Source organism: Oncorhynchus masou, chromosome 9 (genome assembly GCF_036934945.1).
Source record: "Oncorhynchus masou masou isolate Uvic2021 chromosome 9, UVic_Omas_1.1, whole genome shotgun sequence".
Taxonomy (NCBI): domain Eukaryota; kingdom Metazoa; phylum Chordata; class Actinopteri; order Salmoniformes; family Salmonidae; genus Oncorhynchus; species Oncorhynchus masou.
This window is the reverse complement of record NC_088220.1, coordinates 72,619,404-72,690,936: the sequence shown is the minus strand read 5'-3', so window position 1 is coordinate 72,690,936 and position 71,533 is coordinate 72,619,404. Positions and strand designations below refer to the sequence as shown.

The 71,533-nt window shown below is 44.9% G+C and overlaps 3 protein-coding genes and 1 pseudogene across 7 annotated transcripts in view; all 4 read left to right on the top strand.

The window, feature by feature from the left end:
* Positions 1-4,057, top strand: part of LOC135546594 (eukaryotic translation initiation factor 4 gamma 1-like) — a 63,292-nt gene extending 59,235 nt beyond the window's left edge. The window contains 8 exon segments of the mRNA XM_064975157.1: positions 1-29; positions 203-328; positions 424-505; positions 668-766; positions 1,543-1,680; positions 1,876-1,957; positions 2,273-2,413; positions 2,667-4,057. The exon segment at positions 1-29 is cut by the window's left edge and continues 144 nt beyond it. Coding sequence (XP_064831229.1) covers positions 1-29; positions 203-328; positions 424-505; positions 668-766; positions 1,543-1,680; positions 1,876-1,957; positions 2,273-2,413; positions 2,667-2,851 — 882 coding nt within the window. The 3' untranslated portion in view covers positions 2,852-4,057.
* Positions 4,058-14,501: 10,444 nt separating this feature from the next.
* Positions 14,502-22,195, top strand: LOC135546612 (alkaline phosphatase, tissue-nonspecific isozyme-like). Of its 5 annotated transcripts, none has more exons than XR_010456602.1 (6): positions 14,502-15,065; positions 15,404-15,527; positions 15,905-16,526; positions 16,884-16,988; positions 21,381-21,497; positions 21,672-22,195. XR_010456602.1 is itself a non-coding variant. In XM_064975178.1 (6 exons), exons 4-6 carry the CDS (start codon positions 16,391-16,393, stop codon positions 21,977-21,979), a joined length of 561 nt encoding a protein of 186 aa, XP_064831250.1. In that variant the 5' UTR covers positions 14,502-14,627; positions 14,966-15,065; positions 15,404-15,527; positions 15,905-16,390; the 3' UTR covers positions 21,980-22,195. The 5 variants fall into 5 exon arrangements, 3 of the variants coding, with proteins under 3 accessions (XP_064831250.1, XP_064831248.1, XP_064831249.1); XR_010456601.1 differs by having other exon boundaries at positions 16,834-16,988; XM_064975178.1 differs by lacking the exon at positions 16,884-16,988 and having other exon boundaries at positions 14,502-14,627; positions 14,966-15,065.
* A 3,975-nt stretch (positions 22,196-26,170) lies between these two features.
* On the top strand, positions 26,171-63,736 carry LOC135546605 (protein FAM131A-like; annotated as a pseudogene).
* A 7,567-nt stretch (positions 63,737-71,303) lies between these two features.
* The window catches only part of LOC135546611 (heat shock protein beta-7-like), a 6,951-nt gene continuing 6,721 nt past the window's right edge, over positions 71,304-71,533 (top strand). The window contains exon 1 of the mRNA XM_064975175.1: positions 71,304-71,533. This exon is cut by the window's right edge and continues 185 nt beyond it. Within this exon, the coding sequence (XP_064831247.1) occupies positions 71,472-71,533 (62 nt within the window). The 5' untranslated portion in view covers positions 71,304-71,471.

The following is a 71,533-nucleotide window of genomic DNA, read 5'->3' as shown; positions in this document are numbered from 1 at the left end:
ACCCTGCCCACAGAGCAGTACTACAGAGGGTCAGTCACCTCAGAGTTTTCTACCTGTGAAACAGCACTGCATACCAATGACTTGTGAAACATTGACATTGTGAAAAGGGTGGGAGTGGACCACTAATATATTAACTTTTTTCTTTTCAAGATAGTCTATCTGATAAATCTGAGGGATTGATTTTGAGTGTGTGTGTCAACAGGCTTCAGGAGATACTGGAGGTGGCGGAGGACATGGCCATAGACATCCCCCACATCTGGCTCTACCTGGCTGAGCTCATCACCCCTATGCTCCACGAAGGAGGCATCCCCATGGGACCGCTCTTCAAGTCAGTCCCAGGCTTCATTCTAGGCCTCTACTAATAATAACTCTATTCAATCAGTCAGGTCAATTCTTAATATAGAGGATACTGTCACTCTGCAGGGAGATATCCAAGCCCCTGGTTCCTCAGGGGACGGCTGGAGTTCTGCTGGCCCAGATCCTCACCCTACTCTGCAGAGGAATGGTACGTTCTCTCACTACCCAACCTGTAAAGGAGATGGTGCTTTGTTTTCATAACTATCCAACCAGGCATCTAGATGACCTTTGATGTTTGAATCCAATGCAAATGTCATGTTTGTGGATCCAAAGTGTTTGAAATGGAACCACTTGTATCTGTCTACCTCAGAGCCATAAAAAGACAGGCGCCATGTGGAGGGAGGCGGGGCTTAGCTGGAAAGACTTTCTGCCTGAGGACGAGGACGTCAACAAGTTTGTGACAGAAAAAGTAAGCGGTCAGAGATCATGACCCTGTAAGGATTGAAAGAAGCTGCACCCTTTAGTATTGACCTTAAACTGCACTGAGAGACAAATATGAAAGAATAGTCAATTATTAAAGGTAGACTCAGCAAAATAACTTTGCTTTCACACAGTCACAGTATCTGTGCATCTGAGCCAGTGGACCAAAACAGCTGGGAATTATAGCCAGGAGACCAAAACAGCTGGGAATTATAGCCGGGGGACCAAAACAGCTGGGAATTATAGCCGGGAGACCAAAACAGCTGGGAATTATAGTCGGGAGACCAAAACAGCTGGGAATTATAGTCGGGAGACCAAAACAGCTGGGAATTATAGCCGGGGGACCAAAACAGCTGGGAAGTTGAGCCTCATGCTTTTAACACTTAGTAGTTACGAAAAATTTGCCCACTATCCTGTTTATTTTCTGCATCTACGTCATATGGCTGAGCCTACCTTTTAGATCAATCAAATGTGTTCGTCTTACTTGCATCCACAGTTTCCCAAAGTGCTTTGAGGGCTTTCCAGACAGGAAGCGGCAGCAGAGTTGCCCATTAATTGTCAATGGAGCTAGGCAGGCAATGTTATTCTAGGCCTGGTGATCTACGGTGCTTGTGGACGTGAAAGCCGCTCAGCCGAGGTGGAGAAAATAGAAATCTGCTCTATTTTGGCTAACTTTGCTCCGCCCCATCTCTTCCTGTCTGGAAAGCCCTTAACAGTAATGATGGGAAGTTTCACTCTCTTGCTGTGTGTTCCCTCTGAATGCAGAATGTGGAGTTCACCCTGGGAGGAGAAGGTGATGAGAAGAGCAGTAAGAAAGAGCTAAGCTCAGAGGAGCTGAACAAACAGCTGGACAGACTCATACAGGACAAGGCTGACAACCAGAGGATCTGCGATTGGGTCGAGGTATGATGTGAGTGGGAGTGTCCCATCACCCAATTAATATTTCGCTTTACTATTGGTTGTAGTAGTAGTTTTGTGCAGTAGTTTTACCAATGGACTCATGTATGTATGTATGTATGTATGTCGCATTAGCCCCTACTGTATATTCCACTGCTCAACCCCACTGATATGTGTTGTGACTGTGCCTTTCCTCTTTAGGCTAACCTGGACGAGACACAGATATCCTCCAACGTGTTTGTCAGAGCAGTCATGACAGCCATCTGCCAGTCGGCCATCCTGTGTGAGTTGCCCTGTCTTTATTGCTACCACCTCTCAATCCAACACTATCAGGACTCCTCCACTCGAACATCCCTTTCACAGAACTTAGCAGGGCCGTACCGTTGCTGGAAAGGACAAGGTAGAAGGAATATATCCAGCACAGCACATTGTGGTTCAGATCACTCCAAACGCATCACCGTGACGTTGTGGCCGGTGACACTTTGCCTTTTGAAATATCTTGAAAACATGACTGCTGACATGCAAAACACAGTGGACTAATATTTAAAAATAAAAAATGAGCAAAGATAGTTTTTGATCCCTCCATCTCTGCCCCCAGGTGAGAACCCTTACAAGTTGGATGCGAAGGTGATCACCCGGAGGGCCAAGCTGCTCCACAAGTACCTGAAGGATGAGCAGAAGGAGCTACAGGCTCTCTACGCCTTGCAGGCCCTCATGGTGGAGATGGAGCAGCCTGCCAGTGAGTGAGATACAGAATGACTTCAGTCACTCTCCTCTGTCACATCTCTTTGGCAGTTTTTTACATGAAGACTCTCAGATTTTGTCCTGTGTTTGTCTCCCAATGTTAGCCTTTATCTTTTTTCCATAGGGGTTATTTGACAGAGGGGTGTGGTTTACCAATTTGTCTCCAAGATGAGTTATTTGTGTGTACATTGTATATTGAAATCCTTTCTCTTACATTGTTGACATGCTCTCTTCCTCTTTCCTTGTAGACCTGCTGCGGATGTTCTTTGACACGCTGTACGACGAAGACGTGATCAAAGAGCAGGCCTTCTACAAGTGGGAGTCCAGCAAGGACCCCGCTGAGATGCAGGGCAAGGGTGTGGCCCTGAAGTCAGTCACCGCCTTCTTTACCTGGCTCCGTGAGGCCGAGGACGAGGAGTCTGACAACAGCTAGTACCTGCTCACCGGTGCCCCCTGGACTCTGGGAGGACTTGGAGGAAAGACAACATGCTGTCGATAATTATTCAGGAGCATGGAGCTGTTAGAATCAATAAAATCCTTCTGCATTAAAAAATAAAGTAAAAGCGAGGGAAATAATCAGCCGGGAGATTCTACTACATATCGAAACATGCAACCCTTTTATTTTATTTATTTTGCGCTGCCGAATATCTTTGAACTAAATTCAGAAACTAATTGTGAGAGAATGATAAGCTTTACAACAAGCGGTAGGGATGGCTATTTACTTCAGGTTTTTTGAGGTTTTAGCCCTTGTTTTAAAGGCGTCGTGTTGTCGTAGCAACACTTCATGATGTTTAGCAAAACAATAAAACAAAATCCCCAACAGACGACGAACTAATAAAGGCTGCTCATATATATTTTTGATGACATCATATATTGTGTTGAATGAGGCATGATGGTCATGTGTATGATTCTATATGACTCTGCCAGCGATTAGCTCTTTTTGATTGGAGTGTTTCTTTTTATATTAAATATATATATATAAATAAATAAAAGTGGACATTCTGGAGCTCACGGTCTTTGGATGTTCCAGTCAGTCTTTGTGAGACTCATTTGAACTTCATGTCTATGGACTCTGGAAGGCCTGGGATTGGTGGTGGGGGGGTGTTGGACAAGGACCTTTTGCTGCTGGGGGGGTCACAATGCTTCCTTATGGCCATGCCGGCCAACCTCCATTTGTCCCCCTCTGTTCTCCTAGACTGGGAGTTTGGAAAGGGAGAACGGCCTTGCAAGGATAGGGATTTTTTTTAAAGAGAAAATCATAATTTAAAACTTGAAAGGTGTATATATACAAATCAACTTTAAAAAATAATTTCAAGAAGATAAAGAATGTTCACAGTAGGTATCCTAAGGCCTAGTGGAAATGCATTTCAGGAGTTTTGGTTTTTATTTTTCACAAAAAGAAGTGCTATTGTCAAGCCATGTATTTTTTTTCCAGAAACAGTGGCAGTTCTATGTATTTATATTTTTCTCTGTTAGCAGAAGGTGCTTGTAATTATCCACCTGAAATCATTGATTGCAACTTAATTGAATATTTTGTAAATACGTTTTTGATTTACCTTAAGTATTTAATTAAGAAAATGAATGCATCCTTTTCATATCTGAAACTGGAAAAGATAATAAAGAACATTGCAAATAAGAACACTGAGGAGGATATATTTTTTTGTATCCAGAGAGGGGAAGATTTCAAAATGTTTTGCCCCAATATGTCCTCACTTGGTTGCCCCATACAAAGAAACAAAGCCTCTGTTGTACTTAATTGTCTTGTGGAATGAGTAAGCTGACTGGGCATTGGCTGAGACTTACACAATTTATATACCAGAATGCGGCACCACCGCTGAGAAATTGTATTTGTGTTTTCATTGTCTCCGCTTCTAATGTTCTCCGATCTAAGGAATTGTGTATTCTGACCGTTCTCTTTTGTGCAGAAGTTCCATCTGTGTAGATGGGGCTCAGCCCACCACTGAAAAGGAGCATTTTTTTAATTTTGTAAATATTTTTTGGGGGGTGGGGGCTGAGAGAAGGACCTGGTTAATGGGATGGGGCTGTAGTTTTGAATGTATTGTTAAGTAGGGGTTTTGAGATTTAGGTTCACTAAACAATCATTTAAAAAAAAAAGCTAAGATATAAGCACTCTCATACCCTAGTTAGTAATGGAATGTCTAAGGCACTGCATTTCTGTGCTAGAAGCTTCACTACAGACCCTGGTTCAATTCAAGGCTGTATCAGAACCAGCCATGATTGGGAGTCACATAGGGTGGCGCACAATTGGCCCAGTGTCGTTATAGTTTGGCCGGGGTAGGCCGTCATTGTAACTTAGAATTTTTTCCTTAACTGTCTTCCCTAGTTAAATAAAAAAATGACAGATGTAGAAAAGGTGTCAGCCACAGGCCAAGTTCCTGGGAGGGCTGAGTGCCAAGGCAGTCTGTACACCGTGTAACAGCAATGAGGTCACCTCCATACTGTGCTCGGTCAGATGCAGGTACTGTACAACCACGAGCCACATTCCACCATGACTGTCCTAAGTAACAAACTCACTCAAACTGCAACTGTGAGCATATCTTGGATCTAACTTGTATGTATTTTTATTTTACCTTTATTTTACTAGGCAAGTCAGTTAAGAACAAATTCTTATTTTCAATGACGGCCTAGGAACAGTGGGTTAACTGCCTGTTCAGGGGCAGAACGACAGATTTGTAATCCCCTTGTCAGCTCGGTGATTTGAACTTGCAACCTTCCGGTTACTAGTCCAATGCTCTAACCACTAGGCTCTTTCTTACTGCTCTTATCACCTTCTCCTCCCTAGGATCTAACTGAGCATATCTTGGGTCTAACTGTGAGCATATCTTGGCTCTAACTGTGAGCATATCTTGGCTCTAACTGTGAGCATATCTTGGATCTAACTGTGAGCTTGATTGATAGAGCTACATTTCTACACGCTGTGCTTCTGTTGGTCTCCTTTCTCTACTCTCATCCCTCGATCCCTTCCTGTCTGACCTTATGTCCAGTACTCCTCTCCACTCAGGTAAGACTGTTGATTTTGTGAAAGGATACAACTCTCCACAGTGAGTTACGCCCACTGTGAGCCGGTATTTATGCAGTGAGTGACGAGGCCAGACAACAGGGATGTACTGACCTGGCCTACCAGATGGGCCATAACATCCCTGACATAGAAGTACAGTAGGCTTACACCATTTAATCCTTCAACACACTCAACAACCCTTCCTATCCACTTAATTTGAAGCCTTTCAATTTGATGATCAAATGGAATAGCAGAATTTTGTCTTCTGTGATAAACTGAAATCCATCCTCTACCTTGGTAGTGGAGGCACAAATCGTCCCCGGCCGCTCTATATTTAATCCTGTTTAGTCTGTTAACCCTTTGACCACTCCAGATAGTTGACAGAACAGATTTGTCAGCTCGTAGAGCAAGATTCCCTTTCCTTAGGAAACATTCAAATTCATGCCATCTGCAATACACTACCTATAATGAAGACAGCATTCAACCTCATGCCCTCTTCAATACACTACTTATGAAGACATTGAACCTCATGCCCTCTTCAATACACTACTTACAGTGCATTTGGAAAGTATTCAGACCCCTTCACTTTTTCCACATTTTGTTACATTACAGCCTTGTTCTAAAATGGATTCAAATGTTTTTCCTCTCATCAATCTACACCCAATATTGACAAAGCAAAAGCAGGTAAATTGTTTTTGAAAATTTATTAAAAATGAAATATCACATTTACATAAGTATTCAGACCCTTGACTCAGTACTTTGCTGAAGCACCTTTGGCAGTGATTACAGCCTCAAGTCTTCTTGGGTATGACGCTACAAGCTTGGCACACCTGTATTTGGGGAGTTTTCCCATTCTTCTCTGCGGATCCTCTCAAGCTCTGTCAGGTTGGAAGGGGAGTGTTGCTTCACAGCTATTTTGAGGTCTCCAGAGATGTTAGATCAGATTCATTCCAGGCTCTTGCTGGGCCACTCAAGGACATTCAGAGACTTGTCCCGAAGCCACTCCTGTGTGGTCTTGGCTGTGTGCTTAGGGTCATTGTCCTGTTGGAAGGTGAACCTTGACCCCAATCTGAGGTCCGGAACGCTCTGGAACAAGTTTTCATCGAGGATCTCTGTACTTTGTTAAATTCATCTTTCCCTCGAACCTGACTGTTCTCCCAGTCCCCGCCTCTGAAACAGGTTTCCTCCAGGCGTAACGCTTGGCATTCAGGCCGAAGAGATCAATCTTAATTTCATCAAACCAGAGCATATTGTTTCTCATGGTCTGAGTCCTTTAGGTGCCTTATGGCAAACTCCAAGTGTGCTGTCATGTGCCTTTTTACAGAGAAATTGCTTCCATCTGGCCACTCTATCATAAAGGCCTGATTGGTGGAGTGCTGCAGAGATGGTTGTCCTTCTGGAAGGTTCTTCCATCTCCACAGAGGAACTCTGGAGTTCTATCAGAGTTACCATCGGGTTGTTGATCACCTCCCTGACCAAGGACCTTCTCCCCCGATTGCTCAGTTTTGCCGGGCGGCCAGTTCTAGGAAGGGCTGTGGTGGTTCCAAGCGTCTTCCATTTAAAAATGATGGAGGCCTCTGTTCTTGGGGACCTTCAATGCTGCCGAAAAGAGCTCTACGGACAATTCCATCGACCCTATGGCTTGGCATGCACTGTCAACTGAGGGACCTTATATAGACAGGTGTGTGCCACTCCAAATCATATCCAGTCAATTGAATTTACCATAGGTGGACTCCAAGTTGTAGAAACATCTCAAGGATGATCAATGGAAACAGGATGTACCTGAGTTCAATTTCGAGTCTCATGATAAAGGACTGAATACTAATGTAAATAAGTTTGAAGACAACTAGTAAAAAAACAATGTACCACTTATGACAACATTCCACTTCGTGTCCACTTCAATACACTACCTATAATGAAGACAACAGAGCATTCTTTCATGTAATCACTGTAATTTTACACCACTGAAACCGTATCCCGGGGGCCATTTTGTTTCTCTCTGTTATCGTCTTATCTTGCCTGACTGTTACAGGAACCATTCTCTCCCTTGCTGACATGTTGATCCTTCAGTTACTGACTTGGTCTAATCTTTAGCCTCCTTTTATCAATCACAATAAACAGGTTTATCCCAGTTTTCAAAGATGGCTAACTAACAGAGGCCTATCAGGTCAGTACAGTATATGAGGCACTGGGGAAGACTGTCTGTGTTCGAAATGGCACCCGAGTCCATAGGTCAGGGTTTCCAAACTATGTCCTGTGGTCCCCCTCTGGGTGCACGTTTTGGTTTTTACCCTAGCACTACACAGCTGATTCAGGTTTGTGCATTGCTTCCATAATCACAAGAGGGAGCCATCATACCATCTATGTGACTGCACACTATTGATGAGTGTGAGTCTGCATAATACCTCTGCCTGTGTATTGCAGGGCTGTCTGCTGCCAATGACATTAATTTTGAGTTGTACAGGGACTTATGTACAGTATTCTCAACAAATAAAACAAGGGATTCTTCATACTGGTGAAGAGTAAGCAGCCTGTCAACCAACCAAACAGTCAGTCAACCAACCACTTATTCAGTAACGGAATGGTACCAAAACATTTCGGCAGCATTGAAGGTCCCCAAGAACACAATGGCCTCCATCATTCTAAAATGGAAGAAGTTTGGCCTGACCAAGACAAAACTGAGCAATTGGGGGAGAAGGGCCTTGGTCAGGGAGGTGACCAAGAACCCAATGGTCACTCTGACAGAGCTCTAGAGTTCCTCTGTGGAGATGGAATCTTCCATAAGGAAAAACATCTTTGCAGCACTCCATCAATCAGGCCTTAATGGTAGAGTGGCCAGATGGAAGCCACTCCTCAGTAAAAGGCACATGACAGCCCGCTTGGAGTTTGCTAAAATTCACCTAAAGGACTCTTAGACTATGAGAAACAAGATTCTCTGGACTGATGAAATCAATATTGAACTCTTTGGCCTGAATTCCATGCGTCATGTCTGGAGGAAACCTGGCACCATCCCTATGGTGAAGCATGGTGGTGGCAGCATCATGCTGTGGGGATGTTTTTCAGCGGCAGGGAAAGGGAGACTAGTCAGGATTGAGGGAAAGGTGAATGGAGCAAAGTACAGAGATTATTGATGAAAACTTGTTCCAGAGCACTCCGGACCTCAGACCTGGGCAAAGCTTCACCTTCCAACAGGACAACGACCCTAAGCACACAGCCAAGTTTCTAAATGTCCTTCAGTGGCCCAGCAAGAGCCTGGAATTGAACCTGATTGAACCTCTCTGGAGAGACCTGAAAATAGCTGTGCAGCGACGCTCCCCATCCAACCTGACAGAGCTTGAGAGGATCTGCAGAGAAGAATGGGAGAAACTCTCCAAACACAGGTATGCCAAGCTTGTAGCATCATACCGAAGAAGACACAAGGCTGTAATCGCTGCCACGGGTGCTTCAACAAAGTACTGAGTCAAGGGTCTGAATACTTATGTAAATGTGATATTTCAATTTTTTATTTTCAATACATTTCCAAAGATTTCTAGCAACCTGTTCACTTTGTCATTATGGGGTATTGTTTGTAGATTGATGAGGGGGGAAAACTATTTAATCCAATTTACATTTACATTTAAGTCATTTAGCAGACGCTCTTATCCAGAGCGACTTACAAATTGGTGAATTCACCTTCTGACATCCAGTGGAACAGCCACTTTACAATAGTGCATCTAAATCATTAAGGGGGGGTGAGAAGGATTACTTATCCTATCCTAGGTATTCCTTGAAGAGGTGGGGTTTCAGGTGTCTCCGGAAGGTGGTGATTGACTCCGCTGTCCTGAAGTCGTGAGGGAGTTTGTTCCACCATTGGGGGCCAGAGCAGCGAACAGTTTTGACTGGGCTGAGCGGGAACTGTACTTCCTCAATGGTAGGGAGGCGAGCAGGCCAGAGGTGGATGAACGCAGTGCCCTTGCTTGGGTGTAGGGCCTGATCAGAGCCTGGAGGTACTGCGGTGCCGTTCCCCTCACAGCTCCGTAGGCAAGCACCATGGTCTTGTAGCGGATGCGAGCTTCAACTGGAAGCCAGTGGAGAGAGCGGAGGAGCGGGGTGACGTGAGAGAACTTGGGAAGGTTGAACACCAGACGGGCTGCGGCGTTCTGGATGAGTTGTAGGGGTTTAATGGCACAGGCAGGGAGCCCAGCCAACAGCGAGTTGCAGTAATCCAGACGGGAGATGACAAGTGCCTGGATTAGGACCTGCGCCGCTTCCTGTGTGAGGCAGGGTCGTACTCTGCGGATGTTGTAGAGCATGAACCTACAGGAACGGGCCACCGCCATGATGTTGGTTGAGAACGACAGGGTGTTGTCCAGGATCACGCCAAGGTTCTTAGCGCTCTGGGAGGAGGACACAATGGAGTTGTCAACCGTGATGGCGAGATCATGGAACGGGCAGTCCTTCCCCGGGAGGAAGAGCAGCTCCGTCTTGCCGAGGTTCAGCTTGAGGTGGTGATCCGTCATCCACACTGATATGTCTGCCAGACATGCAGAGATGCGATTCGCCACCTGGTCATCAGAAGGGGGAAAGGAGAAGATTAATTGTGTGTCGTCTGCATAGCAATGATAGGAGAGACCATGTGAGGTTATGACAGAGCCAAGTGACTTGGTGTATAGCGAGAATAGGAGAGGGCCTAGAACAGAGCCCTGGGGGACACCAGTGGTGAGAGCGCGTGGCGAGGAGACAGATTCTCGCCACGCCACCTGGTAGGAGCGACCTGTCAGGTAGAACGCAATCCAAGCGTGGGCCGCGCCGGAGATGCCCAACTCGGAGAGGGTGGAGAGGAGGATCTGATGGTTCACAGTATCGAAGGCAGCCGATAGGTCTAGAAGGATGAGAGCAGAGGAGAGAGAGTTAGCTTTAGCAGTGCGGAGCGCCTCCGTGATACAGAGAAGAGCAGTCTCAGTTGAATGACTAGTCTTGAAACCTGACTGATTTGGATCAAGAAGGTCATTCTGAGAGAGATAGCGGGAGAGCTGGCCAAGGACGGCACGTTCAAGAGTTTTGGAGAGAAAAGAAAGAAGGGATACTGGTCTGTAGTTGTTGACATCGGAGGGATCGAGTGTAGGTTTTTTCAGAAGGGGTGCAACTCTCGCTCTCTTGAAGACGGAAGGGACGTAGCCAGCGGTCAGGGATGAGTTGATGAGCGAGGTGAGGTAAGGGAGAAGGTCTCCGGAAATGGTCTGGAGAAGAGAGGAGGGGATAGGGTCAAGCGGGCAGGTTGTTGGGCGGCCGGCCGTCACAAGAAGCGAGATTTCATCTGGAGAGAGAGGGGAGAAAGAGGTCAGAGCACAGGGTAGGGCAGTGTGAGCAGAACCAGCGGTGTCGTTTGACTTAGCAAACGAGGATCGGATGTCGTCGACCTTCTTTTCAAAATGGTTGACGAAGTCATCTGCAGAGAGGAGGAGGGGGGGGAGGGGGGAGGATTCAGGAGGGAGGAGAAGGTGGCAAAGAGCTTCCTAGGGTTAGAGGCAGATGCTTGGAATTTAGAGTGGTAGAAAGTGGCTTTAGTAGCAGAGACAGAGGAGGAAAATGTAGAGAGGAGGGAGTGAAAGGATGCCAGGTCCGCAGGGAGGCGAGTTTTCCTCCATTTCCGCTCGGCTGTCCGGAGCTCTGTTCTGTGAGCTCGCAATGAGTCATCGAGCCATGGAGCGGGAGGTGAAGACCGAGCCGGCCTGGAGGATAGGGGACATAGAGAGTCAAAGGATGCAGAAAGGGAAGAGAGGAGGGTTGAGGAGGCAGAATCAGGAGAAAGGTTGGAGAAGGTATGAGCAGAGGGAAGAGATGATAGGATGGAAGAGGAGAGAGTAGCGGGGGAGAGAGAGCGAAGGTTGGGACGGCGCGATACCATCCGAGTAGGGGCAGTGTGGGAAGTGTTGGATGAGAGCGAGAGGGAAAAGGATACGAGGTAGTGGTCGGAGACTTGGAGGGGAGTTGCAATGAGGTTAGTGGAAGAACAGCATCTAGTAAAGATGAGGTCGAGCGTATTGCCTGCCTTGTGAGTAGGGGGAAGGTGAGAGGGTGAGGTCAAAAGAGGAGAGGAGTGGAAAGAAGGAGGCAGAGAGGAATGAGTCAAAGGTAGACGTGGGGAGGTTAAAGTCGCCCAGGACTGTGAGAGGTGAGCCGTCCTCAGGAAAGGAGCTTATCAAGGCATCAAGCTCATTGATGAACTCTCCGAGGGAACCTGGAGGGCGATAAATGATAAGGATGTTAAGCTTGAAAGGGCTGGTAACTGTGACAGCATGGAATTCAAAGGAGGCGATAGATAGATGGGTAAGGGGAGAGAGAGAGAATGACCACTTGGGAGAGATGAGGATCCCAGGGTGCCACCACCCCGCTGACCAGAAGCTCTCGGGGTGTGCGAGAACACGTGGGCGGACGAAGAGAGAGCAGTAGGAGTAGCAGTGTTATCTGTGGTGATCCATGTTTCCGTCAGTGCCAGGAAGTCGAGGGACTGGAGGGAGGCATAGGCTGAGATGAACTCTGCCTTGTTGGCCGCAGATCGGCAGTTCCAGAGGCTACCGGAGACCAGGAACTCCACGTGGGTCGTGCGCGCTGGGACCACCAGATTAGGGTGGCCGCGGCCACGCGGTGTGGAGCGTTTGTATGGTCTGTGCAGAGAGGAGAGAACAGGGATAGATAGACACATAGTTGACAGGGTACAGAAGAGGCTACGCTAATGCAAAGGAGATTGGAATGACAAGTGGACTACACGTCTCGAATGTTCAGAAAGTTAAGCTTACGTAGCAAGAATCTTATTGACTAAAATGATTGAAATGATACAGTACTGCTGGAGTAGGCTAGCTGGTAGTGGCTGCGATGTTGACACTACACTAATCAAGTCGTTCCGTCGAGTGTAATAGTTTCTACAGTGCTGCTATTCGGGGGCTAGCTGGCTAGCTAGCAGGTTGATTGCGTTACGTTACCTTAAAAGAACGACAATAGCTGGCTAGCTAACCTAGAAAATCGCTCTAGGCTACACAATTGTCTTAGATACAAAGACGGCTATGTAGCTAGCTAGCTACGATCAAACAAAACAAACCGTTGTACTGTAATAGTTACTACAGTGCTGCTATTCGGGGGCTAGCTGGCTAGCTACGTTAAAAGAACGACAATAGCTGGCCAGCTAACCTAGAAAATCGCTCTAGGCTACACAATTGTCTTAGATACAAAGACGGCTATGTAGCTAGCTAGCTACGATCAAACAAAACAAACCGTTGTACTGTAATAGTTACTACAGTGCTGCTATTCGGGGGCTAGCTGGCTAGCTACGTTAAAAACGCGACAATAGCTGGCCAGCTAACCTAGAAAATCGCTCTAGACTACACAATTGTCTTAGATACAAAGACGGCTATGTAGCTGGCTAGCTACGATCAAACAAATCAAACCGTTGTACTGTAATGAAGTGAAATGAAAATGTGATACTACCTGTGGAGCGACGCGGAATGTTGACCGGGTAGTTGGAGTTCAATTCGGTAGAGGTTGGCTAGCTGTTGGCTAGCTAGCTAGCAGCATTTCCTACGTTAAGGACGACAAATAGCTGGCTAGCTAACCTCGGTAAATTAAGATAATGACTCTAAGTCTACACACTCTAAACTGCACAATTATCTTGGATACGTAGACAACTATGTAGCTAGCTGACACTACGCTAATCGAGTCGTTCAGTTGAGTGTAATAGTTTCTACAGTGCTGGTGGACAGTGGATGTTAGCTAGCTGCTTAGCTAGCTGCTGGGCAGATACGTTAGGACGACGAAATACGATAATTATGCAATTATCGTTGATACAAAGACGGCTATGTAGCTAGCTAAGAAGAAATTGCTAAGATTAGACAAATCAAACCGTTGTACTATAACGAAATTAAATGAAAAGTTATACTACCTGCGGACCGAAGTGTAGATGCGACCGCTCGCTCCAACCGGAACCGGAACAAGTATATTTAGAATGAGGCTGTCACGTAACCAAATGTGGAAAAAGTGAAGGGGTCTGAATACTTTCTGAATGCACTGTAATAACAATAGCACCTACATTGCTCATGTGATGCCACATGCCTCCTGCCTGGGCCCACATGCCACTCACTGTAACCCCACCCCCACCCCCCGCAGTAACACAGCGCCAACACACCCTGCCCTCAAAACCACCCTCACACTGCTGTTTTCACTACTCACACTACTGAGTTCAGGGCTGCTTCTCTCTGCGTGCATCTTCATAAATGTGTGTGTGTGTGTGATTGGAGGGATTTGAGTGTTAAGATGTGTTATGTTGAAAGTCTGTAGTGAGAGTGTGTGGGAGTATATGTAAAAATCTGTTCATAAACAAGTTGCCATAATTATATGCATACATGATTAACTGGTGTGTGTGTTTGGCAGCTATCTCCCAGAGGAGAGCCCTTCATCCATCCAGTCCCATTGGACTCTATTATGTAAGTCATCATGAGTCCTTTATCCCCATGAGTCTACTGGGTTATTAATGATCTACTCATTTATCATCCCATTTATGATCTGTGTGTTTGTTCCCGATTGTATTGGCAGATCTAAGGTCAGTGTTTATAGTGTGTTTAGTGTAAGCTCTGTTCCCACACGTTCCCTGTTAGTGTGCCTTTGATCAACTGCTACAGTCTGTTCATCAATAAAGTAATAAATAAAAGCAATCATTCAGAGCTGTTGTCTGTCACCACTGGTGTTGGTTGTCTGTCACCACTGGTGTTGGTTGTCTGTCACCACTAGTGTTGGTTGTCTGTCACCACTGGTGTTGGTTGTCTGTCACCACTGGTGTTGGTTGTCTGTCACCACTGGTGTTGGTTGTCTGTCACCACTGGTGTTGGTTGTCTGTCACCACTGGTGTTGGTTCTTAGTCGCTACATTGGATATCTTCTCGTTCGGTGGGTCTATTGTTGAAGCTGTTAACCACTGGTTGGCCAGAATCAGTGGGGAGATCCCAAAGATACTAAAGGGTGTGTGGCCTATGGTCCGTATCAGTCGGTTTTATGACCTGCCATTATAAATGACCGACGGTAAGGGAGGGCTGGAATATATTCCTCTGTTTCTCTGAGGGGTGATCAGAGAGAAGAACTGTCTTCTCTTTAGAAATCATCATGGAAACTGTCCATCGTGGCCCTGTGTCTGCTGGGAGTTTTGGGTTCAACCACAGCCAAAGGTAAGAAACCTGTCCAACACATCTTTACAGTGGATGGTCACCTGGCCTGACTTCTCATCGACTTTCTCATCGACATTCACTATTACTTTCTTCTGAGTTTTGTTTTTCATGATATGCACTCCTTTCATTGGTTTCTAGTTTCCCTCTCCTCTCAAACCTTCTCACTCTCTCCTTTCAAGAACATATTTCCTCACTCCACCCCCAGTCTTTCTCACCTGATCTCGCTCTTCTCCTACTCTTCCCTCTGATCTCCTCTTTACTTGTCTTAAACTTCTAAACTCTTAAGTCCTCTTCTTTCACTCCTCTGTTCATCCTCCTCTCTCACCTTGCTACACAAGTTATTCTGAATCTGCCCAATCAACGAAGTAGGAAACAACTATCTGCGGTCCTAATGGAACAGGATGGACTTTGACGCTGTGGACCCTGACTACCTTATGGGTGACTATTACTCTCCCTGCTCTGCTCTCTTCCTGCAGTAAAGAATTGTAGTATTCTGGAAAGCTGGGTATTTGGAGGTCACAACAAACAGTACTGCTGATGCTTACTGTATATCAATAGACACTGCAGTGTCCTTGGTTCTTTCACTTTCTTACACTTTAGAATAGAGTACCTCATCCTGCCTTACCTATTCTTACATCACTTAGCCTACATATTTATTGTTAACATTGGCTAAGATGATACTGACCCCTTTTATCACACATCATTTTCACAGGCTGAAGCGCACTGAGTACGATCTCACTCTTTTTTTCTTACCTGATGAACCCTGTTCCCTGCAGCCCTGTGACCTGCACTTTTATGTGGAGATAGACCCCACCATGGACCCGTCCATTGCTGAGACCACAGGAAACGCCATCCGCATCCTCAACAAAAACCCCAAGCGATTCTTCCTCCTGGTGCAAGGTGAGCAAAGGGTTAACCAAGCTGTCAGTCAATGAATCGATCCATCAACCCAATTCCAACAGGTTCCTCTTTGAAATGGGTGTACGGTTGTTTGTTAAAATGGAATCAATCTATTGAGTGAATAATCACACCACTTGCTTATATAATTGAACACCAAGATGCATTGATTTCAAAGTGTGTGTAACCTTGTTTTTGTGTCTTGCCTCAATATAGAGGGTAGTTAGTTGCGGTGCTGATGCTGTGTGCCTCTCAGCAAGACAGTTAGGGACTGCAGTACACTACATGTATCTGCAGACTGTAGTAGGATCTGCATGTGTTTGCCGCAGTGTGAGGAGGGGGAACATAATGTTGGGATGTGACATATTACTGTTCTACAGCGGTGGCTCTTGGGCCCAGGCCCTCATCCATCCTACCTTCAATCTGAGACACCATCCTGGGACCTGATTGTGCTGTTGAGCGTCTTGTATCTTCAACAATGAGTTTTAAATAACACATCGCAGCAGGCTTTAAATAGAGCTGGGCATATGGTGCACCATACCCTCTTCTCCTGCTCCCTGGGGATCCAACATATTAGCCCAACTCCTCTCCACTTTCTGACTGCACTGATGAGGAGAACAGGAGCTAGGTTGGTTTTACTTGCCTAAGTTACACTTGTAGAGTAATTTCAACTTTACTCCTTGTCCCTTACACACAGACCTACGGTCAGCTTACCTTCCCCCAATCTTAACCTTAAATCATTAGAGATGACACCACAATCCTGAGCTGAGATCAGTGTTTATGGGTAACTTCATCCTTCTCTTTCTCTCTGTGTGTCACGTGGCCGTATCGACCAGGGCCACCATGCCAGCAGAGGCTTGCACGAGATGGTTGCCTTTGACAACGACGTCGCCAAGGGCCTGGAGCTGACCAATGAGGAGGAAACTCTCACCCTGTTGACAGCTGGCCACTCCCACGCCTTCACCTTCAATGGATACCCCTTCAGAGGCCAAAGCATTCTGGGTAAGCAATGACCTCACAAAAACAACTTTCTTCATGGATTATGGTTTGTTTTCCCCATAGAGTTAGTGTTGGTTATTTTAGTCATCATTCTGAATATAGGGCTTTTCCACTGCAGTGTTTTTTATAATTAAAGGGATGTTTGGTCAGCTGTTTTCAGTGGTTCCACGATTAGATGTTTGGGTCAGGTCATGCTAAGTTTATGAAATTATCAATAGTCATGTTGCATTAGTTTAGTAATGTGCTTATGTAGTGAAGCAGTAAGAATCTCTCCCCCCTTTACATACACACACCCTTCCTCTGTGGACAGGAACATCCTCATTCTGACAGATCTCCCCCACCTTCCTGCTCTGCACCCAGGGTTGCCATGACTGCAGTTTTCCGGCCAAATTGGGATACTTTGAAAACGACTACTTGGGCTACTTCTAAATTGCAACATATTACCCTGCTAGAACTGATAGAACGGTGAGAAAGCATTGGAAAACTATTTAAGGCCACTGCAGCTCTTTAAACTACCTCTGAGCAAATTGTTCTAAAGTCAACCGTTCTAATGTCGACTTGTCTTATGGATAACCATATCAAGCGAAGGGTTTTACTCATGCTCAGTTCTAGGGTCTGGAGTGCTGTGGGAATTTGAAATGGAAGGTCTGGAACTCCCTGGCGTGCTTCTGTTATGGAAAAAAAGTCCATAATGAAATTAGATTAAATGTATAGAATGATAGGGTGCATTAGAGTTACCAGCCTCAGATTGCAGGCTAAATAAATGCTTCACAGAGTTCAAGTAACGGACACATCTCAATATCAACTGTTCAGAGGAGACTGCGTGAGACTGCGTGAGTCAGGCCTTCATGGTCAAATTCCTGCAAAGAAACCATTACGAAAGGACAAGAAGAAGAGACTTGCTTTGGACCAAGGAACATCAGCAATGGATATTAGACCGGTGGATATCTGTCTGTTGGTCTGATGAGTCCAAATTTGAGATTTTTGGAGGAGGAGGTGTGATGGTGTGGGGGCCCTTTGCTGGTGACACTGTCAGTGATTTGTTTAGAATTCAAGGCACACTTAACCAGCATGGCCACCACAGCATTCTGCAGCGATACACCATCCCGTATGGTTTGCACTTGTCAACAGGACAATGACCCAAAACACACCTCCAGGCTGTGTAAGGGCTATTTGACCAAGAAGGAGAGTGATAGAGTGCTGCATCAGATGACCTGGCCTCCACAATCACTTATCCTCAACCCAATTAAGATGGTTTGGGATGATGGAGTAGCAGTCAGATGTCTTGGTCCTTCGTCTTGTCGTGTTCCCTGTACAGTGCCTTGCGAAAGTATTCGGCTCCCTTGAACTTTGCGACCTTTTGCCACATTTCAGGCTTCAAACATAAAGATATAAAACTGTATTTTTTTGTGAAGAATCAACAACAAGTGGGACACAATCATGAAGTGGAACGACATTTATTGGATATTTCAAACTTTTTTAACAAATCAAAAACTGAAAAATTGGGCGTGCAAAATTATTCAGCCCCCTTAAGTTAATACTTTGTAGCGCCACCTTTTGCTGCGATTACAGCTGTAAGTCGCTTGGGGTATGTCTCTATCAGTTTTGCACATCGAGAGACTGAATTTTTTTCCCATTCCTCCTTGCAAAACACTGGCCCCTACACCGCGACGTCCCCTGAATGCCCATCTGCTAGCCTGCTAGCCACTTTCTAAGGTCTTCGAAAGCCAAGTTAACAGACAGATTACCGACCATTTCAAATCCCACCGTACCTTCCACGCTATGCAATATTGTTTCAGAGCTGGTCATGGGTGCACCTCAGCCACGCTCAAGGTCCTAAACGATATCATAACCGCCATCGAAAAGAGACATTACTGTGCAGCCGTATTCATCGACCAGGCCAAGGTCTTCGACTCTGTCAATCACCATATTCTTATCGGCACAATCAACAGCCTTGGTTTCTGAAATGATTGCCATGCCTGGTTCACCAACTACTTCTCTGATAGAGTTCAGTGTGCCGGACCTCTGGCAGTCTCTATGAGGTGCCACAGGGTTCAAATCGAGGGCAGACACTTCTCCGTGTTGTCACCAAAGCACTATATACCACCCACCACTGCGACCTGTATGCTCTCTATGGCTGGCCCTCGCTTCACTCGCCACCAAATCCACTGGCTCCAGGTCATCAACAAGTCTCTGCTAAGTAAAGCCCCGCCTTACCTCTGCTCACTGGTCACCATGGACTGCAAAAATCACTGAAGCTGGAGACTCATCTCTCCCTCACTAGCTTTAAGCACCAGCTGTCAGAGCAGCTCACAGATCACTGCCCCTGTACATAGCCCATCTGTAAATAGCCCATCCAACTACCTCATCCCCATACTGTATTCATTTATTTATCTTGCTCCTTTGCATCCCAGTATCTCTACTTGCACATTCATCTTCTGCACATTTACCATTCCAGTGTTTAATTGCTATATTGTAATTACTTCACCACCATGGCCTATTTATTGCCTTCACTCCCTTATCCTACCTCATTTGCACACACTGTAAATGAGCTTTTTCTACTGTATTATTGGATTGTATGTTTGTTTATTCCATGTGTAACTCTGTGTTGTTGTATGTGTCGAACTGCTTTGCTTTATCTTGGCCAGGTCGCAGTTGTAAATGAGAACTTGTTCTCAACTAGCCTACCTGGTTAAATGAAGGTGAAATAAAAAATTAGTTGGACCTCAGAGTGAAGGAAAAGCAGCCAACAAGTGCTCAGCATATGTAGGAACTCTGTCAAGACTGTTGGAAAAGCATTCCTCATGAAGCTGGTTGAGAGAATGCCAAGAGTGTGCAAAGCTGTCATCAGGGCAAAGGTTGGCTACTTTGAAGTATCTCAAATATTAAATATATTTTGATTTGTTTAACACTTTCTTGGTTACTACATGATTCCATATGTGTTATTTCATAGTTTTTGTCTTCACTATTATAGAAAATAGTAGAATAAAGAAACATTTGAGTGGTACTGTATGTTGAAATGACAATATAACTGGAGTCATTGCAAATCAATTTGCCACTTGTGTAGCCTACCTGGAGCTGCAAACATATTTAATAAATAGCCTAGAATCCTGTCTGCCCCCCCCTTTCCCAAGGTGTCACCCCTCACAGCTGTGTTTACCTCCGAGGTGGTGGTGTGCTCCACTAGACTGAACCCTGTCTGCCCACCCCCCCTTTCCCAAGGTGTCACCCCTCACAGCTGTGTTTACCTCTGAGGTGGTGGTGTGCTCCACTAGACTGAACCCTGTCTGCCCCCCCCACTTTTCCCAAGGTGTCACCCCTCACAGCTGTGTTTACCTCTGAGGTGGTGTTGTGCTCCACTAGACTGAACCCTGTCTGCCCCCCCCCCCTTTCCCAAGGTGTCACCCCTCACAGCTGTGTTTACCTCTGAGGTGGTGTTGTGCTCCACTAGACTCAGCTTCTGCCCCCCCCCCCTTTCCCAAGATGTCACCCCTCACAGCTGTGTTTACCTCCGAGGTGGTGTTGTGTTCCACTAGACTGAACCCTGTCTGCCCCCCCCCTTTCCCAAGGTGTCACCCCTCACAGCTGTGTTTACCTCTGAGGCGGTGTTGTGCTCCACTAGACTCAGCTTCTGCCCCCCTTTCCCAAGGTGTCACCCCTCACAGCTGTGTTTACCTCCGAGGTGGTGTTGTGTTCCACTAGACTGAACCCTGTCTGCCCCCCCTTTACCCAAGGTGTCACCCCTCACAGCTGTGTTTACCTCCGAGGCGGTGTTGTGCTCCACTAGACTAGCTTCTGCCCCCCCCCCTTTCACAAGGTGTCACCCCTCACAGCTGTGTTTACCTCCGAGGTGGTGTTGTGCTCCACTAGACTGAACCCTGTCTGCCCCCCCCCCCCTTTCCCAAGGTGTCACCCCTCACAGCTGTGTTTACCTCCGAGGTGGTGTTGTGCTCCACTAGACTGAACCCTGTCTGCCCCCCCAGCTGTGTTTACTTTTCCCAAGGTGTCACCCCTCACAGCTGTGTTTACCTCCGAAATGGTGGTGTGCTCCACTAGACTGAACCCTGTCTGCCCCCCCCTTTCCCAAGGTGTCACCCCTCACAGCTGTGTTTACCTCCAAGGTTGTGGTGTGCTCCACTAGACTGAACCCTGTCTGCCCCCCCCTTTCCCAAGGTGTCACCCCTCACAGCTGTGTTTACCTCCGAGGTGGTGTTGTGCTCCACTAGACTGAACCCTGTCTGCCCCCCCTCCTTCCCAAGGTGTCACCCCTCACAGCTGTGTTTACCTCTGAGGTGGTGTTGTGCTCCACTAGACTGCCTCAACTTCTGCCCGGGAGACGCCACTGGCACTTTGACACTTCCTCTCCCCTGCAATTACAGAGGAAAACAAACAGCTTAGATATTTCTCTCTTTCCCTGCCTCCCCTCTGCCTCGCCCTCCCTCTTCTCTCTCCCTCCCCTTTCCACCTCTCCCTCTCTCCATCACTCCCTCTGAGGCTCGCCAGCATTCAGGCCTCTGTTTCTCCTTCCACCTCTCCCTCTCTCTCTCTCTGAGGCTCCCCTTTGTTCAGCCCTCTCTCTCTGTCTCTCTGTCTCTGACTCCCCATTGTTCAGCCCTGTCTCTCTGTCACTCTCTGTATGTGTATGGCTCCCCAGTGGACCAGCCTCCCAGGTCTTGGTGATTAATGCAGTAGTGAAACACTGCGCAGTTCATCAGTAGGGGCTGGAGAGTCTAGTACTTCATCTGAAGACTCAACAACCTGCTCGGCCCCTAGCTCCCCCGGGACACGCTCCTCTCTCACTGTGTGTGTGTAAGACCTTTAAATTGGGATGAACCCCACTGTGTGTGTGTTTCACAGGGAAATCTCCTCTGTATGAGAAGGATATGCTGCCTTACACAACCGTGATGTACAGAAACGGCCCTGGATACAAAGTCGTAGACAACAAGCGCCCTGACAGCCATAAAGTGGACACAAGTAAGAAACCAAAACTAGTATCTGTTCTTGTATAGTTTTCCTCTCTGTACAATCATCCCTTCTCCTTTGGCCTTCTTTATAAATATTCCTCCTGCTGCATGTTTATCTCTCCAGTCCATATTCACATATTTATTCATCTCTCTCCTCTCCTCCCCCTCTATTTCTCTTGGTCAGAGTGGAAGGACTACATGCAGCTGTCTGCAGTGCCCCTGGACACTGAGACCCATGGTGGGGAGGACGTGGTGGTACTGGCCCGCGTCCCCTTGGCCCACCTCTTCCACTGGGTCCAGGAGCAAAGTTACCTGGCCCATGCCATGGCTTACACTGGCTGTGTGGGATTGGACCTCAGGCACTGTGAAGGTAGACATCAACACACCAACAGGATCCTCATCACTACTACTGCTGGTGATAGGAACAGTGCACTATCCCAGGTACCCTCCATCTCTCTCGTTACTGCCCTACTGGCTGCACTGCTGCAATGAGAGACTGGTGAAGGTGGAGAAGTGGGAGGGAGAGTAAGAGAATGAAAGTAGAATAAAAGAGATCCATCTGTTTTGCTACTCCTCTTAAACAAATACATGTGCTCTTTAACAATATGTTTTGTCAAATAATTGTAAATTATGAGAATACTCACATTTGTATATGTTTATTTAAATAGATAATATATTTGCTGCTAATAAAAAGTATATGGACTAGAAGATGACCGTTCTGCCAACTTTGTCTTCATTTCAGCCCTGAGTCAATAATAACACATTGGTTAGTCAGTGGAAAAGTGCTGTAGGCCTATTTAGCAGTGTGAGGAAACCATAGAAGGATTAGGATTGGGGAATGACTAGTTCCCTCCTGGCGGCCAAAGCCGTTTGATCTCCTATTCTAATATCTGCGTCGCTAATTGAGGATCGAGGGCGCCAAGTGTTTGATGACATTACTACAGCAGGCCATTAATAATGCACAATATTTAAAGATCACCTATTTCCGTCGCATAATGACAGATTATGGTAATTATTTTGTACAGCTGTTGCAGAATTTGGCTATTACGAGTGTACGGACCCTCGTTGCACCCAATTGTCTCTTATTTTTAAAGCATCAGGTCATTTCCTTGTAGTTGTAGACACCCTTCAAACTATTGCCATTGTATTTGTGTAATTGTATAATCCACCATCCGTGTAGACTACTTGTCGAACAAATAAGAGGACCACAATGGAAATGAATCTGTAGACTACTTGTGTTTTGTGTTACGTTAGTCTACTGTGTACTGCTATCTCAGCCAAGCCTAGACAATTGATTGAGTTTATTAAAATAGTTCGTTGGATCTCAGAGCTATTAATTGCAATATAGCCTTAGCAAATATATTTTGTGCGTCTGGCTTCATGCTGCATCACTCCGCTGCACCGCGCAACAGGCCTTCTCTTGACTCAGGTGTTGTTACACAATACGGCCTTTTGGTGCCGCTGGAACACAAATAAATCAGCTCTGCGGCGTGTGTGTGTGTGTGAACTTCAGGTTTCTGCAAATTTGATGTTACGAAATCGAGACAGATCGCGCAACGGTGGGTGTAAGGTATTGGACAGGTAGGGTATCAGAGAAGGGTGAAGGGGTTATAGAGGAAAAATATACAACAAGCCGTCTACACTCAAAAAAATAGGGGTTCAGCAAGGTTCTTGCAGGAACCTAACTGCCCAACTGAAGTATTTTTATTTGGATTTGAGAAGACAGCAGGTGCAGGCACTTAAATTGAGATCTTTCAATTTTTCAGTTAAGGTAAGGTTTCTCCTTTTATGATCTAAAATGATATTGGTTTTGATACCATCTATCTTTTCATATTACTGCAAATTGCGGTCTTATTTCACACTTTCTCCCTATTAAAACATTCTGAAAATGGACACAAGTCAATGGATATTGTTTAACAGAGGTAAGAATATGTTAAAGAAATAGCTGTATTGGGCACAGATGACTGAACTGCTGACTTATTTGTGTGTGTCTGCAGGTATTCTGACGAGGAGGCACACAATGGACACTGTCAAGTTGATAAGGCTAGTGGAACCTGACTATCCATGTATCACCAGACTGGAAAAAATTGTCTCTGAATATGATTACATATGTAATTGTAATACAATTGGTATTGGTTGTCTCATAAATCTATGCAGATCACATATATCATCTACAATGAATTTGAATGAATGGCTTCTCTAAAAGCTTATAGGAATCAGTCACAGCAGCCATCTTCTTCCTCCCTGACCTCTTCAATGAAGATCCCAGAGGTCTCTACATTATGGACGAGGTATGTCTATGAAAACCTGTCAAAAGTGACGTTTTTCAGTCACATACTTTTTACCACAAAAAAACAAGATATGACTACAGTCGTACACGTTTTGTTAATCATCTGTATAATGATATATTTGTTATATTCACAGACTTCACCCACCCTACACCTCTGATGAATATAACAGGAAAACTGTTTGATCACCATGCACTGCAAAACCATTCTGGCTATGGATATCCTACAGAGGGCATCAACACGTCAGAGGATATACCTATTGGACTTGCGGCTGGGAGTGTGCCTCATTTTTATTTTTGTATTCTGCTTTGCCACTAAAAGCATATTATAAACTGGGTGGTTCGAGGCCTTAGTGCTGTATACCACGGGTACTGCTCTAATTACAGCGGTGCTGTAAACACTTTAGTATTGGTATAACTTGCCACAGGTGGAATCTGAGTATGTACGCCTATTTTGACCGCTTTTAGCTCAATTCCACTGCACCACGTTGACTGTCCATAATAACTGTGAGAGAGGTTTCACCTGGCTAGAGCTAGTGATTTTTAAAATAAACGATCGCAAACGTTTCCTCGCTTCCAGAGCGAGAAGGGCAGAGAGGTAGACCACTACAGCGCGATGCCTAAGTAGGCTAGCCATGCACCTGCTGCTGTTGTTTTAGTCATCCTGATACGTCTATTAGAACCCCTCCAACAACGCTTTCCAAATGCCCCTGCAAATTGTGCGAGTATGTGAGTGAGAGAAAATTAGTAGGCCATATATTAGAGATACAGAGCGAAATACCATTACTGTGTCCTCCCTTCCTGCCATGCATGACTTCTCACATCAATACTTCTGTCCAATACACTATAGTATCACATATGGAGTTTCCTCATTACTCAGGCCTGATTAAGTCACAGACCCGAAGGTTGTGGAGCTTCACTGCGTTATTTTCTCATTTCCATCGAAACACCGCACATTTATCTAGGTTATGTTTTACTTTTCACCCCTTTAGATCCCTGGTAGGAGCTGCACCTCATACGAACGCTTTCTGTGAAACGATAATGTCAGGCAGGCGCATTAGAAGAAGTGGGTACGTGGGTCAGCAGCAGCTCGAGCTATGTTTAGCGTCATGGTGGGCGTTTAAGAGAGATGAGGACTGGAGATGTTACAATGCATGCAGGCCTACTTTTTTAAATGCTTTGTGCGTCGTGTCACTTATATCCCATTGCCTAGTATAAGGCAAGGCTAAGTATGGTCTATAGGCTAAGCAATATGCAAAGCACATAGCTAAGGTTACTGCCTTTCTAGGGAGTATTTCATGGCCACAGGTCTTCTACATCTGCATTGCTCTCTGGGGTTTTAGGCACGGTTACTGTATAAGCACTTTGTGACCACTGCTGTTGTAAAAATAGCTTTATAAGTAAATGTGATTGACTGATAGCCTGTTTATGTATGGTCTTGACCACCTGCCGACTGGCCGTAGCTATGTATTTAACTTTTCACACACTGAATAACCAAATAGGGGGGAGAGTGGTCCTTGTCCCTAAGATGACGGCACAAATACGAGAATAACCAAAACGTACTCTTGATTCCGGATTCTTTTGTGAAATGCCTAAGTGTTGCATTTACAAAGGCCGGCAATTATAAGATTTCATCTTTAAAAGCTATGCTTGTAAAGTTTTAATCAGGCCTTGCATATTTAACAAGACCCTACCCACAGGATGTGAGTTAGATCAGTTGAACAAATTGTAATAAGTTATCTCAGTGTGCTTTCATCGGCCCTCACTAAAATCGCATCTGCTGAGAAATGCAACTTTGATTTGAGAACATAAATCCCGAACTATTTCTTTCTCCACTTCTACCCCCTCCCCTTTCTGGAATGCGCTGGTCCTTCCACGGTGACATCCTCCAATCAGCTCTCTTTCCGCGTCCAGTAGAGCGAAAAGGGAGTTGGAAACTCGGCCTTGTGTATAAAGTCAGTTTTCGGATTTTTATACTAATGCAACCTGCAACTATTCTGCTAGCCAAGGCCAAGTGACGCTAGTAGGCTACAAGAAGAAGGCGGGGCGACCCCTTGCTGGTGTATGGATTTCACTGGCGTGTGACAACGAGGGGGGAACCTCCACCAGCCGAGCGTAAAGCCAATGCTGCTGCCAACGCCTCGTAGCCCAAGCAGACGTGCGCTGTCCAGCCGCGGTGGTGCTGAAACACGAGCGTCGATCCTTCCCTCAGTGACGTAGGGAGAGAGGGGTTCGGTTAGGCTACAAACAGGTAGATTAATTTTGTAATAATAAAACTGCACAAAGACTACACAGAAGCCATGATGAAAATGCAGAACTTGCAAGCAAGCAAAGCAGTAACAAAAAGCAAGTGAAAACGGGGACGAACGTGCTGGACTTTCCCCCGCCCTCGGCGTCACTCGAAGGGTCTGAGCAACACGCGGTATCCTTGCGGAACCCAGAGAAGACTCCCGGGAGAGAGAGACTTCAGATCTATAAGGTACGCTCAGGTCGTTTTTGCAGAAAGGAAACGGGTGTGGGTTAGGCTACTCGTCTAAGAAGCGAAAATGGGCTGTGTTGGTTCCAAAACGCCAGTTGGTAAGAGTTCTTCAATTTTGTTGTGATCCTAAAAGCACGTCCCAGACAGCCTGATTTGTGCATACATCGAATTTGTGTAAATTGGGCTGCTTGTGAAGTCTTGTGCACGGAAAATATAAGAGGTGCAATGAGTCGTTTGTGTATTGAACTAGACTGTAACCCTTGCTTTCATCTTTGAGATTTCTAGATTGACCAGAAATATGTTGACAATATTCAATCAGTTGAGAATAGGGAGGGACGGGAGCTTTCTTCTGGAGAAGCTGCAGCAGATGAGGATGGAGTGCTAGCATCAAGATGCCGCGAGAGCTGATCTCATATATCTTTTTGAGGGCTCGCGAGGCAGGAGAGAGCGAAGTGCTTTTTCTGCTGTTAAAGGATGCGGAGCTGAAGGTTTTATGTTTGAATGACAAGACTCTTCCGGCCGGCACCAGGGTTTTGACCGCATTGACCCAGTTTAGCTGGAAGGTAAGACAGCATATTGCTCTTATCTACGCTTTATGTCGTGATGTTATCTGGGCTTTTACAAGAGCTATTCTTACAGACATGGATTTATAGCCGTCATTCAGCATAACATCGTTGAATTGACTAAGCTGTAATTAGTCATTTTTAGAAATAGGGGGCTACCCTCGTTCGGAAACCCATAAGTTGAATAAAAATATCACTGTGTTGGGACACAGGCTACATAGCCCACAGACTGATTTGCTATTTCCGATTGACGAGCTTCCTCGGTTGACACCGCAGTTGTCATGTTCTCCCGCTGGTTGTTTACAATATTCTGCCAGTCTGTCGGTCTCAGTCCGATTAGTCGATGAAGCTCTACGTGCCTTCCCGTCTCCTCTTTAATGGTGTTTCCCACGGAACGATCCCTCGCTCCGTCCTGGGAATTAATTTGATGGGGCCTTGCAGAAGCGATAAATCACACGCTCTCCCCACATCCATCCATCCATCAGTGCAAACAACCATGTAATCGCACACACACAGCAAGCGAAATACAATATTTTTTAGCAATATGAACAAACCAGTGATGATCTATTTGATATGCATATAAATCTGGAAGCCAGGCCCCCTAATTGCTTATCAATTATTTGCTCCTTCAGACCCTTGATAATGACTTGTAGGCTAATGTGCTACCATCGCCAGAGCGCCTATCAGCACTTGTCAGGACTGTGACATGTCAATGTAATCATATTGCTGTCCATACTACTGACTTAGATGGGCTGCTTCAAGCGTTCTGTCTTTGTAGCGTTCTGTGTCGTGCATGGCTGTCAGTGTCACCCCAGTAAAAGCCTACAGAGTCCTGTCGTTGTTGTAGGCTACAAGACAAGACCCAGTTGTTTGCCCATTATAACTCTATGTAGATGACATCACCACGCAGTTCGCCTTGACATAATTATGTTGATTTCCTCTTAAGTCTTTCAGTGAGCCCGGAAGACAGGACGCGCACGGCCATGGTCTATGTATTGTTTCCACGACAACGACAGAAAGCAAGACACCTAAAAGCGTAATAGACACTTGCTCTTCAAGCAGATACATGTAGATTTAAAATAAACTGATATCTAAGGCTAGGTGGATAAAAAAGCATACATTAACTATAAAAGATATAGCATAGAGCAAATAAAAAAATGATGCAAATATGACGGATGTCCGCGAGCCTTTCATTTCCTGGTGATCGGCTCTCTTTTGATACACGCGGCAGCATAGACACTGTTGCACAACCTGACGTCGTTAGCCCTTCAATTTGCCGATTGTAAGAAGACAATCGACAAAAATCCTAGGCTATGCCTATAGGATTACAACGCTTTACCCCCCCCCCCCACCCCATCCCGTAGTTTTCTCTAGGCTACATAGGCTTTTGAATCTGTTTTTATTTCATTTCGTCCTATTTTTTTTACAGATTGGTCCTCATTGCATTTCTCTGTGGACCAGGGACTTTATGGAATCATCGAGGTTGCCATGAGACACGATCACATATGAGATGCGGTATTGCCTTTGATTCATTTGTTTATTTAAGGTCTTATATAATTAGGCTACATTAGGCCTACATGTTGTTTGCGTTGTGGGGCTACTACTGTGATTTAAAAAAGGTCATAACCTGATCCATGTGTCATTCCAGAGGCAAGTGAAAATCATTGTTTACATGGCAGATATTAGACATCTAAATATTGCCATTTAGCTCGGCAGTAGTGCGGGTTGGTAGGCTTTTTGTGTTTATTGGTTTGCTAATTCTCACCAACACGATCTCAGCATCAAGTCGATTCCGTCGTCATAGAAACGGTTAATGAGGTGTGTGTCTCTCTGTGTGTGATCCAGGGGGGTAACAGAGTGGGCATTACATGTCTCGTCTACCCCAAAGCAATCTGTATGTGTGAGGGTTGAAAATCAACACACATCAAAAGGGAGCCTCCGGGTCAAATGACAAACCAACACCTTCCAAGCCCCTTCCATGAATCTAATTTACCAAACAGCGCGTGGATCCATCACCTCTCCGAACAATACTTTAATTAGCGAGCGAGCCATGGATTCCAAGATACAAAACACCCCGAGGCATTTGATCCCAACACATCCAATTAAATGGCAGATATTGAATCCTCCTGGCACGAGCAACTTGAGCTCGTAAGTGATGAGGCCAGATATATTGGGCTTAATATCAGAGATGGGTGCCGTGACTAATCGAGCGAAGAAGAGTTCTTTTCACATGCTGTAACTAGAAACTGTTCTCTTGAGAGGAGAGCAAATGAGAAGTTATCCTTTGACATTATAGACCCACTCTGATTACTGAAAGGAAATATCCAGTAGAGACTGAGGTTTTTGTAATCAACTGATACTAAATGGCACTTGTCATTCATTATTGGCACTTGCATGGTTGATTATCAAGTCATGTTGCACTCAGCCCCACAAACCTATCCATTGAAAACAGCGATCACACAGTGCACTGGAGACGAGAAGCTGTCCAAGTGCTGAAACACCTATAGGGCATTTTCATGCTTAAGTTTTGCAATCTTGGTCCATCCTTCAGAGATAAGTTTAACAAATAGAATTAAATACAATATTTATCATTTTTGTATTGAACGACTGGTGGAAACGATTACCCAAGGAGTACCGCCATTGTACCAAGTGATGACGTAGGCGTCTAAGAAACAACAAGGCCAATTCGATCTATTTAGTTTTTGAAAGTTTTCCCACGTGCAAAAAACAAAAACAAAAGCACGCGCACTGTATATTTCTAAGGATAATTGAAGTAAATACTATTTTTCGAAATTATTATTTTTAAAGAAATATATTAGGTCTATTTCTCTGAATTGTTATTCAATTAAGTTGTTCGCGGTGCCAATTCCAGCCCGAGGGAGCTGGTTGAAGGGATGGTGGCATTTGAGCTCGCTCGAGCACAACGTGCCCATAGTCTTTTTTTTTCTTCCATTTGGGCCTATTGGTTAGTGCCTTGGCACTCATTCATAATGGAGGGCGGTTGAAATGCATGCAGCCAGGTAGAGGGGTGTTTGGCTAGAACATCAAATGTGTATTTTGTCATAAAGAGATGGCAATTATATCTGCTTTATTTGCTTAGCAGGGATGGGCACTGGCCCCCTCTAACCTACACTGACCTCCTTGTAGCTTAGTCTGTGTTGCCTGCATGATGTGGCATGATGTGGCATGACTGCAAAGTGGATGTGCACGAGGACAGTCCCCTCCCATAGCCTCCCGTGGTATCTCAGTTCAAGTGGACTCTGTCGTTTATTACTATTTTAAATCGGTTTTAACTGGGGTTAATAGTTGGCCTATTCTAAGGGACACTGCATTGAGATACCACATAGGGTCCGCAGAGCATTCTAAACGCTACCGCTGGGTTAGCCCCCGCAGTGGATGCTTAGTCCCTCCCGAGGCAGGGTTAGCATGGTGATTTGCCGTTTACCTACGTTCTCTCCTTTCGACAGTGGCGGTCGACAGTCCTATGTTGCGCGTGGACTGGAGCGAAGCAAACTCTGTGTCTGACCTGGCACTCTTGGGGAACACGCGGACCTGCTTGGCTCGCAGACACATTCGCCACGCGCCCCTAGAGACACTGGACCACTACGAGGTGCTAATTCTCAGTTTCACCCTTTTTTTGTCTCCGTCCGCAGTTACTTGACACTTCAGCGTCCCCTGGCCCTGCCGCCCAGCTACAGCTATCATACACTGTGTATTCATGCGCGACCCTCTATCGCAGTATATGTTTTCACTGGAGGAATGCTTATTGATTAGGCGTATACTGTTTACTTGATAATGCGCTGCATGAGGTGGAACATCATTTTTCATCTGTTATAATGGGTGCGTTTACATCATATTCCATCAGCCTAAAGCAGCAGTTCTGAACGGAACATTTGTATCACCAATATGCTTATATGTTTTAACTACAGTAGCCTATTCGGAATAGAACTACAATTAGATAAACCCTCGTGTTGCTCGTTTATGTGTATATTTTTTCTAATGCAATGGGATCGCCGATAATAGGCCGAAAGGGCACCCAAATAATCACAGTTGATGGTAGCCTAGCTCTGAATTGAGTTATCTTCGAAGTCAGTAGTAATTCGCGATGTGAAGCAGAAAATTATTTTCTCAACCTTTTCTGGTTTAATAATTACCTAATTAACTAAGCCGTCCAAGTCGTTAACGAGTGATTCCGCTTTGGGTTTCTTCATTTTGGTTTTCATTAAATGTTCACCAGTTAGTTTTCTAATTATTATATGAAGTCATTCAAAGTAATTAGCAATTAATTTTTAATTCAGCTTTCAAATGGGAATCTCAGTGGCACTGAAAGTAATGCCTTTTTGCCTTGGCCTAAATGCAATTAAACAGCTCTACTAAGGAGATTTGTACGGTTGGGTCGGCAGCGGCTCCGCGGCCAACGCTGCAGTCTCATTTACTGTGTAGGCTCAGCACTTCTGACTGACTGCCTGGCTTTGTACCCGGAGGTTGGTCGCAGTGCCACGTTGACATTGGGTTGACTTGATTGTTCCTTTCGGAGTAGCTCTCTGTCACGATTTATAAATATTATTACTGTATGGCACAATTTTATAATAATTAGGCTATATCTAAACAATTTCAGGTATAGGCATATCCAGAGGTAGAAACAATTCTGCAATGAACTGGCTCACAGATTGTATATGCCTATTTAATTGTGTCCATATTATCTCTCGCTATTGACAGTCTTCTGCAGGCTATGGAGAAGTAAATAGAAGGTTGCTGGAATAATTCACTCAAAGCTAATAATGAATCCGTCTAATCTCATCGATCAGTGCGCACCATCTAGACGTCGCAATGAGCCAGCGCGTGGCTGCAGGAACGAGGAGATGATTAGCACGGCCAAAACGTTCCCCTCTCGTCTCTCCTATTTTCATGGCTCTATTGAATATCTCGGAGCTGGAATAGAACGGCACGGGCCATTATGCGTGTTTTCCGCTTGGTGACCCTTCAGGCACTGTCGCAGATCGGCGCACGCATGCCGGTTGCCAGACGGATGCTCCGCGAGTGCACGTGGGTCGGCTCGTCCTCTCTCCACGTTCAACAAGCTATATAGACGACGCATCTGTTTGTAGACCAAACAGTGTCGCCTCTGAAACCTATAGAAAGCATTTGAGGCTTTGGGCTTCCAGAGGAACATATGAACGTACAGCTAGATTGAGACAATGAGTAAAATACAAAGGGTTGCAGCAGAAATTAAACGGTATTGTGGCTATCCGTTGTGCATGTGACGTAATCTATAGCAATTCTCCTTTGGTAGAAAGTTGATTAACGGAAAACCGTTTTCGAAGCACATGCATAGGGTCACGAGGAGGCGAGGACACCACATAAGCATTGGTGTGGCATGTTAGATAAGAAGGAATCGATGTTCATCCTATGTTCCATGGAGAAGCTGCTCTTCTGCGAGAAAATAAGGGGCGTTGTCACGGATGAAGGAACACTGGTATGACATTTCACTGATGTCAATGATTTTGTAGCTAAGGATGCTTTCTTGTATGCAACATTTGCGTGTGTGTATGTGGGTGTATTTGTGCGTGCAGCCAGTGTGCGCGCGTGCGTTTGTTTTTGTTATATCATGTTACAGCATAGCCTACTTGCGGAAATGCCTCATATTCAGCGTATTCAATTCAAAGGAACTGGAGCAGAGCTGCCCAGTGCTGGAAAGCCTGTGGTAGGGCATTGCTGTGTCTCCCTGTCGCTATATTCACGTCACTCTGGCACCTGGTGTTTTGCAACCTATTCCTCGTCATCCGTCTGTGTTGGGATGAAGAGGTAGAGTGGGTGACGGTGGTGTAAACTGTAGTGGCCCCCGGGATCTTGTGAAACGCGATGGCATGCCATACATATCTCTCAGATTGTCTTCATTGATCTGGGAGCTCGTCTTTCTCGTTCTCTCTCCTTTGCGGCGCTAGAGGATTATCACGCCTCAATAGTGGTTGATATAATCGCCAGCGCGTGAACATCTGAGCTCGCGGTGACGCTGCCTCAGGTCTGTTTCTAAAATTGCCAGTATGTAGAGCGCTACAAAAACTGTCATTGTGTTCTGCTTCTGTTGCTAATGATTCTACCGTCATGAATTAGCAATGCACAAGCTTGCCATGGGATCAGCTAGCTGTCGACATAAACACGCGGACCAAGCTAGGCTATAAAAAGCGATGGCGAACAAAAGCGCGTGTCAACACCAGATGCAAAGTCTGTGGTGTGACTTTACAGAACGAGCAGACCATCAGTAGCGGTTGCGTGGGTAAAATCACTTGGGAAGCCAAGCCAGTAAAAAAAGCCATATTGCAATCTATGTGTTGTGATAATAGCATTGCTTTTTCTATAACCTTTAAGTTTATATGCCTTGAGACCGTGATATATAGGCCCAAAGCTGAGGCAAGATGACACAGTGGCAGAATAAATTCAACCACACCTTTGTTCCATTACAAAACGGGAGAGCAACCTCTGTCAGGTGAAGCCCACAAAGCATATTGCATGTAATGGTTACATGACCTACAGCATGGTCAAGCAAGTTAATGTTTCTGACATTTTCGGACTACTAAACAACTATTGATTTAGAACCACTGAGAGTTAACGCAAGTCACAAAGAAAACAGGAGCTGCCTCCACTTCAACTTTTTTTCAACTTTTTCAACAGCACCATTTCGTCTTCAACATATCAATCAAATCACCTATGCTTAGTCTAATACATTACATTTACATTACATTTAAGTCATTTAGCAGACGCTCTTATCCAGAGCGACTTACAAATTGGTGAATTCACCTTCTGACATCCAGTGGAACAGCCACTTTACAATAGTGCATCTAAATCATTTAAGGGGGGGGGGTGAGAAGGATTACTTTATCCTATCCTAGGTATTCCTTGAAGAGGTGGGGTTTCAGGTGTCTCCGGAAGGTGGTGATTGACTCCGCTGTCCTGGCGTCGTGAGGGAGTTTGTTCCACCATTGGGGGGCCAGAGCAGCGAACAGTTTTGACTGGGCTGAGCGGGAACTGTACTTCCTCAGTGGTAGGGAGGCGAGCAGGCCAGAGGTGGATGAACGCAGTGCCCTTATTTGGGTGTAGGGCCTGATCAGAGCCTGGAGGTACTGGGGTGCCGTTCCCCTCACAGCTCTGTAGGCAAGCACCATGGTCTTGTAGCGGATGCGAGCTTCAACTGGAAGCCAGTGGAGAGAGCGGAGGAGCGGGGTGACGTGAGAGAACTTGGGAAGGTTGAACACCAGACGGGCTGCGGCGTTCTGGATGAGTTGTAGGGGTTTAATGGCACAGGCAGGGAGCCCAGCCAACAGCGAGTTGCAGTAATCCAGACGGGAGATGACAAGTGCCTGGATTAGGACCTGTGCCGCTTCCTGTGTGAGGCAGGGTCGTACTCTGCGGATGTTGTAGAGCATGAACCTACAGGAACGGGCCACCGCCTTGATGTTAGTTGAGAACGACAGGGTGTTGTCCAGGATCACGCCAAGGTTCTTAGCGCTCTGGGAGGAGGACACAATGGAGTTGTCAACCGTGATGGCGAGATCATGGAACGGGCAGTCCTTCCCCGGGAGGAGGAGCAGCTCCGTCTTGTCGAGGTTCAGCTTGAGGTGGTGATCCTTCATCCACACTGATATGTCTGCCAGACATGCAGAGATGCGATTCGCCACCTGGTCATCAGAAGGGGGAAAGGAGAAGATTAATTGTGTGTCGTCTGCATAGCAATGATAGGAGAGACCATGTGAGGTTATGACAGAGCCAAGTGACTTGGTGTATAGTGAGAATAGGAGAATAGGAGATACAGTGACAACTAAAATATACCAAAAAGTATTTAGTCCAATCAATGTAAGCTAAGTATGATGTGGCTGTCCATGGTTCTGTTTTGTGTCATCCTGCCATCCTCCTCTCTTTCATGTTGACGAAATGGTCAATGACTCTGTCATACAGTACACTATTTGTTGTTGTCCTAGGCTACCTGCCTAAAACGCTTGCTCGCTAGCCTAACTTCCTTTCATGGGCAACGTTAGCTAGTTAATATTAGTCATCTACATCTAGCTACACATCCATGGCTAATATAGGAAAGGGACAATTATTTATAGCCAGCCAGCCACCAGCGGAGAACACAATAACATGTAACAATTGAAGTTGTTTCTGTTAATGACATATTTCTCTTGATGTGCTGTGATAGGAGTGACACCAAATCCATACGGGCTTCCCTTTATATATATTTTTTGGTGCGCCAGGACCATTCACAGTTGAGTTCACTCAGTTTAGCTCCACGCGGATTGGCTATTATTTTATCATTTTCATCAAGGGAGGCCAAATGCTCACTGGATTGCATTCCATGCATTCAGTGCTACAGGTGGCAACCATGTTTATGGCCAGACAGCATCAGATACTGTAGATGGCCTAGTCATGGAGACAGAGGGGTGCTGTTTCGCTCACCCGGATGATTTCTCTGGTGAAATACAATCAGCGTCTTGCGAATTGAAGGAAAATTCTGAAAACACATGAAGACAAAAGATACATTATTTTATCTTTGTACCTTTTTATATTGGTTAATTTTTGGGGAAGTCTGGCTTCCCTTGGCATCCCTGAATATATGCCACTGCAGACCATACTACGGGAGTAGCATAATATCTACATTTCATAGTTATTATACACATTCCTAAAGCATTTAATCCCTCTGTGCTGAATGACTACTGCCCTGTCGCCTTGACATCCTTAGTAATGAAATGCAGTGAGAAAATTATGAAAAGTCATATTCTCAGCGTCACCATTTCAATTTGCCTATCAGCCCAGCAGAGGAGTTGATGATGCCATTCTTACTCTCCTCAACATGGTCTACAGACATCTAGAGGGTGCCAAATCCCATGTCAGGGTTTTGTTTGTGGCTGCTGGACCTCCTGAGCCAATGGTCACAGCGTGCCAAAATAGGTCCCCACGTGTCGGACATACGCAACACCAACACAGGCTCTCCTCAGGGATGTGTTTTGTCCCCACTCCTGTACATCTTGTACACTTATAGTTGTACTAGTTCCAATCCTGACAGACACATCGTTAAGTTTTCTGGTGACGCTGCCTTGATCAGCCTGTTGCATGATGAAGAGGAACACCATGGCCTGGTCCTAAATGACTAGAGTAGAGTGGTGTGACGAATCACACTTGGTCCTCAATGCCAATAAGACCAAAGAGATGTGCCGAGACTTCAGAAAGTGTACAACACCTACCTCTGCAACATCTATCAGAGGTCAGAACATAGAGATTGTAGAAGAATACAAACATCTTGGTGTCCTCTTGGACAATACGTTTCAGTGGACCTGATCTACAAAAAGAGTCAACAGAGACTGTACTTACTCAAAAAGATGGGATCTTTTCATGTTAATTGTACTATACGGACTCTGTTTTACAAATCTTTCATTGAGAGTATTTGAACTTTTTGTATCGTTTGTTGGTTTGGCAATGCCATTGTCAGCCAGATAAATATGCTGAGAAGAATTATCACTACAGCAAGCAAAGTACTGGGAGTCCAACAGACAGGCCTGAATGAGATCTTTAAGGTCAGGCCCCTCCACAAGGCTCACAAAATAATTTTAGACCCAAGCCACCCCCTTTACCCAGACTTTGAACTACTCCCCTCTGGGCGCAGGTATAGGGCATCCCTCGGCAGGAAAAACACAACAAGACAATCATTTGTGCCAGGTGTGATATCCCTCCTAAATAGCTCGGGCTAATGTTTCTCTCCGCCCAGTTAGATCAGCAGGCAAATGTTCCTATCCACCCAGTAAGATCAGCAGGCAAATGTTCCTATCCACCCAGTAAGATCAGCAGGCAAATGTTCCTATCCATCCAGTAATGCCAGCAGGCTAATGTTCCTATCCACCCAGTAATGCCAGCAGGCTAATGTTCCTATCCGCCCAGTAAGATCAGCAGGCAAATGTTCCTATCCATCCAGTAAGACCAGCAGGCTAATGTTCCTATCCACCCAGTAATGCCAGCAGGCTAATGTTCCTATCCGCCCAGTAAGACCAGCAGGCTAATGTTCCTATCCGCCCAGTAAGGCCAGCAGGCTAATGTTCCTATCCGCCCAGTAAGGCCAGCAGGCTAATGTTCCTATCCGCCCAGTAATGCCAGCAGGCTAATGTTCCTATCCACCCAGTAATGCCAGCAGGCTAATGTTCCTATCCGCCCAGTAAGACCAGCAGGCTAATGTTCCTATCCGCCCAGTAAGGCCAGCAGGCTAATGTTCCTATCCGCCCAGTAAGGCCAGCAGGCTAATGTTCCTATCCGCCCAGTAAGGCCAGCAGGCTAATGTTCCTATCCACCCAGTAATGCCAGCAGGCTAATGTTCCTATCCGCCCAGTAAGACCAGCAGGCTAATGTTCCTATCCGCCCAGTAAGATCAGCAGGCTAATGTTCCTATCCGCCCAGTAAGATCAGCAGGCTAATGTTCCTATCCGCCCAGTAAGATCAGCAGGCTAATGTTCCTATCCGCCCAGTAAGATCAGCAGGCTAATGTTCCTATCCGCCCAGTAAGACCAGCAGGCTAATGTTCCTATCCGCCCAGTAAGATCAGCAGGCTAATGTTCCTATCCGCCCAGTAAGATCAGCAGGCTAATGTTCCTATCCGCCCAGTAAGGCCAGCAGGCTAATGTTCCTATCCGCCCAGTAAGGCCAGAGCATGGACAGACCAGACCAAAGGAGTAGAGGATGGACAGACCAGATCAAGGGGGTAGAGTAGAGAGGATGGACAGACCAGATCAAGGGAGTAGAGTAGAGAGGATGGACAGACCAGATCAAGGGAGTAGAGTAGAGAGGATGGACAGACCAGATCAAGGGAGTAGAGTAGAGAGGATGGACAGACCAGATCAAGGGAGTAGAGTAGAGAGGATGGACAGACCAGACCAAGGGAGTAGAGTGGATGGACAAACCAGACCAAGCGGGTAGCATGGATGGACAGACCAGACCAGACCAAGGGGGTCGAGTGGATGGACAAACCAGACCAAGAGGGTAGAGTGGAGAGGATGGACAGACCAGTTCAACGGGGTAGAGTAGAGAGGATGGACAGACCAGACCAAGGGGGTGGAGTGGAGAGGATGGACAGACCAGACCAAGGGGGTGGAGTGGAGAGGATGGACAGACCAGACCAAGGGGGTGGAGTGGAGAGGATGGACAGACCAGACCAAGGGGGTGGAGTGGAGAGGATGGACAGACCAGACCAAGGGGGTGGAGTGGAGAGGATGGACAGACCAGACCAAGGGGGTGGAGTGGAGAGGATGGACAGACCAGACCAAGGGGTGGAGTGGAGAGGATGGACAGACCAGACCAAGGGGGTGGAGTGGAGAGGATGGACAGACCAGACCAAGGGGGTGGAGTGGAGAGGATGGACAGACCAGACCAAGGGGGTGGAGTGGAGAGGATGGACAGACCAGACCAAGGGGTGGAGTGGAGAGGATGGACAGACTAGTTCAAGGGGGTGGAGTGGAGAGGATGGACAGACCAGACCAAGGGGGTGGAGTAGAGAGGATGGACAGACCAGACCAAGGGGGTGGAGTAGAGAGGATGGACAGACCAGTTCAACGGGGTAGAGTAGAGAGGATGGACAGACCAGACCAGACCAAGGGGGTAGAGTGGATGGACAGACCAGACCAAGGGGGTAGAGTGGATGGACAGACCAGACCAAGGGGGTAGAGTGGAGAGGATGGACATACCAGATCAAGGGAGTAGAGTAGAGAGGATGGACAGACCAGATCAAGGGAGTAGAGTAGAGAGGATGGACAGACCAGACCAAGGGGGTGGAGTAGAGAGGATGGACAGACCAGACCAAGGGGGTAGAGTAGAGAGGATGGACAGACCAGACCAAGGGGGTAGAGTAGAGTGGATGGCCAGACCAGTTCAAGGGGGTAGAGTAGAGAGAATGGACAGACCAGACCAAGGGGGTAGAGTAGAGAGGATGGACAGACCAGACCAGACCAAGCGGGTAGAGTAGAGTGGATGGCCAGACCAGTTCAAGGGGGTAGAGTAGAGAGAATGGACAGACCAGACCAAGGGGGTAGAGTAGAGAGGATGGACAGACCAGACCAAGGGGGTGGAGTAGAGAGGATGGACAGACCAGACCAAGCGGGTAGAGTGGATGGACAGACCAGACCAAGGGGGTAGAGTAGAGAGGATGGACAGACCAGACCAATGGAGTGGAGTAGAGTAGAGAGGATGGACTGACCAGACCAAGGGAGTAGAGTAGAGAGGATGGACAGACCAGACCAAGGGAGTAGAGTAGAGAGGATGGACAGACCAGACCCAAGGTGGTAGAGTGGAGAGGATGGACAGACCAGTTCAATGGGGTAGAGTAGAGAGAATGGACAGACCAGACCAAGGGGGTAGAGTAGAGAGGATGGACAGAGCAGACCAAGGGGGTAGAGTAGAGAGGATGGACAGACCAGACCAAGGGGGTAGAGTAGAGAGGATGGACAGACCAGACCAGACCAAGGGGGTAGAGTGGATGGACAAACCAGACCAAGGGGGTAGCATGGATGGACAGACCAGACCAGACCAAGGGGGTCGAGAGGATGGACAAACCAGACCAAGGGGGTAGCATGGATGGACAGACCAGATCAAGGGAGTAGAGGAGAGAGGATGGACAGACCAGATCAAGGGGGTAGAGTGGATGGACAGACCAGACCAAGGGGGTAGAGTGGAGAGGATGGACAGACCAGTTCAAGGGGGTGGAGTAGAGAGAATGAACAGACCAGACCAAGGGGGTAGAGTAGAGAGGATGGACAGACCAGACCAGACCAAGCGGGTAGAGTAGAGTGGATGGACAGACCAGACCAAGGGGGTAGAGTGGAGAGGATGGACAGACCAGACCAAGGGGGTAGAGTAGAGAGAATGGACAGACCAGACCAAGGGGGTAGAGTAGAGAGGATGGACAGACCAGACCAAGGGGGTAGAGTAGAGAGGATGGACAGACCAGACCAAGGGGGTAGAGTAGAGAGGATGGACAGACCAGACCAAGCGAGTAGAGTAGAGTGGATGGACAGACCAGACCAAGGGGTTAGAGAAGAGCGTAGGGGGGTTGTTCTATATTGTCGTCATAATAATCTTGCAATGCCCCTTCACATCTTTCATGCAGTGTGCATGTGAGTGTAAAAGCAATGCAAACATAGGTATTTTCTCTGCCTTGAAAACATGAGTGCTCTTTTAGATCAGTTTGAAAGGATTTCTTGGTAGTCATAGCATGTACAGTACATCTGTATAATAGCCTCCACTGCTTGTCATCATTAATGTAGTGTATGAGTCATCCTTTACTGATGGTTGTTTTTTCCTTCACAGGTAAATGTTGAAGACACCGTTGAAATGTTACCAAAATCGAGAAGAGCACTTACCATTCAAGAGATTGCGGCGTTAGCCAGATCTTCATTACATGGTAAATACGAGATTGTGTGTGTGTGCGTACACACACAACCACACACACACACAAAACAAATCCTGCATGCTATACTCTTTACACTTTACATGTATGTGACCTTTGCCCTCTAATCTTTGAAATCTAGGCATCTCCCAGGCGATGAAGGACCATGTGACACGGCCCACAGGCATGGCCCAGGGCAGGGTGGCCCACCTGATAGAGTGGAAGGGCTGGTGTAAGCCAACTGACACCCCGCAGCTCTGGAGTCTGACTTCAACAACTACTCTGACCTCACCGAGGGAGAACAGGAGGCCCGCTTCGCTGCAGGTCAGTAGGCCTACTCAGTTTATCATTACAATCATTTAGTTTTACTTTAACAGGTAAGTTGACTGAGAATGTTTCTCTTTCTCTCCTTTTTTGTCACCTTCTTTCTATGCCACTCCTTTGTCCTCTGTCCCTGTCTGCCTCCCTCTTTGTCTCTTTCACTATATTCTTCTCTTTTGCATTGTCTCTATCTGTCCCTATCCATTCTCTAGGTCCCTCATTCCCTCCATTCTCTAGGTCCCTCGTTCCTCTCTCTCTTTCTCTCTCTCTTTCTCTCTTTCTCTCTCTCTCTCTTTTTTTTCTCCCCCCCCCCTGCAGTGCAACCTCTCAAGGTTAATTTGCACAGTAAGGTTCTGCTCCTGGCTAGTGACGGTGTGACTGAGCACTTTTCTCTGTGCCTCTCATCTCCTTTCATTTTTAAAAACTTTACTCTCTTTTTTCCCCTCTCCTCTGACTATCACCCAATATGCCCCCTTTACACACATACTGTACAGGCATGCAAACACTTCTACCCCCTTCTGATCCCACCATCACATCCAGCTGACACCAGGGTTATTTCACTTCCTCTTACATCTTCACTCTACCCCTGTCCACTTTATCAGGACTCTGGTCAAAGTGCTGACATGCTTCCTCTGCTACGTCACTGGCTCTCTTTGAATATTAGCTGGGCATGAGTGACTTTGCAGGTTGTGTGAAAAACAGTGAATGTAATGGAGCTGTGTATGTATATGGGAGAGTGTAATTGTGACTGTTTGGTCGAAGTGATTCAGTTTAAATTATGGGTGAGGGTACACTGGTAAATGTGTTGGAATGTTTTTGACTATGTCTGCACTGTATATATTGTGTGTGTGTGTTTCAGGATAGACTAAGGGGGTTGTGTCCAGGTGGGGTTGTGCTATTGATGGACCAGCTCGTGCCAACACACACACATCTCCATCTACATGCACGCACACACACAATCCTGGATAGTGGTTATCCCCTGCAGGAGTCTGGCTCTCAGCCCTGACCGATACTAAGAGGAGCTTATTTCAGTGTGTATAGAATGATGTACTGTGTGTGTGTGTGTGCAGGGCTACAGTTCCATGGGGTAGAGGCCATCAAAGTGTTCTGGGAGTGTGCTGGTCTAAACAGGTCTGGGAGAGGAGCCAATCTCTGCAGGACCATAGCATACACATGCTTGCGCGTGCGCACACACACGCAGAATGGATGTAAACCTTGTTGTGCATAAGATGGCGAAAGAGAATGAGAAACAAATCAAATCAAATGTTATTTGTCACGTGCTGACTGAGAAATACTTACTCATAAGCCCTTAACCAACAATGCAGTTCAAGAAATTGAGTTAAGAAAAAATTACTAATCAAATAAAATAAAATAAAATTTATTTATATAGCCCTTCGTACATCAGCTGATATCTCAAAGTGCTGTACAGAAACCCAGCCTAAAACCCTAAACAGCAAGCAATGCAGGTGTAGAAGCACGGTGGTTAGGAAAAACTCCCTAGAAAGGCCAAAACCTAGGAAGAAACCTAGAGAGGAACCAGGCTATTTGGGGTGGCCAGTCCTCTTCTGGCTGTGCTGGGTAGAGATTATAACAGAACATGGCCAAGATGTTCAAATGTTCATAAATGACCAGCATGGTCGAATAATAATAAGGCAGAACAGTTGAAACTGGAGCAGCAGCACGGCCAGGTGGACTGGGGACAGCAAGGAGTCATCATGTCAGGTAGTCCTGGGGCATGGTCCTAGGGCTCAGGTCCTCCGAGAGAGAGAAAGAAAGAGAATTAGAGAGAGCATATGTGGGGTGGCGATTATAACAGAACATGGCCAAGATGTTCAAATGTTCATAAATGACCAGCATGGTTGAATAATAATAAGGCAGAACAGTTGAAACTGGAGCAGCAGCACTGCCAGGTGGACTGGGGACAGCAAGTAGTCATCATGTCAGGCAGTCCTGGGGCATGGTCCTAGGGCTCAGGTCCTCTGAGAGAGAGAAGGAGAGAATTAGAGAACGCACACTTAGATTCACACAGGACACCGAATTGGACAGGAGAAGTACTCCAGATATAACAAACTGACCCCAGCCCCCGACACATAAACTACTGCAGCATAAATACTGGAGGCTGAGACAGGAGGGGTCAGGAGACACTGTGGCCCCATCCGAGGACACCCCCGGACAGGGCCAAACAGGAAGGATGTAACCCCACCCACTTTGCCAAAGCACAGCCCCCACACCACTAGAGGGATATCTTCAACCACCAACTACCTGAGACAAAGCTGAGTATAACCCGCAAAGATCTCTGCCATGGCACAACCCAAGGGGGGGGGGCGCCAACCCAGACAGGATGACCACATCAGTGAATCAACCCACTCAGGTGACGCACCCCTTCCAGGGACGGCATGAGAGAGCCCCAGTAAGCCAGTGACTCAGCCCCTGTAATAGGGTTAGAGGCAGAGAATCCCAGTGGAAAGAGGGGAACCGGCCAGGCAGAGACAGCAAGGGTGGTTCGTTGCTCCAGAGCCTTTCCGTTCACCTTCCCATTCCTGGGCCAGACTACACTCAATCATATGACCCACTGAAGAGATTAGTCTTCAGTAAAGACTTAAAGGTTGAGACCGAGTTTGCGTCTCTGACATGGGTAGGCAGTCCGTTCCATAAAAATGGAGCTCTATAGGAGAAAGCCCTGCCTCCAGCTGTTTGATTAGAAATTCTAGGGACAATTAGCAGGCCTGCGTCTTGTGACCGTAGCGTACGTGTAGGTACAGTGCCTTGCGAAAGTATTCGGCCCCCTTGAACTTTGCGACCTTTTGCCACATTTCAGGCTTCAAACATAAAGATATAAAACTGTATTTTTTTGTGAAGAATCAACAACAAGTGGGACACAATCATCAAGTGGAACGGCATTTATTGGATATTTCAAGTTTTTTTAACAAATCAAAAACTGAAAAATTGGGCGTGCAAAATTGTTCAGCCCCCTTAAGTTAATACTTTGTAGCGCCACCTTTTGCTGCGATTACAGCTGTAAGTCACTTGGGTATGTCTCTATCAGTTTTGCACATCGAGAGACTGACATTTTTTCCCATTCCTCCTTGCAAAACAGCTCGAGCTCAGTGAGGTTGGATGGAGAGCATTTGTGAATAGCAGTTTTCAGTTCTTTCCACAGATTCTCGATTGGATTCAGGTCTGGACTTTGACTTGGCCATTCTAACACCTGGATATGTTTTATTTTTGAACCATTCCATTGTAGATTTTGCTTTATGTTTTGGATCATTGTCTTGTTGGAAGACAAATCTCCGTCCCAGTCTCAGGTCTTTTGCAGACTCCATCAGGTTTTCTTCCAGAATGGTCCTGTATTTGGCTCCATCCATCTTCCCATCAATTTTAACCATCTTCCCTGTCCCTGCTGAAGAAAAGCAGGCCCAAACCATGATGCTGCCACCACCATGTTTGACAGTGGGTATGATGTGTTCAGGGTGATGAGCTGTGTTGCTTTTACGCCAAACATAACGTTTTGCATTGTTTCATCTGACCAGAGCACCTTCTTCCACATGTTTGGTGTGTCTCCCAGGTGGCTTGTGGCAAACTTTAAACGACACTTTTTATGGATATCTTTAAGAAATGGCTTTCTTCTTGCCACTCTTCCATAAAGGCCAGATTTGTGCAATATACGACTGATTGTTGTCCTATGGACAGAGTCTCCCACCTCAGCTGTAGATCTCTGCAGTTCATCCAGAGTGATCATGGGCCTCTTGGCTGCATCTCTGATCAGTCTTCTCCTTGTATGAGCTGAAAGTTTAGAGGGACGGCCAGGTCTTGGTAGATTTGCAGTGGTCTGATACTCCTTCCACTTCAATATTATCGCTTGCACAGTGCTCATTGGGATGTTTAAAGCTTGGGAAATCTTTTTGTATCCAAATCCGGCTTTAAACTTCTTCACAACAGTATCTCGGACCTGCCTGGTGTGTTCCTTGTTCTTCATGATGCTCTCTGCGCTTTTAACAGACCTCTGAGACTATCACAGTGCAGGTGCATTTATACGGAGACTTGATTACACACAGGTGGATTGTATTTATCATCATTAGTCATTTAGGTCAACATTGGATCATTCAGAGATCCTCACTGAACTTCTGGAGAGAGTTTGCTGCACTGAAAGTAAAGGGGCTGAATAATTGTGCACGCCCAATTTTTCAGTTTTTGATTTGTTAAAAAAGTTTGAAATATCCAATAAATGCCGTTCCACTTGATGATTGTGTCCCACTTGTTGTTGATTCTTCACAAAAAAATAAAGTTTTATATCTTTATGTTTGAAGCCTGAAATGTGGCAAAAGGTCGCAAAGTTCAAGGGGGCTGAATACTTTCGCAAGGCACTATATGTACGGCAGGACCAAATCAGAGAGATAGGTAGGAGCAAGCCCATGTAATGCTTTGTAGTTTAGCAGTAAAACCTTGAAATCAGCCCTTGCTTTGACAGGAAGCCAGTGTAGGGAGGCTAGCACTGGAGTGATATGATCAATTTTTTTGGTTCTAGTCAGGATTCTAGCAGCCGTATTTAGCACTAACTGAAGTTTATTTAGTGCTCTATCCAGGTAGCCGGAAAGTAGAGCATTGCAGTAGTCTAACCTAGAAGTGACAAAAACATGGATAAATTTTTCTGCATCATTTTTGGACAGAAAGTTTCTGATTTTTGCAATTTTACGTAGATGGAAAAAAGCTGTCCTTGAAATGGTCTTGATATGTTCTTCAAAAGAGAGATCAGGGTCCAGAGTAACGCCGAGGTCCTTCACAGTTTTATTTTAGACGACTGTACAACCATTAAGACTAATTGTCAGATTCAACAGAAGATCTCTTTGTTTCTTGGGACCTAGAACAAGCATCTCTGTTTTGTCCGAGTTTAAAAGTAGAAAGTTTGCAGCCATCCACTTCCTTATGTCTGAAACACATGCTTCTAGCAAGGGCAATTTTGGGGCTTCACCATGTTTCATTGAAATGTACAGCTGTGTGTCGTCCGCATAGCAGTGAAAGTTAACATTATGTTTTTGAATAACATCCCCAAGAGGTAAAATATATAGTGAAAACAATAGTGGTCCTAGAACGGAACCTTGAGGAACACCGAAATTTACAGTTGATTTGTCAGAGGACAAACCATTCACAGAGACAAACTGATATCTTTCCGACAGATAAGATCTAAACCAGGCCAGAACTTGTCCGTGTAGACCAATTTGGGTTTCCAATCTCCAAAAGAATGTGGTGATCGATGGTATCAAAAGCAGCACTAAGGTCTAGGAGCACGAGGACAGATGCAGAGCCTCGGTCCGATGCCATTAAAATGTCATTTACCACCTTCACAAGTGCCGTCTCAGTGCTATGATGGGGTCTAAAACCAGACTGAAGCATTTCGTATACATTGTTTGTCTTCAGGAAGGCAGTGTGCCTTCCTTTTTACTTTAGTAAAAAGGAACACAATAAGATTACATAACAATAACGAATCTATATACAGTGGGTATCGGTACCGAGACCAATGTGCGGGGCACAGGTTAGTCGAGGTCATTTGTACATGTAGGAAGGGGTGACTGTGTAGATAAACCACAGCAAGTAGCAGCAGTGTGAAAACATGGGGGGGTGTCAGTGTAAATCGTCCTGGTGGCCATTTGATTAATTGTTCTGCAGTCTTATGGCTTGGTGGTAGAAGCTGTTAAGGAGCCTTTTGGACCTAGACTTGGCTCTCCGGTACTGCTTGCCGTGCAGTAGCAGAGAAAACAGTCTATGACTTGGGTGACTGGAGTCTTTGACAATTTTTTGGGCCTTCCTCTAACACCGTCTAGTGTATAGGTCCTGGATGTCAGGAAGCTTGCTCCCCGGTGATATAATGGGGCGTACGCACTACCCTCTGTAGCGCCTTACAGTCAGATGCCAAGCAGGTGCCATACCAGGCGGTGAATCAACTGGTAAGGATGCTCTTGATGATGCAGCTGTAGAGCTTTTTGAGGATTTGGTGTTGTCTTTCCCTCTTCATGACTGTCTTGGTGTGTTTGAACCATTTATAGTTTGTTGGTGTGTGGACACCAAGGAACTTGAAACTCTCAACCGCTCCACTTCAGCCTTGTCAATGTTAATTGGGACCTGTTTGGCCCTCCTTTTCATGTAGTCCACGATCATCTACATTGTCTTGCTCACGTCGAGGGAGAGGTTGTTGTCCTGGCACCACACTGCCAGGTCTCTGACCTCCTCCATATAGGCTGTCTAGTCATTGTTGGTGATCAGGCCTACCACTGTCATCAGCAAACTTAATGATGGTGTTGGAGTCGTGAGCTTCGTGATGAGGTTTGTGGGCACTATGGTGTTGAATGCTGAGCTGTAGTCAATGGACAGCATCCTCACATAGGTGTTCCTTTTGTCCAGGTGGGAAAAGGTAGTGTGGAGTGCGATTGAGATTGCGTCATTTGTAAATCTGTTGGGGCGGTATGCGAATTGGAGTGGGGTCTAGGGTATCCGGGATGATGGTGGTGATGTGAGTAATGACCATCCTTTCAAAGCACTTCATGGCTACCGATGTGAGTGCTTCAGGACGGTAGTCATTTAGGCAGGTTACCTTCGCATTCTTGAGCACAGGAAATATGGTGGTCTGCTTGAAACATGTAGGTATTACAGACTTGGGAGAGGTTGAAAATGTCATTGAAGACACTTGCCAGGTGGTCCTCGTATGCTCTGAGTACCTGTTCTGGTAATCTGTCTGGCCCTGCAGCCTTGTGAATGTGACCTTTTTAAAGGTCTTACTCACATCGGCCACGGAAAGCGTGATCACACAGTCGTCCAGGAACAGCTGGTGCTCTCATGCATGCTTCAGTGTTGCTTGCCTTGAGGAGAGCATAAAAGGCATTTAGTTCGTCTGGTAGGCTCGCGTCACTGGGCAGCTCGCGGCTGGATTTCCCTTTGTAGTACATAATAGTTTGCAAGCCCTGCCACATCCGACGAACGTCGTAGTATGATTCAATCTTGCCTGTTTGATGGTTCATCTGAGGGCATAACGGGATTTCTTATAAGTGACCGGATTAGTGTCGTGCTCCTTGAAAGCGGCAGCTCCAGCCTCTAACTCGGTGCGGATGTTCCCTGTAATCCACAGCTTCTGGTTTTGATATGTATGTATGGTCACTGTGGGGGCGATATTGTCGATGCACTTATTGATGAAGCTGGGAACTGAGGTGGAAACATCTTCAATGCCATTGGATGAGTCACGGAACATATTCCAGTCTGTGCTATCAAAACAGTCCTATAGCGTAGCATCCGCTTCATCTGACCATTTCTATATTGAGCGAGTCACTGGTACCTCCTGCTTTAGTTTTTGCTTGTAAACAGGAATCAGGAGGATATAATTATGGCCACATTTGCCAAATGGATGGTGAGGGAGAGCTTTGTATGCATCTCTATGTGTGAAGTAAAGGTGGTCTGGAGTTTTTTTCTCTGGTTTCACATGTGACATGCTGGTAGAAATGAAGTAAAACGGATGTAAGTTTGCCTGCATTAAAATCCCCATCCACTAGGAGCGCCGTATCTGACTGAGCATTTTCTTGTTTGCTTATGGCCTTATACAGCTCATTGAGTGCGGTCTTAGAGCCAGCATCGGTTTGTGGTGGTAAATAGATTACTACGAATAATATAGATGAGAACTCTCTTGGTAGATAGTGTGGTCTACAGCTTATCATGAGGCATTCTACCTCAGGCTAGCAATACCTCAATAATTATTTTATGTTAGACATCGCACCCCAGCTGTTATTGACAAATAGACAGACACCCCGCCCCTCCCTCGTCTTACCAGACGTAGCTGCTCTGCCCTGCCGATGCACAGAAAAGCCAGCCAGCTCTATATTATCCGTGTCGTCGTTCTGCTGGTGAAACACAAGATATTACAGTTTTTCATGTCTCGTTGGTAGGACAGTCTCGACTGTAGGTCATCCCGTTTGTTTTCCAGTGATTATACGTTGGCCAAGAGAACCGATGGTAGTGGTGATTTTACTCACTCGCCTACGAATACTCATAAGGCACCCTGACCTTGGCCCCTGTATCTCCGTATTTTCTTCACGTGAACGACAGGGATTTGAGCCTTGTCACCGGGAAGCTCTATTTCCTTCACGTTGGACTCATTAAAACATTTGTCCAGTTTGAGGTGAGTAATAGCTGTTCTGATATTCATACGCTCTTCTCGGTCATAAGAGATAGTAGCAGCAACTTTATGTACAAAATAAGTTACAAACAATGCAACAAAAACTAAACAAAATAGCACAGTTGGTTAGGAGCCCGTAAAACGGTAGCCATCCCCTCCGGTGCCATTATGACTTAGACTTAAATAAAAAGAAAGACCCTAGCAGTATGGGTCATAGGACTTCCTGTGTGTGAAGTTTAGGACTGAGCCACAGTGAAATGGGCTCCCGAGTGGTGCAATGGTGCAGTGGTCTAAGACACTGCATCTCAGTGCAAGAGGCGTCACTGCAGTACTTGGTTCAAATCCAGGCTGCATCACATCTGGCAGTGCCATTGGGTGGTTGGGAGTGCCATAGGGTGGTGCACAATTGGCCCAACGTCGTCTGGGTTTGGCAATCATTGTAAATAAGAAATTGATCTTAATTGACTTGCCTAGTTAAAGGTTTGTTGTGTCTTTGGCGTCATTAAACTGAAGACTTATTTTTATCAAATAAATTCTCTGTAATTATTATTACGTGATTAAACTAACTTAATCATGTGAATGTAATTAACTAGGAAGTCGGGGCACCAAGAAAGATATTCAGATTACAAAGTTATAATTTTCCTAATATAACTTACAGATATTTTAATATCTGATCAATTAGTCTTCTAATTAATTAATTATTATTTACCTCACGTTAGTCTCATTCCAATCGTCGTAAATTGTTGGTTATCTGCACGAACCCAATCTTCACTATGAGTCATCCATACATCAATTGTCTCAATCATTTATTTATTAACTAACTAAATAATCACAGAAATGCACACACTAACAAACAAGTAGATATGGTCACAAGGAAATGATAGGGGAATGTGGGCTTGGTAGACAAAGGGACTGAGAAGGGAGCGAAAGATAAAGCACACAACAAAGTTGATAATTATGACAATTGAAATGCTAATCCTTTGCAAATGAACGCTCACTCATTCGGGAATAATTGCAATCAATATATATATTTACTCTAATTGCAATCAATATATATATATTTACGCTGTGTGTCGTCGTGATCTCTGTTGGAAAGTTTGTTTCTGTTGGAGAGTTTGTCCACCCTCTCTCTCTCCCGTGGTTAGAATAGATAGTTCAGAGTAACATTCAGCAATGTTGTTATAGAATAGATGTTTTAACGGTTGTAGGTCCTCGCATTCACGGGTACATAAATTCTAGCTGCAGACTAGTAATTAGCATCGAAGAGTAGCTCTTATTCTGTCGGTATCGATAGTCTGAGTTTAACCACATGGTATGGTTAAGAATTCTGCCATCTACTCAAATCTTATCCCTCTCGGTTATCGAGGTAAGCTGGTCTGAAGATACATTCCCAAGGTGGGGGCTATATTCTGAAGAGCAGAAAAAGACTGTCCCATGACGCCAGATCAATGTTTGTGCTCATGGGGCGGGCCAATGAGTTAGTTAACTTTAAAGGGAATTGGGTTCCCTTTCATTAAACAGTTTAACATCACATTACATAAATTCACAAATAGTAATCTTTAACTTATTCATTTTATACAACAATTAGATGCAAGCCTCATAACTGAGACTCTTGTATAAACAGTGTTATGATAATGTGGCTGTATTGTCTCTCATGAGTTTCACAAACATTAGACAAAATAGAACGGTCGTAGCTGGATTCTTCCCCGACCGTGTACACCTTCTCCAAAACATGTACATTGTTCAATTCTCAGGTTCTATGCTGGAGAAGAGGTTCCTTTGTTCTTCTGTGAAAACTCACTCTCTTATACTCTGGCCATAAGGAGAGAACTCCTCAAGGAATTTATGACCTGCCTAACAGAGCCTGTTGGTAGGGGGTGATAGAGAGAGGGGGATGGTGCAGAGAGAGGGGGGTGGTACTCGCTATCCCCAAAGAGGGCAATGTCATGACATTCCCCCCCTGGTGGTTTGGATCTTGTTTATCCTGCATGTTGCAAATCAACATAAAAAATAATGACCACGTGATGTCCTGTTTGTAGATCATCGTTGCAGTCCCTTCTGGTGGTTAAACTTGGTAGTCTCTCTGAAAGCGGAGCAGTCCACTACAAGGATGGGCAGTTGATGTCCGGTTGGTGATCGCCGTTGCGGCCCCCTCTAGTGGTTTACCTTGGTAGGTTCACTGGAAGCTGCAAAGTACCACAGGAAGGGCCAGGGGATGTTCTGGTTGGTGATCGCCGTTGCGGTCCCCCCCTCTGGTGGTTTACCTTGGTAGGCTCTCTGACAGCAGGGCATGCCGCCACAAGGATGGGCAGTGGGTGTCCGGATTTGGGATCGCCGTTCCAGACCCGTCGTCTGATTGTCGTCCAGACTGGAAGATCTGGGCAGTAACTTAGGCAGATGTTAACAACGCACACACACTCATGAAATATATATACTTACATCCGAAGATATAGAAAATATAGTTCTCACACAAAAATCATCTAATTGGACTGTATTCCATATATGTCCAATGTTCTGGCAAAATGACTATCATGGCATTGTCTCTAATGCCATATCTAGGGTTATCCTACTTGGTGTGTTGCTTAGACACTATCCTAAGTTGATAACTATATGATAAGTTTACAGCTGTAAGACACTAGTTTTGGGCAGTCTACAGGGATGACCTATGGACTTCTGGGAAGAAAACTGGTGAGTGCTGGAGAGTCAAAGGCCAAGAAGTAAATGTTCAACTTTACTAAGGCTGGTATTTTGCTTGGACCCTTAAGTGATCCTAGCAATAATCCTAATTGGATGTTCCGTTGTGCATGTGCGTTTATGCTTACACAAGTGTGCATGTCAAGGGAAGAAAACCAAGGCTCCTGGAAGATTACAACTTGTTCAGAATGAGTCTGACGTAGTCAGGTAATTTTCAGGTCAATGCCTGGAGGTCAGTCAGAATTGGTGTCGAGGGAGTCTGTAGTGGTTTATTCACAGAGACAGCTGGCTCAAAATCATGAAAAGAATGGTCTATCAGGTTGGCTGATGGAATGTGTCACAATATCGTAACATCTCCTTGGATTGGATTCTTCACCAAGAGGTTTCTAAACGTCTTTTTCCCAAGGGGTGCATTCGACAGATACCCCTCATGAATGACTGCATTGCAGCTAGCGTTAGGGAAAGTGGGTATGGTCAGTGGAGAAGGCACTGTGGCCTGTGACCATAGCTAGTTGGTTTTCCAATCCAACAATGGGAGTAACCGATCCATCAAGTCTGCTCCAAGTAGCAGGGTTACAGTTTCGAAGCTGGTAACATACACAGGGTGAATGACCAATACGTCCTGGAAGTGTAGTTTCAGCATGACTCTAAATGTGAGAGGCGAGGTAGTCTGAGTGACCCCTCGAAGTGTAGTGTCGCATTGTTCCACCTTTAAACAACGTTTAGTTGGCTTCAAAGCCCTTTTGAGATCATCAAACATGTTTGAGAGATGAGTGATATTGTCGTCCCAAAATGACAAGTTAAGCAATCCTCCAGGACTGTTTCCAGGTATGGGCGTTTAGATTCGTGTTTAGTGGACATATTCCCCACAAAGTGGAGTGGTCGTTCGCAACGACGCGATGTGCCATTTCTGTTCAAGGTGGAAGCAGATCGACTTTTCAGGTTTTGAGTGTGTTTGGCTTTACCGAAGTGTTTGACCTTTTTCTTCCCTACCTTTGTATCAGAGTCTATAGACAGAGCCCGTGGGCTTGTTTCTTGATCAAGCGGGTCCTGGATAGGGTCTCTTGAACTTTAACGTCCTTGCTATGGGTGTTAATTCCTGTGGACCTGGTGTCCGGTAATTCCCCGTCTAGTCCTTATGACCTATCTTTACCCTTTTCACAAATTGTTCTCGCTTTAGTTCATCACGTAGTGGAACTTCTGGAGAACATTGGTCTACGTTTTGATCGTCCTTCAACCCTTTGTTACCCTTGTGTCCTGATGCTTTTTGTGGGTTGGGTGCAGGAACGTAGTGAACAGGTCGATTGTAGCGGTGGTCATGTTGATGGTGACGTACTTTACAGTTATTTAGACTGCGGAGGTTATTGGAATCATGGTTTCGTGGTAGAAACTGTTGTTGTGCATCATCTCTCAATGCTCCAATACCTGATAATGCACCCTCTAATTGGAGTGAGTGCTCCTGGTCAAATCGTCAAAACCGAGTGGTCAGGGCCCTTAGCGTTGTGTACTTTTGATGCCTCAAAAGCTGTGCTTGCAAGCTCTCTGTTTTGTAAGATCGGCAAGCCAACATGGGCTGCAGGGCCCAAGTAGGTAATGAAGGTGGGATACATGTTCGAACAGAAACATTTGTTTGAATGGTAACAGCTCTTCCATTCCTGTTTCAGTGAGTAGGGGCAGGCCAATGACTTAGTTAACTTTAAAGAGAATTGGGTTCCCTTTCATTCAATAGTTTAAAATCGGTTTAAAATCTGTTTTACTGTTGTGTTATTTCTTTACCTGCCTATTGTTCACCTAATACCTTTTTTGCACTATTGGTTAGATCATTTCAATGTTAGGTCTATACCTGTTGTATTCGGCACACGTGACAAATAAACTTTGATTTGATTTTATATTTGTCCTATTGTATGTACAAGTGTGTATTAATACACATGTGCGTTGGAATTTTTTGTTTTGTTGCATATCTCAACTCTCCCTGAGACACCCTCGGAGAGTGGTCATTATCAACTATTATGGTTAAGTGCCTTGTTCAAGGGCACATCAGCAGATTTCTCACCTTGTCTGTGCGAGGATTCAAACTAGTGACCATTCAGTTCCTGGCCCAAGGCTCTAACCGCTATGCTACCTGCCACCCCGCTGGGCTACCTGCCACCCCGCTGGGCTGCCTGCCACCCCCGCTGAGCTCCCTGCCACCCCGCTGGGCTACCTGCCACCCCGCTATTCTACCTGCCACCCCCCGCTATTCTACCTGCCACCCCCCGCTGAGCCACCTGCCACCCCCCGCTGAGCCACCTGCCACACCCCGCTGGGCTACCTGCCACCCCCCGCTGGGCTACCTGCCACCCCGCTATTCTACCTGCCACCCCCCGCTATTCTACCTGCCACCCCCGCTGGGCTACCTGCCACCCCCGCTGGGCTACCTGCCACCCCCGCTGGGCTACCTGCCACCCCCGCTGGGCTACCTGCCACCCCCGCTGAGCTACCTGCCACCCCCCGCTGGGCTACCTGCCACCCCCGCTGAGCCACCTGCCACCCCCGCTGGGCTACCTGCCACCCCCGCTGGGCTACCTGCCACCCCCGCTGAGCCACCTGCCACCCCCCGCTGGGCTACCTGCCACCCCCCGCTGGGCTACCTGCCACCCCCCGCTGGGCTACCTGCCACCCCCCGCTGGGCTACCTGCCGTTTGTGTGACATACAGATCTGAGACAGGTCTCTCATTTCTGATTGTATATTTGTGTGACAGACTATACATACAGTGCCTTGAAAAAGTATTCATCCCCCTTGGTGTTTTTCCTATTTTTTTGCATTACAACCTGTCATTTAAATAGATTTTTATTTGGATCTTATGGAATGGACATACACAAAATAGTCCAAATTGGTGAAGTGAAATGCACAAAATATCTTGTTTTCAAAAAATGTGAAAAATGAAAACCTGAAAAGTGGTGCGTGCATATACATTCACCCCATTTGGTATGAAGCTCCTAAATAAGATCTGGTGCAACCAATTACCTTCAGAAGTCACATAATTAGTTAAATAAAGTCCACCTGTGTGCAATCTTAGTGTCACATGATCTTTCACCTGATCTCAGTAGATATACAGCTGTTCTGAAAGGCCCCAGAGTCTGCAACACCACTAAGCAATGGCTACCACCAAGCAAGAGGCACCATGAAGACCAAGGAGCTCTCCAAACAGGTCAGGGACAACGTTGTGGAGAAGTACAGATCAGAGTTGGGTTAAATAAAAATATCAGAAACTTTAAACATCCCACGGAGTACCATTTAAATCCATTATTAAAAAATGAAGAAAAAAAATATGGCACCACAACAAACCTGCCAAGAGAGGGCTAACCACCAAAACTCACAGACCAGGCAAGGAGGGCATTAATCAGAGAGGCAACAAAGAGACCAAAGGTAACCCTGAAGGAGCTGCAAAGCTCCACAGTGGAGATTGGAGTATCTGTCCATAGGACCACTTTAAGCCATACACTCCACAGAGCTGGACTTTACGGAAGAGTGGCCAGAAAAAAGCCTTTGCTTAAAAAAAATAAGCAAACACGTTTGTTGTTCGCCAAAAGGCATGAAGGTACTTTGGTCAGATGAGACTAAACTTGAGCTTTTTGGCCATCAAGGAAAACGCTATGTCTGGCACAAACACCTCTCATCACCCCGAGAACACAATCCCCACAGTGAAGCATGTAGGTGGCAGCATCATGCTGTGGGGATGTTTTTCATTGGCAGAGACTATGAAACTGGTCAGAATTGAAGGATGGCACTAAATACAGGGAGATTCTTGAGGGAAACCTGTTTGTCTTACAGAGATTTAAGACTGGGACAAAGTTCACCTTCCAGCTGGACAATGACCCTAAGCATACTGCTAAAGCAACATACAAGGGGTTTAAGGGGTAACATTTAAATGTCTTGGAATGGCCTAGTCAAAGCTCACACCTAAATCCAATTGAGAATCTGTGGTATGCCTTGAAGATTGCTGTACACCAGCGGAACCCATCCAACTTGAAGGAGCTGGAGCAGTTTTGACTTGAAGAATGGGCAAAAATCCCAGTTGCTAGATGTGCCAAGCTTATAGAGACATACCCCCAAAGACTTGCAACTGTAATTGCTGCAAAAGGTGGCTCTACAAAGTATTGACTTTCGGGGGTGAATAGTTATGCATGGTTAAGTTTTCCGTTTTTTTTGTCTTATTTTATATTGTGAAACAAACAACAAATATTTTGCATCTTCAAAGTGGTAGGCATGTTGTGTAACTCAAATGATACAAACCCCCAACAAATCCATTGTAATTCCAGCTTGTAAGGCAACAAAATAGGAAAAATGCCATTGGGGTGAATACTTTTGCAAGCCACTGTATCGGTGTTTTGTAAATGTGAATTATTTCCAGTGTTTGCATATATATCCAGGTAACATGTCTATATGTTTGTATGACCTATGACCTCTCCGGTCTAGAATCTTGATGTGATGTCAGTCTATTAATATACTCTGTCTTCCACAGAAAATACCTGTCAATCAAAAATCATATGCCCGCGTCATCATGGGCACTCAATGATGGGGCTCGATGTCTGACCTGTTTGTGTGTGTGTGTGTGTGTGTGTGTGTGTGTATTGAATGTTTGTGATATTGAAGTCTAACCTATGTGTGTTTCAGGTGTGGCGGAGCAGTTTGCCATAGCGGAGGCTAAGCTGAGAGCCTGGTCGTCTGTGGATGGAGATGACTCTAATGACGACTCGTATGATGAGGACTTCATTCCTGCCAACGAGCCCACGACACAAAGTACAGGTAGTGTACACCTACACCACACACACACACACACACACACACACACACACACACACACACACACACACACACACACACACACACACACACACACACACACACACACACACACACACACACTCGTAATCAGACCTCCTCCAAAACTTCTAAAGAGACCAAATTTTGAAATTTCTCAACTACCCAATTTGAGCCAATGCTACCCTATTACAACTGGAGTATCACTGAAGAGTGCATAGTCCTCCTTTCTCATATCTTCATTTATTCCTACCTTGCTTTTTACCCTCCAGGCCCTGCACATCCTTTCCCCCATCCCCCTTTTCTGTCTCCTCTGTCTGTGTGGTGACGAGGCTGTCTGTAACTCTTATTGTCCCAGTGCCCTACTTTCGTCCTCTCACAAAAAAAGTTGGTCTCCGGTGAAATTTGATATCCCTCCTGCAAGTTTAATTTGATTATTTTGCTGCAGACAGTTTGTTGGCTGCGTGTGTGTATATGTATGGTTGTGTGTGGGGATGCCAATGCTTTTAGGCTGATTGCTTACTCCACTGCACCAAATATGACTGCTTTGTTTTGCTTCATAATGTCATTTATTTTAATTTAGTATGACGTATTTTATTCCGTAACACTACAGTATATGGCTGAAAAGTTGCCCCAAAGGCACAGATCTAAGATCAACTTGAATAACCTTCACCCTTTCCAGATTTAGTTAGTTTCATTAAATAATGAATCTGCTATAATTCCATAACAATACATTGCTCTCATCAGTAGAGATCATAGCTTTTCCTGACTACGTGACCTGACCTCATCAGGCATGGTCAGACATTAGCAGGGTCATTCAGTATACTTACTGTCTCTTTTCTCCCTCTTCTCTGTATCCAGAGGTGCCTCCTTACCTGAGGGACATTCTTCAAAGGCAGGTGTGTCAGCACCTGGGTCTGCGGGGGCCGTGCTGTGAGGGGGCAGGAGGAGGAGAGGGGGGAGAGAGGCCCTCTCCCACCTCCACAGACACCCTCTGCTCCAGCCTCTATAGCCTGAATGAGCAACACCCCTTACTGCGAGATCTCACCCATCACTGCTGCAACAACCACGGTAACACCGCCGAGCTGGCTGCCAAGATCCTCTCGGCCCTGCAAGGGGGGGAGGAGCTGCTGTTGGCCCGCCTCCAGAGGGTGGGGCAGGGGGTTAGAGGGGGAGGGGACTTCAACAACCTGGGGGGTGGGAGGAGCCGGATGGGGGGAGGAGTCACCTTGCTACTCTGTGACCTACTCCGAGACCTATTTGTCGCCCGGGGAAGACGAAGGTACGCCCTGCAAAGACTATGAGGGCACCGTGGGCCAGGGAGAAGGACAGCGCAAGGTGTACCCACCTGACTATGCCACCCACAGGAAGGTCTCAGATGTAGCCTCCTCCGGGGTGGTGTCTCTGGACGAGGATGAAGAGGAGGAAAAGGAGGAGGAGGATAGGGGGAGAGAGCAGAAAAACCAATGACTGCCCTGTCATTGATTTTTGTTTCATCAGTTGTTCATCTCTCCGTCCCTCCCATGGCCTCTGACATGTCTAAACCTGTCTGCATGTTTTTTTCATGACTTGAACTCTTACTGCAGTGTAACCTCTCTGTCTTGGCGTCATCACATCATGTCGATTCCCTACCCGCCTGCCCCCTTGACCATTTGATATGTATCAATATATTTTTGTCTTGAGGCGTCCAAACAATCTTTTCTATCAATGTGAAGCAGGAGAGCAGGACTGGCTGTCACAGGTAACAAGCCCAACGATTGGTCTGTGGTTTCAGGAAGAAGCTCACGGATTGGCCAGTGGGGTTCAGTGCTCCAGCCACCCACAACAAGAAAGCGAGTGACTGCTAAAACATTAAAGGGACACAACTGACAGGAAAAAGACTGAACCTTAAAACTCTGAAATATCTCTGCATGTGTTTGCAAGTGCTGAACTGAACTTGTGTGCTGACCTGGACTTGAGCACGTCGGTTTTGTAGTTTGGGCTGTTCTGTATAACCCCTCCATTCCTCTGCCCCCAACCAGATACAGTATATCCCATTGGTGGACAGGTTCCACTGCATCCTGAAACCTGAAGCCCTTCCTCTCCTTTGCAAGAGATGTTGGGCACGTCCCTCTGCCCAAGCGTTGCTGACGCATGCCAGATCTTACAATGCCTGGATAGGTATTTTATGTATCAGCTAACCACATATGATACACCAATCTGGTGCATACAGCACAGTAGATGACGTGGCACGCAACCATTGGATGATGCATGCAATGTCTGAGAAGGGGCGCGCTACCCCCTAGCATCCTTCTGGGCATGGCTTGCTGAGTATGCCAAACTACCATATGTAACCTGTCACCAACAGTTATGAGCAAATGCTGGAATGTCTTAAAAGTGACAGGAAATATGTATTTTAAAAACAAAAAAAATATTTGTCACAAATGATTATGACAGAAATGATATGCTTTTATTGTACTAGTTTTTTATCATTCAACATGTTATTATAATTATTCTGAATATCATTATGACTAACCGTCATAATGACATACTATAGCTACCATATTTTGTTTTTGGTTCTATGGTTTCCTACATGGAATTCTTAAGACCAATGTTTCTCTTAAAAAACAACGAAGACAAAAACACAAATAGAATGTTCCGGAAGTGACCCTTTGATGAAAGAGATGCTGTTTGGTGGAGAAATTGTTGTACAGAAACCTAGGTTCAGTGAAGAGGTGTTACGTTGCATTGGAGATTTTCTATATTTTTGTATGCGTTGTCTTGCTTTAATCTTTGCCTATGCGGCGTGCCAGTGTATGTGGTTTTTGCACGAAGCTAACGTGGCTGTAGATTTCTCCTTTCTTTGTTATCACTGTGTGATATAGTATACCGGGAAAAAAATACAAATATGATCAAAAAAAGGTTTATTTAATTTTGAAAGAGGATACTGTGATATGGTTTGTTATTGTCATGGTCCTCAATGGGAAAAGTTTCCTTTTCTTTGTAATTATATCGGACTTCTTTCTTTCCTGTTCATAGCTGCTCCTAAAGCAAAATTCCAAGTTAATTCTCTTTCCATTCTTTTTCAAAGGATGTCAGGAAAAGGGCATTTTTTTGTAAATATATCGAAATCATTCCATTGGCATGGTGATCTGAGGAACCTTAAATTGGTTCGGTCAAAGGGACTGTCACTCATACAACTCAGGAAGTCCCATTGGTTCAGAGCGTCAGTATATCCCGCCCCTACACAATGAGCCACTGCTCACTCATCCTCTTTCTCAGTGAGCGTTTGTGTGTATGTTGGGAAATGTATTCACGATTAAAGCACAGAATTAGTGTTTAGCTCACCTCTTCAACCCTTCACTGATTGTTCATGAAAGCCCTAGTGTGTGTGTGTGTGTGTGTGTGCTCGGTAAAATATTACAGTCAACTAGCTTGCATTTATGCGTCCGCTCCAAAAAACCCTAATGCAACGATTCCCTTTTAAACAGTGTTTTAGTATAGCAGTGTTCTGACTGGAGGTAAAAGGCTTGGCATTCATGATGCTTTTGGAAAGGACATTAACAGACCAATCACCGTTCTCCCTTTTTGGAAACTAAAAATGTGTTTTAGACTTTCTGCCAGAGAGATGATTAAAAGTAGAGGTGGTGTCATACATTTTAGCAACATGATTTGAAATGTAACAACTGAATTATTTGATGATGACACTAACAACTGGTGGATTGAATGAGTCTGAAACACATTCAACTCAGGGGAAACCATTACGGCTGTGCCTTCATTTATAAACTTTGACCTCTGATTGGTCATACGGTCAGGTCAGTTCCATTCATTCTGTCCAATGACAAATGCTAACCCACCATTGAGCCATAGATCCGCTTGACATCCACAACATGCGGACATTTACATTATGGTTCTACACAGAACTATTCACAATGTAGAAAGACACTTTGACAGCTGGGTGTTTTTTCTAGAATACATCTTGTAATGCTTTCTGATTCTAATGCAGTGTTCTGTGCATCCATTTATCATGGTTGATTAGACTGTTTGGAGTACGAGTTTCTTACTTAGTGGTCTGCTCACTGTTCTTTTAAGTTTGAGTTGCTAATGTTTATCTTTCTGCCTCTACAGCTGTACGAAGTTGCTCATATCGTATTGGACCTCCTCTTTGACAAGGTCAAGGGTTAAAAGTCAAACTAGAGTTGTGTAAGGTTAGATCCTGTTACATCTGTTTCCAGGTTGTCCTGGTGTTTAGAGGATTGGACGGTTTGAGTATTGTCTATTTGGAGGGACACTGTGTCATTGTCCTTTCACTGACATTACAGAGAGGGGATGTTTGTGTCCGGGGCAAGGTTTTTATTTTGTCCTGATGCAACGACGTGTGTTGCATTGTTTTCTGTCCCCCCTCCCCCCCAGTCTGGCTGCATTGCGCACTCACTGAACGTGTCCCCCTGGTGGTGTGTGACTGGCACCTTGGTTCCGGGCATCTCTTTCACACACAGCTGTCACACACACTCTCCCTCTATCCCCATCTGTCTAATTTTCTCTCCCTTTTCTCATCCCCTTCTCCTTTCTGTCTCTGTCCCTTTGTCTCCTGCATCTCCTGTCTCCCACTTTCACCCTCAGTCTATTTCCATCTCCTTCTATCCCTCCTTCTCTCTCTTCCTCCCTCCCCCCTATCCTTATTCACAGGAGCCCTCTCTTATGTAACTGGGGGACGGCAGGGCTGAGTGCTACCTTTGCCGACAGGCAATTAGCCAGCGATTATGAAAAACAACTGATGGACACGTAGAGCAATGGGAGATGTATATCTCTATTTTATCCTCTCCTGCTATGTGTCTCTTTATCATTCCTGTCTCTCCTTCTGTCCTAATACTAGTCTTTTGAGGTTAACTGCCGCAAAAAGCTGATGGTGGTTGCTGTAAGAGGCGGGTGATGTAACAGGGTGGCGCCACTGTCCTGTGATTGGATGAATGTCCTATGATTTATACTGCGTCAGCCAATGGGAATGAGTGTCCCTTTAGTGGGGCACAGATGGATTTAAAGGGAGGCGTGTGTGTGTGTGTGTGCGCATGCGTGCGTGTGTAGAGAGAGATTGGAGAGAGTGGCAACATGTTCTGTGGGTGGCCTGTTGCTCTAGGCCAGTACTGACATTGGGCACTTATCACAGACTTTGTGTGTGATAGACATGGCCGGTGGCAGTGGCGAGTTGGAGGAGGCGATACACTAAGTTAACATTTTATTCTAAAATTAGGGGTATTAATATAGAGTTGGTCCCCCCTTTGATGTTATAACAGCCTCCACTCTTCTGGGAAGGCTTTCCACAAGATGTTGAACATTGCTGCGGGGACTTGCTTCCATTCAGCCACAATCATTAGTGAGGTCGGGCACTGATGTTGGGCGATTAGGCCTGGCTCGCAGTTGGCGTTCCAATTAATCCCAAAGGTGTTCGATGTTGTTGAGGTCAGGGCTCTGTGCAGGCCAGTCAAGTTCTTCCACACCGATCTCAACAAATCATTTAGGTATGGAAACAAGAAAGGGCCTTCCCCAAACTGTTGCACAAAGTTGGAAGCGCAGAATCGTCTAGAATTCCATCGCATGCTGTTGTGTTAAGATTTAATTTCACTGGAAGTAAAGGGCCTAGCCCGAAAGATGAAAAACAGCCCCAGACCATTATTGTTCCTCCACCAAACTTTATAGCTGGCACTATGCATTCGGACAGGTAGCGTTCCCAATGGTGGCGAGTTTACAACCCATTTCATTAAGCTCCATAGGCAGTTTGGAGCTTGGTAGTGAGTGTTGCAACCAAGCTCTGTGAGCTTGTGTGGCCTACCACTTTGCGGCTGAACCGTTGTTGCTCCTAGACGTTTCCACTTCACATTAACAGCACTTACAGTTGACCAGGGCAGCTCTAGCAGGGCAGAAATTTGACGAACTGACTTGCTGGAAAGGTGGCATCCTATGACGGTGCCACGTTGAAAGTCACTGAGCTCTTTAGTACAGGCCATTTCACTGCCACTGTTTGTCTATGGAGATTGCATGGCTGTGTGGTGGATTTTATTCACCTGTCAGCAATGGGTGTGGCTGAAATAGCCAAATCCACTAATTTGAAGGTGTTTCCACATACTATAGAATATGAATATTCCGCCTGTAGTCACCCAATTGCCCTCACCACCCACACCCACAGGGTTAACATCTAAACACAACAGGCCTGTTTAACATCTAGATACTCCAGGCCCTCTGTTGAATATCTAGATACTCCAGGGCCTCTGTTGAACATCTAGATACTCCAGGGCCTCTGTTGAACATCTAGATACTCCAGGCCCTCTGTTTAACATCTAGACCCTACTGGCCCTCTGTTGAACATCTAGACCCTACTGGCCCTCTGTTGAACATCTAGACCCTACTGGCCCTCTGTTGAACATCTAGATACTCCAGGCCCTCTGTTGAACATCTAGATACTCCAGGCCCTCTGTTGAACATCTAGATACTCCAGGCCCTCTGTTGAACATCTAGATACTCCAGGCCCTCTGTTGAACATCTAGATACTCCAGGCCCTCTGTTGAACATCTAGATACTCCAGGCCCTCTGTTGAACATCTAGATACTCCAGGCCCTCTGTTGAACATCTAGATACTCCAGGCCCTCTGTTGAACATCTAGACACTCCAGGCCCTCTGTTGAACATCTAGATACTCCAGGCCCTCTGTTGAACATCTAGATACTCCAGGCCCTCTGTTGAACATCTAGATACTCCAGGCCCTCTGTTGAACATCTAGACACTCCAGGCCCTCTGTTGAACATCTCGACACTACTGGCCCTGCATACAGAACTAGGAGGCAACAGCAGTCTGCTGTAAACGTCTCTTTGGAGAGCTAGAGTGTAATCCTCACAGATTAGAGAGTAGAGCTGGGAGTGCAGAGTTGGGCTGTGTTTAACTCACATTTGCCTCTGCAGTGCTTAATTAAAACGACCCACAATTCCCTGGGCGGTGAGGTGACACCAAGGTAATGTCGTGGCTCCGGTGCAAATCTAAACACGCACACAGACACAGACATACATTAAAACACACTTGCATACACACACACACTTCACTGTAATTCCCTTATTGTGAATGCAACTGGTATACAGAGCCTATGAAGGAAATGCAACAGCTTTATCTGTAAAAAAGATGCAATATACCAAGAGCACTTAGTCTCCCACTGTTCGCCAGAAGCAAGCTGAACATGAAACAAAGGCTACAGCTATAGGAGCCAGAGTTGAAGTACCATGTAACCTCTTCCTGTCGCTGCTCTTACTGATTACTGTGAACCTTCACCTCTGTCATTACACACACACACACACTTTAATCCCTCAGAGATTTTTTCACCATCCTTTCATTTCCTTTCCTGTCATTTCCTTTCCTCTCATTTATTTATTTTCTCTTGTTCTTTTGAATGAATGTACTTCTTTGAATATTGCCACTTGATAAAAAACCTGGCCTTTGTTTGCTGCACCTGACATAATTTGAAGTTCTTAATAAAATATCCTTAATGTTCTTTGCAAAAAAAAAATGAAATCCTGACTTGGTATGATTGTCAGATTTCCTGGCTCGATGGAAGGGAATTATGGAAAAAATAAAAACAAATTAAGTCATGGAGTTTGTGGAAAGCACTTAACAATCACGTAGGATTCCAAGAAGCTGCTGAATGTATTTGATTTGATAATGTACTTTTCCATTAACTCAGCTCATTACACATCATTCTGGAACAACCTTTACACCTCTGAAAAGGACAGAACTCACCCCACCCCTGTAACATTCACAACACACACAGAAATAGACCATGCTATTTTGTTATCATAAAGTACCACTGACTGCCTGCCATTTTCTTGTGGGGAATGGTGTAAACAAATAATTTCTCTCCCTGAGAGAAAGAAAGGGCCATTCCCTATAGGAATAAACAGTTATCTCTCAATCATTATAAACTGGGTGGTTCGAGCCCTGAATGCTGATTGGCTGACAGCTGTGGTATATCAGACCGTATACCACGGGTATGACAAAACATGTATTTTACTGCTCTAATTACATTGGTAACCAGTTTATAAAAGCAATAAGGCACCTCCGGGGTTTGTGATATATGGCCAATATACCACAGCTAAGGGCTGTGTCCGCGTTGTGTTTTGCCTAAGAACAGCCCCTAGCCGTGGTATATTCGCCATATACCCACACCCCTTCGTGCCTTAGTGCTTAAATAGAACATACCATAATAGAAAAGATATTGGCACAATGTAAAAAGCCAACTAAGGTGTACAGTGCCTTGAAAAAGTATTCATCCCACTTGGCGTTTTTCCTATTTTGTTGCATTACAACCTGTAATTTACGTTGATTTTTATTTGGATTTCATGTAATGGACAAACACAAAATAGTCCAAATTGATGAAGTGAAATTTAAAAAATAACTTGTTTCAATAAAAAAAAATGGAAAAGTGGTGCGTGCATATGTATTCACCCCCTTTTCTATGAAGCTCCTAAATAAGATATGGTGCAACCAATTACCTTCAGAAGTCACATAATTAGTTAGATTGCACACAGGTGTAATTTATTTAAGTGTCACATAATCTCAGTGTATATACAGCTGTTCTGAAAGGCCCCAGAGTCTGCAACACCACTAAGCAAGGGCTACTACCAGGCAGACCAAGGAGCTCTCCTAACAGGTCAGGGACAACGTTGTGGAGAAGTACAGATCAGAGTTGGGTTATAAAAAAATATCAGAAACTTTAAACATCCCACGGAGTACCATTTAAATCCATTATTAAAAAATGAAAAAAAATATGGCACCACAACAAACCTGCCTAGAGAGGGCCGCCCATCAAAACTCACAGACCAGGCAAGGAGGGCATTAATCAGAGAGGCAACAAAGAGACCAAAGATAACCCAGAAGGAGCTGCAAAGCTCCACAGTGGAGATTGGAGTATCTGTCCATAGGACCACTTTAAGCCATACACTCCACAGAGCTGGGCTTTACGGAAGAGTGGCCAGAAAAAAGCCATTGCTAAAAAAAGAAATAAGCAAACACATTTGGTGTTTGCCAAAAGGCATGTGGGAGACTCCCCAAACATATGGAAGAAGGTACTCTGGTCAGATGAGACTAAACTTGAGATTTTTGGCCATCAAGAAAAACGCTATGTCTGGCGTAAATCCAACACCTCTCATCACCCCGAGAACACAATCCCCACAGTGAAGCATGGTGGTGCCAGCATCATGCTGTGGACATTCTTTCAGTCTTACAGAGATTTGAGACTGGGACGGATGTTCACCTTCCAGCAGGACAATGACCCTAAGCATACTGCTAAAGCAACACTCGAGTGGTTTAAGGGCAAACTTTTAAATGTCTTGAAATGGCCTAGCCAAAGCCCAGACCTCAATCCAATTGAGAATCTGTGGTATGACTGTTAGAGTTGCGTCAATTCGAATCTGGTATCAGGAAAAATATGACAATGAGTCACCGATTTTATACTATGTATTTTTTATTAGCTAAGCAATAAGTGGTAAATGCAATTTTCGTATATATGGGCTCTCTGTCCCACCTCGCAGGGCAAACAGAGAACTGACTTGTTCTTGACAAAGATATTATAAATATACCCTGAAATAAATAGTTCCTGCTTCTGAGCCGGCCTGTCAGAGTAGAGACTGGGCGTGGTTTAAACTCACCCAGCCTAACGTTGATTGTTGGCGCAGAGGCTGTTCCCAGCCTGCTAAACGCTTCAGTTGATAGATGTAACTGTTGCTGTGAAGAATATCTATGCGCTCATGCTCGATACCGTTATCTTGCACCTGGCTTCTGTTATCTAACAAAAGACCGTTTGTTCTCGCAACACTACGTTCTGAATGTGCCCCCCCACTCATTGCACAGTTCTTATGTCTTCATCTTATTCTGTATTTTTCCATCATGAGAAAGGCCCATGGCCCTGAAACTATTAACAATGTTCCAAGTCAGCTATGTTGCTACATCCACACAAGCCAACAGTAGATAATATTCAATCACATATATGGTAACGGGCTATAGTGCATAACACAGAATCCTCATATGACTTGAAGATTGCTGTACTCCAGCGGAACCCATCCAATTTGGACCTGGAGCAGTTATGCCTTGAAGAATGGGCAAAAATCCCAGTGGCTAGATGTGCCAAGCTTATAGAGACATACCCCAAGAGACTTGCAACTGTAATTGCTGCAAAAGGTGGCTCTACAAAGTATCGACTTTCGGGGGGTGAATAGTTATGGACGCTCAAGTTTTCAGTTTTTTTGTCTGATTTCTTGTTTGTTTCACAATAAAAAATGTTTTGCATCTTCAAAGTGGCAGGCATGTTGTGTAAAACAAATGATACAAAACCCCTACAAATCCATTTTCAATCCAGGTTGTAAGGCAACAAAATAGGAAAAATGCCAAGGGGGGTGAATACTTTCGCAAGCCACTGTATATCTCCAGGGAAATGTCTGACTTGGACATGAGAGAATATCGTCTTTGAAAAGTTTTCATTTTCTAACACAGACAAAATGGTAAAATATCTGGATGCAGATGACAATAATGTAACTCTGTACTTCTGGGTATTGTACTGTGAATGTAAACAGTCATACATGCTATAATACTAACTTGTTTTTATAACCATTTCATAGAATGATAATCGACTTGATTCACAGAACATTTCTCCAAATGTAGTCCCAGCTGGAGACCTCAGAATAATCGACTTGATTCAGTTAATCGACTTGATTCAGTTAGTAACAGTTAATAAACAAACAAGTCAACAGCTTTATACTGGCATAACGTGCTGGTATAAAATACTTAAATAAAGTATTGGCATAACATACTGGTATTAAGTACTGTCATACCATACTGGTATTAAGTACTGTCATAACATACTGGCATTAAGTACTGTCATAACATACTGGTATTAAGTACTGTCATAACATGCTGGCATAAAGTACTGGCATAACATGCCTGCATAACATGCTGGCATAAAGTACTGGCATAACGTACTTGCATAATGTACTGTCATAACATACTGGTATTAAGTACTGTCATAACATGCTGGCATAAAGTACTGGCATAACATGCCTACATAAAATACTGGCATAACATACTGGCATAACATGCTGGCATAAAGTACTGGCATAACATACTGGTATTAAGTACTGTCATAACATACTGGTATTAGGTACTGGCATAACATACTGGTATTAAGTACTGTCATAACATACTGGTATTAAGTACTGGCATTACATACTGGTATTAAGTACTGTCATAACATGCTGACATAAAATACTGTCATAACATACTGGTATTAAGTACTGTCATAACATGCTGGCATAAAATACTGTCATAACATACTGGTATTATGTACTGGCATAACATACTGGTATTAAGTACTGTCATAACATGCTGGCATAAAGTACTGGCATAACATACTGGTATAAAGTACTGTCATAACTTACTGGTATTAAGTACTGTCATAACATGATGGCATAAAGTACTGGCATAACATACTGGCATAAAGTACTGGTATAACATGCTGGCATGAAGTACTGGCATAACATACTGGTATTAAGTACTGTCATAACATACTGGTATTAAGGACTGTCATAACATACTGGTATTACGTACTGTCATAACATGCTGGCATAAAGTCCTGGCATGACATGCTTGCATAAAGTACTGGCATAACATGCTGGCATAAAGTACTGTCATAACATACTGGTATCAAGTACTGTCATAACATGCTGGCATAAAGTACTGGCATAACATACTGGTATTAAGTACTGGCATAACATACTGGTATTAAGTACTGTCATAACATGCTGGCATAAAGTATTGGCATAACATACTGGTATTAAGTACTGTCATAACATACTGGCATAAAGTACTGTCATAACATACTGGTATCAAGTACTGTCATAACATGCTGGCATAAAGTACTGGTATAACATACTGGTATTAAGTACTGGCATAACATACTGGTATTAAGTACTGTCATAACATGCTGGCATAAAGTATTGGCATAACATACTGGTATTAAGTACTGTCATAACATACTGGCATAAAGTACTGTCATAACATACTGGTATTAAGTACTGTCATAACATACTGGTATTAAGTACTGTCATAACATACTGGTATTAGGTACTGGCATAACATACTGGTATTAAGTACTGTCATAACATACTGGTATTAAGTACTGGCATTACATACTGGTATTAAGTACTGTCATAACATGCTGACATAAAATACTGTCATAACATACTGGTATTAAGTACTGTCATAACATGCTGGCATAAAATACTGTCATAACATACTGGTATTATGTACTGGCATAACATACTGGTATTAAGTACTGTCATAACATGCTGGCATAAAGTACTGGCATAACATACTGGTATAAAGTACTGTCATAACTTACTGGTATTAAGTACTGTCATAACATGATGGCATAAAGTACTGGCATAACATACTGGTATTATGTACTGGCATAACATACTGGTATCAAGTACTGTCATAACATGCTGGCATAAAGTACTGGCATAACATACTGGTATTAAGTACTGGCATAACATACTGGTATTAAGTACTGTCATAACATGCTGGCATAAAGTATTGGCATAACATACTGGTATTAAGTACTGTCATAACATACTGGCATAAAGTACTGTCATAACATACTGGTATCAAGTACTGTCATAACATGCTGGCATAAAGTACTGGTATAACATACTGGTATTAAGTACTGGCATAACATACTGGTATTAAGTACTGTCATAACATGCTGGCATAAAGTATTGGCATAACATACTGGTATTAAGTACTGTCATAACATACTGGCATAAAGTACTGTCATAACATACTGGTATTAAGTACTGTCATAACATACTGGTATTAAGTACTGTCATAACATGCTGGCATAAAATACTGTCATAACATACTGGTATTATGTACTGGCATAACATACTGGTATTAAGTACTGTCATAACATGCTGGCATAAAGTACTGGCATAACATACTGGTATAAAGTACTGTCATAACATACTGGTATTAAGTACTGTCATAACATGATGGCATAAAGTACTGGCATAACATACTGGCATAAAGTACTGGTATAACATGCTGGCATGAAGTACTGGCATAACATACTGGTATTAAGTACTGTCATAACATACTGGTATTAAGGACTGTCATAACATACTGGTATTACGTACTGTCATAACATGCTGGCATAAAGTACTGGCATGACATGCTTGCATAAAGTACTGGCATAACATGCTGGCATAAAGTACTGTCATAACATACTGGTATCAAGTACTGTCATAACATGCTGGCATAAAGTACTGGCATAACATACTGGTATTAAGTACTGGCATAACATACTGGTATTAAGTACTGTCATAACATGCTGGCATAAAGTATTGGCATAACATACTGGTATTAAGTACTGTCATAACATACTGGCATAAAGTACTGTCATAACATACTGGTATTAAGTACTGTCATAACATACTGGTATTAAGTACTGTCATAACATACTGGCATTAAGTACTGTCATAACATGCTGGCATAAAGTACTGGCATAACGTACTTGCATAATGTACTGTCATAACATACTGGTATTAAGTACTGTCATAACACGCTGGCATAAAGTACTGTCATAACATACTGGTATTAAGTACTGTCATACCATACTGGTATTAAGTACTGTCATAACATGCTGGTATTAAGTACTGTCATAACATGCATGCATAAAGTACTGGCATAACATACTGGTATTAAGTACTGTCATAACATGCTGGCATAAAGTACTGTCAAAACATGCTGGCATAAAGTACTGTCAAAACATACTGGTATTAAGTACTGTCATAACATACTGGTATTGAATACTGTCATAACATACTGGTATTAAGTACTGTCATAACATGCATGCATAAAGTACTGGCATAACATACTGGTATTAAGTACTGTCATAACATGCTGGCATAAAGTACTGGCATAACGTACTGGTATTAAGTACTGTCATAACATTCTGGTATTAAGTTCTGTCATAACATACTGGTATTAAGTACTGTCATAACATGCTGGCATAACATACTGGTATTAAGTACTGTCATAACACACTGGTATTACGTACTGTCATAACATACTGGTATTAAGTACTGTCATAACATGCTGGCATAATGTACTGGCATAATGTACTGGTATTAAGCACTGCCATAACATACTGGTATTAAGTACTGCCATAAGTACTGTCATATTAAGTACTGTCATAACGTACTTGCATAATGTACTGGCATAACGTACTGGCATGCCGTACTGGCGTAAATTGCTGGCATAAAGTACTTGCATAAAGTACTGGCATAACATGCTTGCATAAAGTACTGGCATAACATACTTGCATAAAGTACTGGCGTAAACTCCTGGCATAACATACTGGCATAACATGCTGGCATAAAGTATTGGCATAACATACTGGCGTAAAGTCCTGGCATAACATACTGGCATAACATGCTGGCATAAAGTACCTGCATAACGTTCTGGCATATAGTACCTGCATAATGTGCTGGCATGAAGTACAAACATAAAGTACTGGCATAACATGCTTGCGTAAAGTGCTGGCATAAAGTGCTGGCTTAAAGTACTTGTATGAAGTAACGTGCTGCCATAAAGTACAGACATAATGTTCCGTCATAAAATGCATACAAAAATCCTAAAGGAATCCTGCAGCAGGACGTACAGAGCGACAGTCAAATGATGGTTTAAAAAGCAACGTTAGCACAACGTTCCCACAACCTTCTCAACCTGTTGTTCTCATTCTGTTATCTCTGACCACATACCTAAAACATCTCTGAGTGCACCCCTTGGCTCAGTAATCTCTATGTTACTTTAGAGTTGTGTGTGTGTGTATATAAACTTGCATGCGTGAGGAACACACATCTTATCTCTTTTAGCGTTATTCCTGGCTACCGTCGCTGGACACACCACCTTGTAAGGACAAAAGAGGACTACACGTTGGGGCCATAGCATGCCACTTTCCCAGAATGCTTTGGGACTTTGTTAAATTCCACCCAGAGAGACAGAAGAGAGCTCAGTGTCAGTGTGTGTGCAGTGGAAAAGGGGTTACTGACTTCTGAAGAGTATCTGGGCTGATTCTAAAGAACAACAGAGCCACCAGCTTTGTCTTGGTGTGTTGACAACAATTTAGTAGTAAAGTAATATCACTGAGTTAGTTGTAGTTTCAGTGTGTGTGTGTGTGTTTTAGACACCAATTCTCACCATGGCTCTGACCAGCTCTTCATCCAGTCGTTCCTCCTCTTCCTCGTTCCGCTCGTCAGCCTG

What these genes read in the sequence shown, in the direction of transcription:
- LOC135546612 (XM_064975178.1), top strand. Translation starts at nt 16,391, where the DNA reads ATGGTTGCCTTTGACAACGACGTCGCCAAGGGCCTGGAGCTGACCAAT. An exon ending in CAGAGGCCAAAGCATTCTGG is followed by an intron (nt 16,527 to 21,380) that starts GTAAGCAATGAC and finishes TGTGTTTCACAG; the next exon opens with GGAAATCTCCTCTGTATGAG. An exon ending in CAGCCATAAAGTGGACACAA is followed by an intron (nt 21,498 to 21,671) that starts GTAAGAAACCAA and finishes TCTCTTGGTCAG; the next exon opens with AGTGGAAGGACTACATGCAG.